Below are 72,089 nucleotides of genomic sequence, written 5' to 3' on the forward strand. Positions count from 1 at the left end.
AGATGCTTATATCCATCTATCTGATGTTCACAAGGCCATTACCATTATGAATGTGTATAAAAAGCTTCTCAGTACTACCAATGGGGGAATACTAGCCTCCATATGAAGGTGACATAGTTTGGCACAACAATGAGATGCGAAGAAAGAAAAAAGGATGGTCAAACAATACACGTATTAGAACAGAAATGGATACGACTGATAAAATGATAAGATTATGTAGTATATGTCATCAACCCGGACACAATAAGAACAAATGTCCCAATCTAGGAGCAACATCTGCATCATAATTAAGTAGCTCCTTTCAATTTCTGTAACCTTGATTTTTTATATATCATTATCTTTTTGTTACAACAAGGTTAATAACTAACATCACTACAACATAAGAAAACTTAAAACAGAACATTTTTAACTGATTACAATAATCAAACTTATGTTATCTTGTCCAAACATCATTTCCCTAGCATCCTTATCAGTTTTTACTCGCATCCAACCAAATATATTATCGAATCTCTCAATACTTCTTATTTTTTCTCCTTCTGATATTTTTCCATCTAACCAATGAACCAACTCCCTCTTCAGTTGATCGAAACTACAAATGTTCCAGAAGAGCATCAACATCGGAGGCTTGTCTCTCAAATAAATCACTTTTCCATAGCGGCGGCGAACACCAAACATGTTTGCAATATGACGAAATGAGATGTGGAAAAATGAATCAGACAACACCTCTATTTATGAAGAAAAAAATTGTACATTACACTGAAGCGCCAAATCAATTGGCGCCTCCTCTCAATTAGTGTACCTGGGCACCAATTGGATTGGCAGCACCATGTGCCGTAGCCAATCCAATTGGCGCCCCCTCTTAAAAATTAAGGATAAACGTCAATTGGTCTGGCGCCCATGCCTTAAGTATTTTTTTTTGAAATTGGGGTAAATTCAGATTTATTTTTTTAAAATTGAATTATTTTAGAATTTTTTTTTAAAATATGGGATATTTTAGTAAAAAATTTACATTTAGGCCCCATTCGAATATTTTTCTACCCTTGTGTGGAAATTTAATTTGTATCCCAATTAATTCAATCACTCAATCAATAAGAAGATGGATGAAGATATACATAGATTTTTCTCCTTGCCTAAAGTGAAATCAAAATCAAAATTAGAAAAACAATTAAGTAACTGATGAAACCCTAAAGCCAACTTCGGGTTGAAATAACTTATAGGCCCCATTCGAATATTTTCCTCCAATTTAGGGTTTGAAACAAATATATTTGACTTAATTTACCAATAATTATTTTTTATATTTTTATTAAAATATGAAGAAAAAAATTTTTATTTATAAAATAATGTACAAAAAATATAAAATTAATTTTTAGTTTTAATCTTATTTCTTAGCTTAGTGGAGGGAAATGAATTTTCTAAGGTTCAAAAGAGATCATTATTTATGTTCAAAGCTTAGTTTAATAAAATTTGAATTTATACACTTTTTATTATTAATAAATAATTAAATTGTTTAACTAATATTTAAGTTCAAATGTAATCGTTATCACCTAAACAATTAATATAATTAATATACATTTTTAAGCATTAGGTTTATTACAATATAATAGTAATAGTCACAATCCTTTTAAAATGAAATCATTCTCCTGATAAGAGGGTGTTGAGATATTTTAGAAAATAAAAATAAAATCAACATTATCTTCATTACTTAAACTAATTGATTTGATTTACACCATGATTTAAGTCGATCTATTATTAATCATTAATTATTTTTATATCAACCAAGATATTATATCTTGTGTTATATCTCTATATAAATCAAGATTCTTTTAGTTTGAAGCTGTAGAATTTTATAAACAAAGAAACTTTCTTCTCTTTTCAAATTCGACTTGCAATGTCTCGAAACAATGTGTTTGAAAATTCACCAGAACTCTTGCCCTCACCTTATGATGAAATTGGTATGTAGTGTTTAGTCACTTTGGTTTTCTATGTTTAATTCATTATTGTGATTTGTTTAATAAAATTATTTATGTTTTCACACAGATCATTATTTATGTACAAAAATAATAAAACAATGAATATTTTTATATTGTTGTAAAAAGATTGAACAATAATTAAAAACTACTTTTCTAAATGATGTTAAGTCTTGTTTGTTATAAAAAAATTAAAAATAAGTTTTTACAAGATTTCAAATTTTTGTTATTTATAATTTTTTTTAAGTATGAAATAGAAAGTTTGTTACAATTAATATCTTTTGAGATAACTTATTAGTTAGATACTAAAATTAAAAACGAGTAAAATAAAACAAAATAAATAAGATTGAATATTTAAAATTGTGTTATTAATGATATATCTCCCTAAAATCAAGACTTCACATTTACAGTATCCAAGACAAACCCTTGTTCTTCCTTAACAACATCCATGTCCGACAACACCAAACCTTCTTCCTCAACAACACCCAACACTAACCCTTCGAACACACAACCTCGTAAAAGACTTATCATCAAGCTCAGTTATCCTCCTGGTTCAAGAAAACGTGATTCAGATTCTTGTGCCACAGATGAAAACAAGAGAAGGAAGATTCAAGATTCTGTAAAACCAACCATATCCTGTTATTGGGTTGATTCAAATTATCAAACCAAATCAACAGCTTTGTCTCAACCAAAAAATAATGGCAATGTTATTGAAAACAAGAAGATCATCAAGAACCAAGTTTCCAACACAATACCTTTGTCTCAACCAAAGGATAATGACAATGTTGTTGAAGACAAGAAGATGATCAAGAACCAACTTTCCAAAACAACACCTTTGTCTCAACCAAAGGATAACATGAAGGATTCTGTGACAAGAGGTGAAGAATGTGGGTTGAAGAAAGCGATGGAGTGTGTTAAGAGGAGGCAATGTTGGTTGATATTGAAGAGGATGTTGGTAGACAGAGATGGTTGGGATTTGAAAGATCCTCCAAAAATAGCAAAGTCTAATAAGTGTAAGATAAAGGCAATAGGTTTGAAGGAAATAGAGAGAAAAATGAGGTTGTATGCAACAGAGGAATCATATTTACCAAATTGCAAAAAAGTTTAGTGACACTTTTGAACACAAATGGAAGTCATTGAAGAATATGTGGGAACTTGAGGATACAAAAAGAAGCAACACTCACAAGAGATACTAAAGAGTGCAACATGATGTATTCTTATAGAAACTGTTCTCAAGTTATAAACTGTTAGCACCAATGTGTTTTCAAATCTATCAAGTTATTGTCAATCAATATGTAGTATATATGGTCAATTAGTCTTTTATGTAAATTCTACATAACCTTACAGTGAAATCAAGATACTTTATTCATTGTTTAGAAACTGTATCATTGATGTAATTGCTAAATGAGGAACATTAATATAACTCAGTCACATTAGTCTTACACAATTTCAATATTGGTTACATATCTTTTTATAATCTCAAACTAGTATTGAAAGCCTTAACATGTTTTATTAAAACAGAAATTTCCTTGCAAGAGAATTATTTTCTTCCTTTTTTTTTTTTTATGATTGTGACAAGTATCAAAGGGATCCTTCTCTTAATAGTTTCCATCAGAATAAAATTTAAATAATTAATGTATTTAAAGCTAATTTTAAAGTAAATACTTCAATTTTAAAAAATATTATTGAAGTAGTTATCAGAGGGAAAGAGCCAAGCTAGTAGCTACTTAAAATAGTCCCTAGTCACATTTCAAAGAATTAGGTTATACCTAAATTTAATTTAAGTTTACTTATAAAATCAAACTAATCACAAATTAATAAATTTAATGAAAATCAAATAATCAACAAAAAAGAAATATTACAAATTGATGTTTGGTTTCCCTAGTCTCAAACTTTTAGATGTTTGTGAAATCAAATAAACAACAACAAAAATTGCATAAAAATGATTAATTATAAGTTTAATGAAACTACAAATTAATAAAAGGATTTGTTTCAATTTATTAACATGTCATATTATATTTATTCACCTTAAAAAAATTGACTCTAAAATGATGTGGAGAACAAAAATTAAATTAAACTTTATTTTGAAAAATTAAATAGAGAAGTTAAAACGTATATATTTTAAATAATAGAAATTGCATTTAAGCTATAATGTAACCGTGTATATAAATATTTTACAAGTCATAATTTAGACAACCACAATATTTCTTGTCCACCTAAAGATATCCTATTCCATTTATATGATTTCCAACATTTTTTACTTTTTTATATACATTTAAAGATTATATAAAAATGGTAAATGTATATAGTAGTAATTTGAAAAGAGATTTACATTTAGAGACAAACTTTTTATCAAATAAGTGCTTATATTTAAAACAGAAAGAAAGAGAAAGAGATATGTTTGGTGTCACAGTTGGTTTTGTCAAAATTATGAGAACACGTGCTAGTTTTATAAAACATACAACTTTTGTAAAATTAACTACTCATCAAAATTAAGTTAAATTTATAGAGAATCCACCGAACTTTTTTATAAGCAACGCTGTATTAAAAGAGAAGCACAAATGGTACTTCAACCTATCATTAATATCAAATATGTAATTCTTTGTATTTGTAAATGCTAGTTTGAATGTAGTCAAATAGAGTTTCTAATAGTTGGATATGATGGATTTGACATTGAGATAAATACACGAACTAGGTGTTATTTGGTTATTTAGAGAAGTAAGCAATCTCAGAGAGGTATCTAATTGTCGTAAGGGTGAAGAAAAGTTGAATAAATTTTTTAGTTGAAAGCAAAGAGAAATTCTGCAAAATTTGATTCATCTTCTTCCCTTTTTTTCTAAAATCCTAATTTCTCTTTTGTTCCTCAATTCACTTTCACATATTTCTTTTCTTCTCAAATCATTGTGCACGTGAATCATCATGCAACCAAGGAGTGGCTGAATCACTCGAGTGAAGAGTGGGGAACAAGAATCGTGAATCAATCAAGGAAAGTGATTAAATCTCATTTTGTAAAGAGGGATTTCCAACATCTTATATCTAGAACACTGATTGCGATTCTTGAGAAGTATATAACAATGACTTCTCATTCGAACGAGCATTTTCTAGCAAATCTTCCAATCTTGAATGGTAAGAATTAATGATAATTGATGCAAGCAGATGAAGGTTGTCTTCTGCTATCAAGACATATGGGATCTTATGAAGAATAAAGTATCACCAATTAGCGAAGAAGAAACAGATGAACAAAAGGTTGCACATAAAGATTTGACGAAGAAAGATTATAAAGTTCTCTTTATAATTTATCAATGCGTTTATCCAGACAACTTTTGAGAAAGTTGGTGATCCATAATCATCGAAGGAAACATGGGATATCGTGGATAAATTGTTTAGAGGTGTTGAGAAGGTTAAAAAGGTGAGGCTACAGACTAACAAAAGAACGTATGAGTTGCTTCATATGGAAGAAACTGAAAGTGTGGCTTATTTTTTCACTAGGGTTACGAAATTGGTGAATCAAATAAAGATGTGTGGAGAAGTGTTGACATCAAGATCAGTTGCTGCAAAGATCTTGAGGTCATTGGCTCCAAAATTCGATCATGTGGTAGTAGCCATAAAAGAGTCGAAACATTTGTTAACCGTGACAAAAGAAAAGCTTCAAAGGACACTTGAGCCTCATGAACGAATAATGGTTGAAAGACCAGCAAGCAAGTCGAAAGGTGATGTTGCTCTACATGCACAATCAATAAAAGATAAGAACGCCAAAGGAAGTTGGAATGGTGACAAAGGTAGAGGTGGTTACAACAACTTAAATGGTAGAAGTCATCAACAAGAACGAAATTCGTCAAACTAGAGAAGACCCTCAAACCAAGGCAACCACATAGGTGGTGTTGCAGGTATAGGAAAAGATGGTGGAAGGAAACCTGACAAGATTCACATTCAGCATTTCAATTTCGAGAAGTATGGTTACTACACTAGTGTTTATCCTGAAAACAAAAGAAATAATCAAGAAAATGATGCAAGGATTATAAGACACGAAGAAGAAGAGATGTTGCTAATGGTCACAATGAAAGAGGATGAAATATGTAAGGACCAATGGTACTTGGATTCAGGTTGCTCATCAAATATGACTGAAAGGAAAGATTGGGTTGTCAATATAAGCCCCTCAATGAAGAACAAGATGAGATTCACAAATGACAATACCCTAGTCGTTGAAGGTGATCAGAAAAATAGCAAGTGTACTATTTTTCCTTTGTAGTAATAATGAGGAAAGTTCCCTGAATGTTGATCTCAAGGATTGTTTGAAAATATTGAGTTCCAATTGTTGTTCAATTAAATAAAAACTAAGGTTGGGTATTTTTGGTGCAAATATATAAAAATAATTGCAATTAAAATAAATAGTGCAGAGAATGGATTTGAAAGATACGAGAGTAATATGTTAGGGAATGTGTGTGATTTTTCCCTGTAACAACTCTGAGTCACTATTTCAATAATAAATATCAATTAATTAATACCAATTCTTAAGGATGTTTTCTCCTAATGCCTTAGTGAGAAAATCTTTAATCATTCATACCTAATCTCTATGTCCATAGAAATTAACCGGTGAAATTAAGTATTATTATTTCAAGAACAATTTGATTTCTACAGGGTATCCCTAGTCCTAGGTAATATCTATTATAGAATAATATCATGAAAGCATTATCAAAGGTGATCCAACCTAATTAATAATCATATAACAATCTCAACTATTCCGAAAGAGAAAGTGTTAATGACATCACGAGAATAAGTTAATTACGAAAAACAATATTGTTATTGCAAATATAAACTCAAAGTCATTACAGATTCAAGTTAGGGACACCCCCTAGTATTGGGGGATTTAGTTACTCATAGTATTCAAGAAAATCAAAATATAAAATGTATACATTACAAGTATTCATATGAAACTTGACCTTCAGTTGCTTCCGCTCATGAAAATCTCGTCTCCCCCAAAACCTTGATTTCGCCAATTATGAATCATGTGATTTTTCCTCTTAAAAAAAGTGTCCTTTCTTGTCTGAAAAACTCCCCTTTAATAGAAAAGTATTCCTCTCTCCTCAAACAGATCCACAAAAGTCAATAACATCAGCTTTCCATTTGACCAAAATGCCCTTCATTTAAGATTGACAAAAGAAAAGACAAAATGGGGTTTTTTGCACGCATGCCTGCTACGGCCCGTAGTCGGTGCTATAGGTGGCCGTAGCAGGCTACTGTCTCTGATGATCATGTCCATGCCTCTCTACTACGGCCCGTAGCAGGTGCTACGGCTAATAGCAAGTGCTACGGGCGGCCGTAACAGGACATTGTTTCTGTAATATCTGGCCTTTGTTCCAAACCTTCCATTACGGTGCGTAGCAGGTGCTACGGGTGGCCTTAGTGGGCCTCTGTTTTGGATGGACTTTTGATCTATTTAGACCTCTCTTCTATGGCCTATAGCAGGTGTTACAGGTGGTCGTAGCAGGCCTACTGAAGCGTGGGAAACTTCTCTAATTCTTTGTGATTCTCCTTAGCTTCTACATCCGATTGTACTTGAATATCTATTTGAACCTGAAAGAAACTAATAACACATAACCCAAGCATAAAATGAGGAAAATGGAAACAAACTTAATAAACACGGTGAAAAGATTAAATGATGCTAATGGTAAAAGAAGGTGTAAAAACCACTTAAACTGTATACAAAATACAACTAACTCGCCTACTTTCCCCTGTTAACATGATTATAATTATAACATAAATGGTGACTGATCACAACCCCAAACTTAGCTTGTCTCTTGTCCTCAAGCAACTTTAAGGACAAAGAACTCATGTCACTCCCAATTTTAAGAACACCTTTCATATGCCACCATACCTCTAAGATCTTTCATGACCCTCATTTGTTGATTCCTTTGGTTTTTGCTAGATTACCGAGGTCAATTAATTGACCACATCTTCACTTGAAAGTACTTCTTCACCTATCAGCTCAATTCACACTCACCAAATATCTTAGGTGTTAATGTGTTCTACACTCAAACTTCATAGTACACAATACCATACCATAGGCTTGAATAAATTCTCTTTTAAATCAAGGTGCACGACACCCACACTATTTCAGGTCTTTATGATTGTAACTGGGCTATGGTTAAAGTGGTATGATTTTGGAAAAGTAGGCTAAGGTTCAGAGTCAATAAAATCGTTATCTTCACTATGTTTATTCTGATGGATTAGTGCTGGAACTATTTCTTGCAATCGTCCTTTAGGATTTGTCTTTATTTCAATATCCGTTGACTTCTCCTTCTTTCAAGTGCCCTGATGATTATTTTTCTATGGTTCTTTGATTTTTCAAATTTTCATCTTTTCTTTTTCTTCTCTTATTTTTTTCAATCATCGGGTGCCTTCATTTGTACTGAAGCTTCACAGCTACCCCAAACTTAAAGGTTGTTATTCCAATAGCAACCTCAAACTTAGAATGAATATGGATATGATAACTCACAAAAATACCATGAACATGGCGGGGGAATGTTTGAGCCATGGGTTAATATTATGTGGATTTTCAAACAAACAAATGGTTAAAGGCTCAAATGGGGTTAACAATGGATAATAATAAAAGGATGGCTAGAAAGGCTCAGGGGTAGAAAAAATGTGCCTTAGTGTATGTAATCATGCACCCGAAATCAGAAAAGAACGTATGCAAGTTCTGAATGATAAAAACATACTTGAGTGCTCTCTTATGATGTACATTGTATTTGGGGTAGAGCTGACAACCTCCACAGTACCTCTTGCTCGATGTGGATTCTCAATGAGTTTTAATAAACATACTCAACTTTTAATGCAACTCAATCAAACCAATCATATCATTTAGAAGTATATAAAAAATATTTTGGCGAGTTAACTTGCATAGAGGACACACATTCCTTCAGTTTGGTTACTTTTCACACAACCACTAAAGCTACAATTACCATATTACTATATGGAAGTAAACAATCATAAAATGAACCACTTAAAGCAAACAAAATAAAAAAATTAATATAAAACTGAAACTAAAACTAAAATTTACGAATACTTTCCTTGGGTTGCCTCCCAAGCAGCGCTCTTTTATTGTCATTAGCTTGATGCCTTATTCCCTCTGTTATGGGGGGTACTTCAGCTTCCACACCTTGTTGCACTTCTTTTCCATAACTAAGAAACCGTCTTTTTCAGAGGTATGGATTCCTTTGTGCCACAAGTCCTTTCCAACTTCCACATCCTTACCTCAATATTACTTTCTCTTCTTTATCATGGCTTTTGGAATGGAAATAGGAGTTTTTTCACTCGGGGTTGCTCATGGAGGTGAAAGCAGTTGAGATGGCCTTCTTGAGTCTTTTTTCTGATGTTGGCATGTCACTTTGGCCTTTCACATCTGTCCTGATCATGCCTACTTCATACTGATTTTGTTTTTCCACCTATAGCTTCCTAATTTCAAGAACATTCAAGGTTATTTCATCATCATAAACTTTTAAAGTTAGTGTATTGTGGTCTATGTCGAAATTGCATCGACTTGTCCGCATGAATGGTCGACCAAGAATGATTGGTGTCACTTCATCCTCAGGTATGTCTATGATCACAAAACCAACGGGAAAACTAAATTTCTCTATTGTCACCAATATGTCTTCCGATATCCCATATGCATTCTTTATGGAGTGATATGCAAACTTCATATTTGTCCTTGTATCACATACATTTCCAAGACCAAGCCTTTGGTAGATTGACAATGGCATTAGACTCACACTGGCTCTAGAATCAATTAGTACCTTCTTGAAAGATATGTCTTTTATAGTGCATGGGATTGTGACCTCTCCAGGGTCCTTCCGCTTGCTTGGGATTCTCCTACCTGGTGATATTTCACTACGCTTTTCATTAAAGGCTACCAACCCATCTTCTATTGGTCTCTTTTCAGTGATTACCTCTTTCATGAATATTTTGTACATGGGCATTTGCTCGAGTGCTTCAGAGAAAGGCATATTGCTATCTATCTTTTTGAACACTATGATGAATTTCTCAAGGTTTGTCTCTTTTGGATCCTTCTTTGTCACTCTCTAAGGGTAGGGTAACTTAATCACAAGTTTAGCCTCTTTTTTATTTTTCTCTTCAATTGGCTTTACTAGTGGTATCACTTCTTCTTTTTCTTTCTTATTTTCCCTCACTTCCATAACTACCTCCATGACATGGTCATCCTTTGTTTCCCTCTCTTCTTCATCTTTAAAACCTTTCTGACTTCTTGTCGTGACAACATTAACATTCTCATGACTTCTAGGATTTTGTACTGTTTCACTTGGGAGGGAACCTTGTGCTCGAGAACCTGTTATTTGTTGTTCTATCTGACCCATCTGAACTTCAATATGTTTGATAGAAGAAACAATGTTCCTCTGATTATTTCTTGTTTCTTCTTGGAATTCATAATTTTAAGCTGACATCTTTTCAAAGGCAAGTTCCCAATTGGCCTTTTTGGGTGCTTGTTGTTGATATTACTGTGGTTGGTTGTGATATTAAATGGGACCCTGCTTTTGAACATTCCCTTGCTGATCTTTCCAGGAAAATTTTGGATCATTCTTCCAGCCTGGATTATAAGTGTTAGAATAAGGGTTGTTCTGCTTTAGAAATTTTATCTCTTCCATTTGTTGCGTGGTTGCAACACATTATATAGTTAAATGAGGCCCGCCACAAATTTCATAACCGACATCTTGGACCGGTTGAATTTGAGCTATCTGTTGCGTACCAACATTCATTTCTTTAAGTTTCTTTTCAACTTTTGCAGCAATTGTGTCCTTTATCCTTATTTTATTGGTTTCAAGATTCAGATCAATAACTCTTTCAGATTTACTTGAACACCTATCATATAACTCTAAATGCTCATTTGTAGCTATTGCCTCAATGATCTTTTTAATACTTGTGTGTCACACCCCAAATTTTACCCCTAGATTTCATAATCATTTTCCCCCTAGACATCATTCATGCATAGCAAACCTCAAGATCAATATATGTCTGGTTTGTTTCATCTATAAATTAGGGTTTTCCTCAAAGAGCTCAAAGGATCGATCAATCAAATATTTGGATTGATCACCAATAAATCAAGTTGATCATTTCCACAGTATTGCAAATCAACAAAAGCAAGGGCGGTTTCGAACACTTTTTTGACAAAAAGGAGTGAAAGATGCCCATATTTGATAGCTCAAATAAGCAAACTTGGGCATCTAACAGGGGTCAAATTTTTTTGGCTTCCCTCCTTTTCTAGAATGGGTATCTATCTCAAGTAGATATGGGGTGGTTCTTTTGTGAATTTGTGGTACCCCTATAAGGCTACTCGATGTTGGATTGGCTCTCGGTGTTAACTATGAACTTACGGTGTCCTTTCGATGTTGACCTTGTAATCACCCTGACACTGGCAGAGAGTAAGGGGGTAGCCAGTGCGCATAGTGAATTACAAGGCTTGGGCCCGTCCTTCATGGAAAGTACCTTCATACCTCAGTGTAACCCTAAATCGGGATTTGTAAATCCTTTCTTTCATTATTCTGTGGATTTCTAAAGAAAATTAAAGACCTTGACAATAAGGAATTGAGGGGGAAATGATGATATAGATCTTCGCGCTTACTTTAAAATTCTCTCAATTTCGAGATCTGAAGGAGCTGTGAGCAATGATATTGGAAAACGAACATGAAGCACGTAAATTATTGAAATCAAAGGCTAAATGTGTTTCTGATTCGGTAGCCTAAGGAGGCTACAATTCGGTAAAACAGAAATTGGATATGAATATGAGGAAATCATAGGAATCAAAAGTTGATTCCCACATACGACACCACTATTCTGTTTCAAATCTAGAAATGAATAATTGATGATCTTGAACGGTGGCTCTGATCTCCGTTACAACGGTGGGAGATGGACCAACATGGTTAACACTCAAATGCCCAAGTGACTTCAAGATTCAAGATGGATATAGTGTGTCGCGATTGGAAAATTTAGAGAGTCACCGTCATCCTTTATTTGTTCATAAGGAACAGGGAAATAATGATAAAACCTAATATTAAGGATGAGACCTAGGGTTCAGAAGTCAGCTAAGCAAGAGGAAGATATTAGGAACCCCTCACTTCCATTGTACCTAATGGGATCCTCCTCTAAATCTAGGGTTAGTGTGCTTGTCTAAGGGAAGTTTGCTTATGCTATTTATTATTGCTTAATTTATTTATTTACACGGGAATATGTTGCTAAGGGAAAAATATTAAAAACGGGACAAAGAAAATGTATTTTTGGTTATTATACTCGCTAGAGCGCTACGACTCTATGCCTACGTACCCTCATGTTTGATAAAGGATCAGAGCACCGTAGCTCTTCTAAAAAATGTTTGTTTGTTTTATTCATTTTAGATCTTAAAAAGTTCTCCACACATCGGGGTGAAGAGATGTTTAATTTGAAAAATGCCTCGATGCACAAGGGCATCAGACTTATAGTTTGAGTGTGTGAAATTGATTTTAAATGACTTGTTAATTGCAAAGAACTTATGGTTAATTTAATTTAAAAATTAGATTAAATGTCATATGTACATAATTATTTTTTAAAATTGAGAAAATATTAAACAGAGCCAATTAGTAAAAGAAAGATTAATTTTTTTTTCCTGAATTACTTGAACCCTAATTCTTAATTATCTTAATTAGGCTATTTGAAATCCTAACCATAACCCTAATATTGGTCATTAATCCTAATATTATCCTAATAAAAACCCTAATTAAATATATTATGTTTTTGTATTTTTTTTCATTTTTTATTGATCATAATAAGATAAAAACTTTAATTAATAATTTTTTAGTTATTTTTAATTAACTTAATTGAAATCAATTACTAATATTAACCCCTAATGATAATTAACCTAATAATAATTTTATTAAGAAAACAAAAATAAAGAAATGAAATAAATAAAACGCAAGGGGTGTAAAATGAACTACACTAGTAATTGGTTGTTCACTGGGGTGTGTGAATAACAAAGGATCTAGGCCCAATAAGTTGTTGGAGCCTAGCTAATAAGAGGGTTCACAGAGGGAGAGAGTCAACAAATGACTCTCTCTAAACCTCTTTATCAAGATCAAATGACCCTTACTACATGAGATCACGACCCTTGATCATGATTAGTGGTCAATGTATGCTAAATGTATAGTTATGATGCCAAGTCAACGAGGGTGTACCATGTGCAAGTGTGTATGTTGATTGCGTTGACTCAACAAGTTGATTAGTTGGAAGGAGGCCGCGCAGGCATGAGGTGGAATGCAACTGAGGAGGCACTTAAGCGAAAGTCCTCATAATTTCTTCATTTTTCATTTCCAACCTCTCTCTTCATCTCTCTCTCTATCTATCTATCTCTCTCTCTTTTCCCTTCTTTCTTTCCCCGACCACCCTTTTCCCCAACAACCACCCTAAAGACCACCGTTATCCCCAGTTTCTGGTTGAAGTTCAACCGTAAACTTCAACCCAAACCCAAAACACGATGAATGTTCTTCATGAACATTCATCCCGAAACCCATATCTTTAACATTCATGAACCATAGTATGTATTCAACATGGACCCTAACCTCCAAATCCAGAAATGATGAACCCTCACATGGGTTCAACATGAACCTTAACCTCCAAAAACAAGAAACAATGAACCTTAACCCTAACCCTAACCTAAACCTAGAAATACCCTAAACCTTCCCAGATCAAAATCAAACTACCTTCGAACCTTAAATCAGAACCTTCTCAATCTTAATTCCACGTCCAAACAAAGAATCAATCATCAAAAATCCTGAAACCATAAACCCCTCTTAATCCCAAACCCTAACCCTAATCATCAAACAAACACAACAACAACAACATTATAAAAGAGGTAACAAACCCAACATTGTCTATGCCTTAATATCTTTTCACCCAAATGAATATAAGAATCCAAACCCAGCATTGTTCAGTAATGCATTTATTTTTCCTCATTGTGCCTGCTAGACCCTTCAAATAGCTAACCACTATATTAACTATATCTGAGTCATCAATGATGTAAAGTAACATATCATTTGCATGCAAGACTAATCTTGGTATGAAAATGGTTAGTTTTTGCGTGCCTAAAGAAAATACTGATTTAGTAGTCTGGTTGCAGGATGATAGCTCAAAAGATTATGTTGACATTCTGAAGGCCTGAAAGCCAACAAAAAAACTGTAATGGGCTATATATATCAGTGGTAATTATTTCGCCTTTTCTGTTTGTGATCCTATTATTACCCTTTATTCCTCAATGTGAAAATTAGATTTTGTTTGGACTATCATTCTTTTCTACTATGTTGGTGAGGAGGAGAAACTTTTCTGAGCTTGAAGATTTTTTTTTACACAAATGTTTTATATTCTTAGTTTAATAATAATTCTTACAGAAAATACCATTTCATTTCACTTTGTACACTGTTTTCAAGACTGAAAGAGAAGGTTTAAAGGGAGGGTTGTAGATGAAAAAATAGATAATTTGTTTCTCAAATTTTGAGAACAATAAAAAATTTGAACTATCTTTTTAATTGATGATACACATGAGATATAGGAAACACATTATAGATATTAGGGGTAGACAAAAAAAAATCCAACCTAAACTGATTTAATCAATGAATAAAAAAAGAAACGGATGATAAAAAACGAATCGATATAACTGTGGTTCACATTTTTTGGTTTTCAGTGTGTTACTACAGAACCTGATTTTGATTATGAATCTAAAACATAACCGAATTCGACTGATTTTTTAGTATGTTTGATAGCTCTTTAGTTTTTATTTACAAATTTAACTTTAATGTAAAAATAAAATGTCTCGATACTCAAAATTTTAATTGTGCCTAGCCTATGCATGATTGACGAAACACATTATTAATTAATACTCTTCCTTTTGACAGAGTAAGTATCATATGCTCGGAAGAAATGAAATGACAATTCATTATTTTATTAAATTAATACTTCGCAAAAAAATACATTTTCTTTTCTCTACGCTTACTACTTCTGCTTTTCCACTTTCTTCACATATCATCAAACAATTTTTGTTTAGACAAAATCAAATTGAACATGAGTTCTCTGAAGCATATTTCATCTTACTAATTTCTGATTAACAATGTTATTGTTATTTTCTTAAAACAAGAGATAAATGAACTTTTCTTTCTCATTTGACTTTACTAGCAATAAGGTATATTGTTCATCATCTCATATCTATATAATATGTATCACATCCTCACTACACCATTATCACTCTTCTAGATCTAATTCACCACCAAGAGAGACACAAGGAAGATGAACGTTAAGTGTGTTTTATGCCAAAGCTCCATGTATTACAATTGATAACAGATAGTAGAAAAGAGCCATTAGGCCTGGAACTGTATTGAGTTATGAATCACGCATTGTTATAAAAAGGAAAGTCCTATACTATATACAAAAAAGGTATTGGGCTAAAAACCACTAAGTCGAATATTAGACCGCAAAACCCAAATAAGAAAAACAAATATTTTATGATATTGAACTTTTGATTGACAAGATGTAAGGATGATTGATTTACACTAAGTTAAATTAAAAAATTTATTGAAATGTCTCGTCACTTAAAATCGGGTCATTTTAAATTTAATTAGCTTTTCTTATTTGGGCTATGTTGTCTAATATCGAGCTTAATGGTTTTTACTTGTTATGGTCCAATATTTTTTTTATATAGTATAGGACTTTCCTTTTTGTAACAATGTGTGATTCATAATTCAATACAGTTCTAGGACAAATGACCATTTTTTTGTTATTAGTTATCAATTATAATAATATGGTATCAGGAGACTACACACTTTCTTTCACCTTTTCCCCTTTTCATCGTCATCTTCTACCCTCGCACAAAACAAAGATTCATCGTCTTCATCCCTACTTTCCATGGCTTTGGACGATGAATCAAACGGAAATTGAGAGTCAGAATTGCACACGAGAAAAATAAAATAAAATAAAAATAAAAAGATCAGACGTATACAGGTTGGCAGATGGGAGAAATTTGAAAATTTTTAAATTTAAGTTATAATGTGAAAATCACTTCGCAATGTTAAATAAAAAAATAAAAAAATGTTTAGGAGAGAAAATTGTGAAGTAAAAATCACGTGGCAAAATTGTGAAGTGAAAATCACGTGACAAAGTTGTGAAGGAAATTTGAGAAAGAAGCTGAATTTGAGCTGCGTGTGATAGAATTTTTTTGGAAATATATAGAGCAATCAGCGACGTGATTTTCATTTCACAACTTTGTCACTTGATTTTCACTTCACAACTTTGTCACGTGATTTTCACTTCACAACTTTGCCACTTGATTTTCATTTCACAACTTTGCCACGTGATTTTCACTTTATAACTTTGTCACGTAAAATAAAAAAGTCAGGGATGCACAGATTGGTAGATGAGGGGAAATTTCAACATTTCAAAATTTTAGTTGTAACGTGATATTCACTTCACAATTTTACCACATGAAAATCACGTCGCAACTCATTGGGCCTCATGAGGAGGCGTCAATGCTAGTGGCGCCTTAGTGTCTTTTGCATGGTGGGTGTATGCGCCAATTCATTTGGCGCATACACCCCCTCCTATTCTTTTTTAATTTTTATTTATATTTTTTTAATTTTTTTAGTTTTTTAATTTTTTTAATTTTTTAATTTTTAATATTTAATATTTATTATTTAATACATAAGAAATAACAATGAAAAAAATAAATTCATTAAATATGTAATAATTGGTTACATTGGACTGACAATAAACTAATGACCTGCCCGATTATAACGTCCACCGGTTCCACATTCCGGTGCGTTAGTTTGTCTCCGAGGTCTCCCACGATTTTCTTGAGGTGTTTGTGGTCTTTGAGTGCTGATCTGATCGAGCGATGACTGGTTGGAAGGTACGGCGGAAGTTCCAGCGGTATAAAGATTAATAAACTTTTCTATTTAATTTGGTTTAATTTTGTTTTTAATTTGACATGTTCTAATTTTTTGAGTGTGAACATTTGAATTTTATTTTAGATTTCCTTTGTTGTTTATATACTTTTGCGGTGTTAAAGAAGTTATGAAGAAATTAAATGATGAACAAAATTTTTATTAGAAGACACCGAAATCAACTACATTTTAAGGTGGAAAATAAAAGAGAGATACAAGAGAAATTATTCAATATTATGTAAGATAAAACCTTTTCATTCCTTTTGCGATAACTTAAAAATAAAAAATAAAAAAAATCAAAAAAGATTGAATATGTGTTATTAATGATATATCTCCCTAAATATTAGAACAGACATAACAACCAAATCTTATATATTTAAACACAAGTGCAGAAGACTTAACATTTACAGCATCCAACACAAACCCTTGTTCTTCCTTAACAACATCCATGTCCGACAACACCAAACCTTCTTCCTTAGAAGCATCGAACACAAACCCTTCTTCTTCCTTAACTGCATCCATGTCACATAACACCAAACCTTCTTCCTCAATGGCGCATCCGCGAAAAACAACCGGCGAGCTGAAACAAAAACAACACAGAGCCGCCACCGTGCGTTATTTATCCCAAAGAGGGAAAGGAAACGCTCAGAGTAAATCTGGAAAAAGCATGGTCTCGCGACCAAAGAGAAAGGGTAAGGGAGTCGGTTACGCAAGGGGAAGGTATTAGCACCCCTCACGTCTGTCGTACTCGACGGGATCCACGCTCTAAAAGAAAGAAAAGGTTGCTAAACCAACACCAAACACACACACTGGAGACAACACAGGTAGGGGGAAGAGGAAGAGGGCTCGCTAGGACATCGCATCCTATGCCTACGTATCTCGTCTGGAACGAGAATCAGAGCTGCCGTAGTTCGGCTCACGCACGCCAAACAAACAAACACAAACACGGGCAAACATGGAACCCGAATGCCAATCGCTGGACTTACATCAGCTTCCGAACCAAACGCACCCACACTGGAACCCGAATGCCAATCACTGGACTTATATCAGCTTCCAAGCACACAACAAGAATAAACAAACAACAAGCTACTAAGGAGTCGGGGACTTGAGCCTAGCAACTGCCAAACAAACGCACACAAAAAGAAAAAAGATTGCCCGAAGAGGTCTCGCACGACCTCCTGCCTACGTACCTCATCTGGTATGAGGATCAGGGCGACGTAGTTCCCCTGAATGGGAAAGAAATTCTAACCAGATACAAAGGGAGACACACTACTAGGGAGCTGTACTCGAGCCTAGATGTTATCATGCATCATTGCCCTATGTTGAGTTTTCTATCTACTTGCACAACAACAAGCTAATCCTATCCTAGGCAAAGCAAGCATACAAGCATAAGCGAAACAAAGCAAACATTTACATGTAGCACACACTATATCCAGTCAAGTGAGGCTCAAACAAAGGGTTAGACTGCCAAAGCAAGTCATCTGTACAAGGTAGTGATTTGCTCTTAACCCTGACATTGAGAGTCAGGGTGAAGCAGATGAAAGGTGAGTGAAGATGAGACTTCACAGCTGTTATCCCTGGCCAGGGAGAGCTTCAGACAAAGGAGCGTGGGTTCAGAATGTGGGAACCCTTCTACGCTCAAGACACTGACTCAACTATACAACAGTACAAGATCTTGGGTTAATGTCCCAATGCATCAACACAGTGGTGTGAGCAGAGGGACGACTCAACAAGAATAGCAGGGGATGGATTGCACATCCCTTGGGTTCTGCCAATTGCCTTAATCAAGGACTTTTCCTGCTTGGGGACAAAAATAAACAAGCACAAACATCGCCTCTTAAAAAGGACTTCAGACAGTAGCCTGACCAAGTAACAGGCCAGGTCTTCCAGACTACATGGAGAAAAGAAATTCTACCTCAATTGGTTTATACAACCAAGCAACAGCAAGCAAGTTCAAAAAGAACTGTTAGCAACTAATGTACCTGAAATCAATCAAATACAATCAGTATACCAATCACAAAGTCAAAACAAACAGCATAAAAGCCAACAGACAACACAATTAATCTCATGTGCAAAGCACAAGTCCAAAGCAAGTGAGCTAGGCACCCTACAAAACAAACAAGTTAGTTCACAACAAGCAACCAAACTCAATCAACTTGCATTAATCTCCTTAAAGCATTTGCTTCTTAACCTGAAAAGCAAACTCAAACATGAGAAACAAGACCACTAGGACAAGCCTAGGGTCAAAGGAGGTGAAAAATTCAAAACAGCAAGTGAAAATTGATCAAAACCAAGATTAGTCAAACAATAATAGAATCCAATTGGTCTCACATCAAAACTATGCACCAAATTCATTTCATGAATAAAACATGTCAAACTAGGCAAGATTGAAACACATTGGTGTAAACAGAATGATTACAATCAAATCAATACCAAAACAGCTCAATAAATTCCACAAAATTCAAGTCTAAATAGAACACATTCAATGAGCATCATATCAAATTTCATGCTATTTGGACTAGAGGAAGTATAGAAATTAAATTCAGAAAGTCCAGACAAGTTCAAGCAAGCCAACATAAAGCATCAAAACAAGCATCAACTTCCATCAATCATAAAACAGTGATAAAACATGATAAATGAATGGGATCAAAGCCAAGATGACCTATAATGTGTCTAGAATGTACATGCCAAATTTCACATCCATCCAATTAATGACCACAATTTCACAAAGCAAATACAAACATGTGTCACAAAAAATCAACAAATGACCAAACAGGGGAGAAAATTCCAATCAAATACGAAATGCCAGCAATGAATCCAGAAACATTCTCATGCATTCTCAACATACATATGCTCAATCATGCAAAAATTCAACTCAATCCAATGTCCCTAAGCATGGCAAATAAAATCAGGAAGATGCACAATGGATGGTGTGACACAAATTGTCACACCTCTAATCAAAAAAATCATATCTCATCAACCAGGGACTCAAATATTGCAAACTATACATCAAAATCACCAAAAAAAGAGTCAAGAGTAGGCATGTAAAATTTCAAGCATTTCTATGGAAGCATCAAGATTTCACAAGCAAAATGGCATGGTATACACAAATTGGACACATTCAATCTAACCCTAGGAAATTTTAAAATTCACACGTGCACAAAAATATTAAAATTCATCATAAAAAACTACACATCACAAGGAGAATTGTGCAAAAAACCTCATCAAATTTGGATAAAAAATGAATGACTTATGAATTTTTGAAGTTGCATGACCAAAATGAAATGAAATGGAAAAAAGAAAAATGAAATAATGTGATTTAATATGAAACAATGGCATATTCGTAATTATCCTACAGCGGGCGTGAAACGCCGCGTTTCACTAAACGCGCTGGCGACATGTTATTGGCTAATGCTAGCGGGAAACAAAATTTCAAAATCCAAACGAAGAAACATGGATCAAACACGTTCCTGGCATTGTTCTTCATCGTTCATCAACATCAGAATTCCAGAAAATTCATCAAGAACACATCTCAACCAAATCCATCGTGCCATATACCAAAATGACCGGTGTTCAACCTAGATCACGAATATGGCAACCATTTGACCTAACTCTAAACATGCTTCACGAATCGAACAAAATTAGGTTTCACATCCAAACTTCAACTTAAGATATCTCACTCGATTCTCAATGATTTTCAATTCTACAAGCTGCATGCTACTCTATGAACTTAGATCTACATAAACCATATCATGATTTTGAGAATTATTGAGATCGAGTTCTAACCTTGTGGTGATGGCAGCTGTTGAAATCGTGAGTTTCCAAGCCTCTAATGCCAAAACAGATGATGATTAATGCTGTGGAAGTTGAATGAAATGAGTAGCTTAGCTCAATTGTGCACCAGTTTGAAGAATCAACAAAATGCCATGGATGATCAAGCTTTCAATAGTCCAATTCCTCAATGTTATGCCACGATTTTGTTGAAACAGATCCTCAATGATACATGTAGATGATGGATCCAACAAGAAATAGCAAAAAGATTGATGAATTTGCAATGAAAAATGATGAAAAAGTGTGAAAAGATTTGGAGAAAATTGAGAGGTTTTTGGAGGGAAAGTTTGTTAGATCTGAAAGAATGATTTGTGATTATGATTTTCTGTTACAATTAGGCCTTTATACCAAACCTTAATCCATTTGCTAATCACAATTAACAAATTGAAAGTGAATTAGTGAAATGTAGTTTTAAGCATAAATGTCCAAAATGGCCTTTTGCAAAATCAGCCAATGCAACAGTAAAAACCAGTTCAAACAAGTCACATTGATCATTTGGAATGTGTTGAAATTGGTTTGGTATGCAAAAGCCATGTATTTCACAAAATCACCTTTTTTCCCACCAATTTTCAAAATGAATCACTTGAAAAATGCCATTTTGCCATGATGATTTTTGATGAAATGTGATGATGCATCATGAAAGTAAACATCAAATGTGGTTTGCTCAAAGAAAGATCACCCAATTTGGCCATTCCATTCAAAAGTTATGCCACTTTGAATTTCAACATTTTCTGAAAATGATTTGATCATAACTTGCCAACCACACATGAGAAATGAGTGTTCTTGGACTTTTTGGAAAGGTGAGAGCAAGATCTACAACTTTCATGTTGTACAAAATTTCATTTGAAGCATTTTTGGACATGTAATTTTGAGGTGAAAAACTTTCCATTTTTGGCAGTTTCCAATTACAGGTCACCTGCTATTTTTGGAAAGTTTCCATCTGACTTTATTTTCTTCATTCTTGATGTTTGAAATATCAAATGAAACTTGTTTAGACATGAATGAAGTGTCTCTTTCCCTCTCCCACCTCCAAATCCATCAATTCAGGCACAGTTGACCACAGTTGACTTTTCTGACCGATAGATGAATTTGGCTATGCACTGATCAGGTTGAGCCTCAAACTCCTGATGAAACGGATCAATGAGGAAACCCTAGCTTCCATAAGCTCAATATAATCATAAAATGATCCCCATATCCATTGAAAACCTCCATCTCCTTGACAAGCCCTGATTGGCCCAATGCAGCTGATTAGGGTTGACTAGAGGTCAAAACCCTAATCTCAAAGTATCTGATCATGAGCAATGAATCCCTTAGTGATGCCAAAACCATGATGATGATGATGTATCATTGCACCCAAGATGAAGATCAATATCCTGGAGAAATCATGAAACCCTAATTTATACCACCACCCTCAGATGGCTAGTGACCAGTCCATAAACCCTCAGGCTTGAACCTCAACCTCTTTATCTTCTGACCAAGACTCATGAGGATGACTTGCACAATGTAACCACATGATATGCAAATATGCAATGCCTAATGACCTAAAAAATGATATGCAATATGCTCAGCTAGTCCCAAGAGAGGAGGGCAAATTTTGAGGTGTTACACTCAATAGCACCCAACACTAACCCTTCGAACACACAACCTCGTAAAAGACTTATCATCAAGCTCAATTATCCTCCTGGTTCAAGAAAATGCGATTCAGATTCTTGTGCCACAGATGAAAACAAGAGAAGGAAGATTCAAGATTCTGTAAAACCAACCATATCCTGTTATTGGGTTGATTCAAATTATCAAACCAAATCAACAGATTTGTCTCAACCAAAGAATAGTGACATTGTTGTTGAAAACAAGAAGATCATCAAGAACCAAGTTTCCAACACAATACCTTTGTCTCAACCAAAGGATAATGACAATGTTGTTGAAGACAAGAAGATGATCAAGAACCAAGTTACCAACACAACACCTTTGTCTCAACCAAAGGATAACATGAAGGATTCAACAACAAGAGGTGAAGAATGTTGGTTGAAGAAAGTGATGGAATGTGTTAAGAGGAGGCAATGTTGGTTGATATTGAAGAGGATGTTGGTAGACAGAGATGGTTGGGATTTGAAAGATCCTCCAAAAATAGCAAAGTCTGATAAGTGTAAGACAAAGGCAATAGGTTTGAAGGAAATAGAGAGAAAAATGAGGTTGTATGCAACAGAGGATGAGTTTGCTAGCGACATGAGGCTTGTGTTCTCTAATGCAATGGTAACGTATCCTCCAAGGAATAATATTTACCAAATTGCAAAAAAGTTCAGTGACACTTTTGAACACAAATGGAAGTCATTGAAGAATATGTGGGAACTTGAGGATACAAAAAGAAGCAACACTTACAATAGTACAAGATACTAAAGAGAGCTTATAATCTGTTTTCAATTGATTTTATTGTATAAAATGTTTTTGAAAGACCAACATGTTTGTCAATTAATGTGTTATTAGTTTTCAATTCTGTCAAGTTATTGTCAAGCATTCTAAGTAATTGCTAACTTAATTAGAAAGGGGGAAAAAGTACAACACTGTCACATCATAGTCTAATACAATTTTTTCACTATTGGTTACAATACATAACTTTTTTGAATGTCAAAGGTACAAATTAGTGTTGAAAGATTTTAACATGTTTTACTAAAACATAATTTTAATATTGTTTGTATAATTAATTTCTTGAGAAAGTTCATAATTGTATCATAATGTAATGATAGCAAAACTTGAGTTATTTTATTAGAAAGTTAATAGCAGTTAGATTACATGTAACTGTGGTTGATTCATATTGCAAGGAGATTTGTTTTTCGTAATTAAAACAAGTAGTAAATGCTTCAAATTACTTCTCGTTGGAAGTATTATTGTAAGTAGTTGCTTCTCTCCATGCACAAGTCAACAATATATTACGTCACTACCATGCACCTGCACATAAAGTTAAGACATAAAAATTAAGTATGCTTAAATTAGGCCATGGTATTAATCCTAACTTATTCTAAAATATTAGATGGACGAGACTTTTGATATAAATCATCACTTACTAAATCCATTTGAAATGCATAAATGGACAAAATATTCTCAGAGAACAAAAATTCAATCTATACTTAAGATTAATTCTTAAAACATATTATCTAAATAAGCTAAGTTTTAAGCCATATTGATGGTAAGATACAAGATCTTGTTATATTGAGGTCGTCTCCCACTCTGATTATTGTTTCCACATCTATCTTACCATTGACCTTGGTTTCTGTTGTTCTGGGAAGCTTGAGCATGTGGAGGCTGATGTTGTGGTTGATACTGAGACGGTTGTTGTTGGTATTGGAGAGCAGCAACATATGGGTAATATGGCATGGGAGGCATAGGAGCTTGCCATTGAGGGTGAACATTTGCCATTACAACATTGATCTCTCCTCCCGTCCTCTTGGCGAAGCTACCTTGAGGTTTCTTGGCTATTGCCTACTGATTAGCAGTGCCAACAATCTTCCCAATTTTCAATACATTCGCTAATTATCACAACGTCAGAGAAATTTAAGGACATACTACCAACCATTTTCTCTAAGTACAAACAATGAAGCGTGCCCATGAAAATATCAACCAATTATTTATCGAACAACATAGGTCTAACGTGAGCAACCATTTCTCGCCATATTTGAGCGTACTCTTTATAGGTTTCGTTCATTCTCTGAATCTGATTTTGCAACTGCAGTCTTGTAGGAGCCATGTCCAAGTTGTATTTATACTGTTTCAAAAAGGCTTCAGACAAGTCTTTTCCAAGATAAGATCTTGTTGCACTCGAGGCCAATATACTAGTCAAGAGATGCCTCATACATGCTATATTGAAAGCAATGAATAAGCAACGCGTCATTATCAATGTAGGAAGTCATCTTCCTGCAGTACATGGTGATGTGGCTTCTCAGACAGCTAAGCCCTTTGTATTTTTGTAGATATGATGCCTTTAACTTTGGAGGTAAGACCATGTTTGGTACAAAACATAATTCTTTCGCGTCCATACCATACGCGGAAAACCCCTAAATAGCCTTGATGCGATCATTTAACAACTGATATTCAGCATGCTTGGTTTCACTTCCACCAGGACCATTCTGATTGATAACCAGACCTTGCAGATAAGCTTGAGAATTAGGAAACTAAGCAGCTTGCGGTGTAGTTTGAGCAGGTTCTTGGGGATAAGCAGGTTAAGGAAACATTTGAGTAGGATACATTGCACCGGAATTAACAGTCTGACCAGGTTGGACCCCATAGGGAGCATAAGATGCCCAGGATAAGCAAACGGAGGTACAACAACAGAAGGAGCCCCAGGATGGGCAATATGCATTCTAGATTGAAGGCCTTGGTACAAATATTGAGCAGTAGGCTGAACAACTTGAGAAGTAGTTTCAATATGAACGTGAGGACCTCTGTATTCAGGCTCATTTTCAGTAGGTGCCTTAGCAGTTACAACCACTCGAGTTTGTTGAGGTTGTTCCTCGTGATTGTCAATGTCCACTACTTAAAGAGATAGATGGGGAGGCATTCTCCATGGATGAACAGTAAAACTTCCATTGACCGGATGCGCATGCATTGGCTGGTTGATTCGAGATACAACAGAATGCACACTAGGCCCTAAAATAGAGCCTAGTTCATTTGAGATAGAGTATATTTTCCCCCAGCTTGTCACACTTTGTCTAAAAAAAATTTTTTGCGAATGTTTGTAGGGTACCAAAATTCTCTAAGGGTTGATTCGAGTTAGAACATATAGAATTTTTTCTCAATGATTCAAGTTCTTCAAAGCAACAGTTCATTTTCTTCTAGTTTATTTTGGAAAATATCAAAGTTGTTGAGAAATTTGTATTCATCGTCATCACTGTCATCATAATCATTTAAGATAATGATGATGATAGTGATGACGATGAATCTGAATTACTCAACAAATTGATGCTTTTCAAAATAAACTAGAAGAGAATGAATTGTTGCTTTGAAGAACCTGAAGCATTGAACTAAATTCTATATGTTAAAGAGCAAGAGATGAATTACAAGATCCATGCAATTCGAAAAATAGTGGATCATCTAAGTGGTTTTTCAAGAATAATATAATTTTTCAGATTATTATCTTTAAATAAAATTTGAATGGTTGTATATGTTTATTGAGGGGTAAGGGAAAAACAGTAATCCACATATTTTATAATAAACTCATATACATGTCATCACGGTTGAAATATATAACTATGGTGAATTGTTAATATTATATGTGCTTTAATTAAATTGATGTTATTAGGTTTCGAATCCATGAACTATATATATCACAACAGTTATTAACTATAACCGTTGTGATAGGTAGCACACTACCTAGTTTATCACTACGGTCAATCACCTATGGTGGAAAGCAACACATTTACAACCACATCCTACCTAACCACGGAGGGTTAACCGTCATGGTATCCCTTTTACAATCATGGTGAAAAGGTCTTTACATAATAGTGGGTGATTCTATCTCCTTCTAGCAGCCAAAAACGTTTTTCTATTTGGATCCACCAAGCCTCCTCACTTTTTAGGATGTCAGTTAGCTCTTTCTCGACTTCAAAGATATCTTTGAAATTATCTTGGATATGTACTTGTCTTCTTAGGCTTCGGGTATAAGGCTGAAAGGTCCATAGCTAGGGGACAACATATGGTTCCTGCTATAATTTTTTTCCGCTTTGTTGATATTTTTTTCCTAAATTCTATAGATCTGATCCAAGGTCCGAAAGATTGTTTAGCATTGGGTTCCAAGGATTTTTTTTATAGCTTGAGTGCATAAATATTTTGAATGTCCAATAATACCACAGTTGAAACAAAATAAATGGATTTTCTCATATTTGAAGTCCACCCATGTAGTACCATCTTTAACACCACCGAGATACATTCCTAACTAAAGGGTCTTTCTAGAGTCAAATAGGATTTTTGTTTTAACAATTGTGGCCTTATTTGGGTAGCTATATAGTTCAGACTCCAAAACCTTTCCAAGCTTTGCTTCGATTTTACACCTCATCTATTTAGATCTGATTTTCAGAGATATTCCCCAAAATTGTGACCAAACTAGAGTCTAAGTCTTTGTAATTGCAGGATTCCATAGTCTTTGTAATTGCAGGTTTGTCCATGGAGATGTGTTTGAGCCCCAATTCTAATTCCACAACTTTTATACCTATTAGGTCACACCATACTCCAGCTAGACCAAACTATAGGGATAGTTTATGAATAAGCTTTTGTGATAGGAACTTTCCAAGAACAATTTTTTTAGTTCTTTATACGCTTCTTGCACATCCTCATCGTCCCAGACGCAAAAACCTTGGTCTTCAGCAGAATCTTGATTAGGAATGTTGGTATCTATGAACTGATGAGCACTTTTTTGTTGATAGTCTTGCTTGTTGATTTTTTCTCCTGTTGATATATTTTATGTAACATGCAGAACCGAAGAAGACAAATCAATGACTAGATCCCTGTAGGAGGTAAACCTTTTACCGTTGTCCAACAGTCTTTTGTCGTCCATGGAGTCTGAATGCAGCACACCAAAAAAATAAGCAAAATCGAAAAGGAACCGAGTAAAACACCTGATAACGATCTAAAAACACACACTTTGCAAAACTGGATGCTCATAAGGGAATGATCAACCACTAGAGATAGATATAGGAACCAGGAACACCAAGTTGACAGAGAAAGAAAAGATGGCGGAATTCTTGCAAATCGCAAAAAAAATCAAGAAAAAACTCAGGAGTAACCTGAAACAAAAAGAACACTCACTCTAAATTACAGAAATATAGAGGAGGAAATGAGAAATCAGCTTAAGAGAGATAACAGAAGTCGAGGACACGGAAGTACAGAACAAGAAAAAGAGATTCCACGATAGAAAATCAAATAAACTTTTCATAGTCAAAATTATTGACTTTATTCTTGATTTGCATATTTCTTGTATCCCATTGAAATTGCTCTATTCTAAGTTTTGTGTATGAGAGTTTGACACTAGTCACTTTTTTTACAAATAACAATAGAAAAAACTAAAATTAAATTTAGTGTTCTATAGATATATTGAAATACATAATTAACTTTATTATGATGAATTTTTATTATATAAATCTTAAATTTATATAATTCTGAATTAAAAACTAACTTTTTAAATTTTGTGAAATTTAATCGATAAGAGATAGACTTTTTTATGGATTTTCCAAAATGAACAAAATTATTTAAATTTAAAATAAAAATTAATTTTATAAATAAGATAAAATAAGGAGATCAAAATAATATTTTAAAAAATTAAAATATAAATAGACATTAATTGTCATGTATTGGCGAGTAAGTTTATCGATGTTTGTTAAAGGAAAAGTAGAGCTAGTGTCACAATTTATTGATAAATAGTGTAAAATATCTTGTATCAATTAAACTTATTTAAATATATTTATTAAATATTTTAATTTTAAATAAATAATTTTAAAACAAAAACAAAAGGATCAATTTAAATTATTCCGTTGTAAAGATATTTATTAATATTCAAAGACTTATTTTTTAAATGACCGTGCGCTTGTTTGTTACAATTTTTAAAACAAAATAAAAAATAAAAAATTCATTTTTTGTTTGTTATAAAATTTTAAGAGGTTTAAAAAAAAACAAATGAGAAGTTAGTTAGAACAACTTCTCATCAGAAATTAAAGTTGCGATGACTCATTCATAATAAAATTTTAAATAATAATTAAAAAAAACAGATTGAATTTTTAAAGTTGTTTTAAGTATTAATGGTGTATCTCTAAATATCGGTACGATCAAATAAAATCTAATTATCGAATAAGATTTTATATTTAAAGTTGTGTTATATATTAGACATCTATCCATGAAACAATAAGTCTTATCCTTATTCCTCATTTACCTAGACATCTATCCTTGTGTCTTTGGGAACTTGAAATTCAAGTTAGTGAAGGTTACTTGATAAGTGCATTAAATGTGGAAAAAAAAAGAACAAAGTGCATAAAATGAAATTTTAAGGAAAATTTATTAGTGAAGACATTTTGGGATTTTTTTTATCTAAATAACTCTAATTTTAAAAAAATAATCCAAAATAACCTATTTTTTAGATTAATTATCAAATTACTCCACTTTTAATAGGAGACGTCAGATGAATTGGCGTCTGCTCTTAAATTTAGAGAGGAGACGTCAATTGGATTTGTTAGTGCATCTAGTGTTGTCAATCCAATTGGCGCCTATGTGTTAATTTTTAAAGGAGACGTCAATTGGTCTGACACCTGTGTGTTTCGTAATTTTTTTTGAAAAACATTGTACATTTTAAATAAAGTTGAAATCAGAACAATTCATATTAATATTAATACGTGTTTACACAAAAAGACTAATGTCGATGACCGAGATCACCTAACCGATCTCCGGTCCCACATCCCCTAGCTACCATAACTCGTGGCCCTAACCCACATTGATGATTCATCCCAGGTGTTTGAGTATCTGAGGGCCCAGGAACATCACCACCAACTGCAGGAGATTGCTTGAGATATTTAGACAAATCAGCGTAGTCTTGTGTATGCATTGAAGGGCTACCGCCATAGCTGAGTTCATGACCCATGCCAAAGTAGTTGGGTTGTGTATGAGTTGTTGGAGGACGACTAAGATGATTGAAGGGAGACATTGGTGTGAATGAAACATCGAGGAAAGGTTGAAATGGTTGTTGTGGTGTTTGGTAGCCATATGATTGTTGAAGGTTTTGGTTTTGTGATGTTTGGGCTTCTTGGTTATGGTAGGAGGAGGGACGGTTGGTGTTAAATGATCGTTGAGTGTTTTGGCTAAGGCGGCTATGATAGGGTGATGTGTTGGGTGCATAACGATGTTGGGTGTCTTGATGATGATCTACTTGTTGGTGGTGGTACGAGATATGCTCTTAGTATTGTGGTTGGGTGTTTGGCATGTTACGGTTGTAGGTTTGTGTGTTTGTGGATCGGAAATTTTGATGGATAGGGGGTTGTGAGTAACCGGTCTGACAATGTTGTCGGGGGTTAGATGTTGAACCTTCTGGTGTGTAAGTTTCCTAGTGTGGGTCGTATAGGTATATATCCTCGGCGATGAACTCAAATCCAACCGATCTGTACCAAACCATATAATTACGAATTGGTTTTTCTTCGGTTGGAATCACAACGTTAGTTAAGACATGGTCTTGTCGGTGCTTCCATTTTCGACACACAGACCTGGCGAAGCTTAACCATGGGTTAAAGTTCCATTGGTCGTTAACTTTGCGTAAATGCCATTCTCCGAGGTTTGTCGGGGGATCTGGGATGTGTTGAAGCATATCGAACTGCAATTTAACACGACCACTATTGTGCATATCCACAATGGTGAATCTTATGATCGGTGTACATGCAGTCCAAACGGTTGCGTCTTGTTCATTGATTTCATGGTCATGATTCAAATTTAGATATGGACGCCAAATGAATTGAAATGTGAACATATATTAGATTATAAATTTGTTAGAAGAAATTAACAAATTATTACGAAATAATTAGGTTAAAGGAAATACATCTGTTGGTCGAAGGTGATCCAAGAGATTGCGATATTGGGTAATACAATGTCTAGGACATCTGTTATAACTCATACCACGTGCCGACCATCTGCACCATAAAAGTAAAAATATTATTTAGAGATAATAATCGCTAAAGTAAGTAAATATAGTCCATTTTTAAGAACTTACTTTTGTGCGTACGGGAATGTGAATTGTTGTTGTTGACGGGCACTAGGGATGGTAGTCTGGACCAACCCCATGCTATGAGCAAAACGGCACATCCAGAAAATGTAGATGTGTCTTTATGTGCATTTTTACACAAAGAGCTATAAAGATAAGCCAAACAAGCAGACCCTCAACTGTAACTTCTTATTCTATCTACATGTCTTAGTAAAGGTAAATACATAACATGCATACTAGAACCACTACCTTCGAGAAATAAAAATAAACCAATTAAAAGCATAATATAACACCTAGCTTTTATTATTCGAGCCTCTTCGGTAGAATTCTCATCTAACTATAGGCTGTTATGATATGCCTTAAGGCGTGAAAGGAGTATACCTTGATCTCTCGAGTTATCATCTAACAAGTTAGCATTCAAGAGGTCCATGCAAATTGAATTTGCATAGTTGGTTTTACTATTTACCGCCTTACCTTCGATAGGCAATCCCAATAATATGTAGACATCTTCTAACGTCACAGTACATTCACCGGTTCGAAACCAGAATGTGTGTGTCTCGGGACGCCATCTTTCACATAATGCAAGAATAAATTTAGTATCAACTGACCAAGACATTATTTTGCTTACATGTCCAAAATCAGCGAGTTCGACATAAGGTTGAATAATCACGTCCATGTGAACAAATTCGTGGACACGAGTTCGAAACTTAGAAACATCCTAAAAAATAAAAAATAAAATAAGTTACTTTATAAAAAATAAACAACAAAATAAGTTACTTTAAAAAAAAACAAATTAAGTTACTTTAGAAAAATAATACAAGAATTAAATGCTTACATAAGTTATTATGTTTTCAATTGTGCCTCTATGCGATTCACCCATAGTGAGCAGAGACATCTTGTCGTAGTAAATATATGAAAGAATGGTTGTTGCAGTTGAAAGAGTGGTTGTTGCAGAGGAAGAAGTCATTATTGGTGATGAATAAGTGAAACTTGTATGACTATTTATAATGAGAGACATGCAAAGACATGCAAAAGTTTGGATGCATGGATAATTGGGCTTGCATGTAGGCGCCAATTGGTTTGGCTTACACATGCAATCTTACAACGCAAGCGCCATATGGATTGTCGCCTCCTAAGCTTGCATGCATGCATGGTCTTCACATAGGCTGCAGGTTGCATGGCTATCTACATGCAGAATTTCAAGGTCTGTAAGGTGCCACATGGACTGGCGCCCATGTACTAATATTACATGCAGACGCCAATAGGATTGACGCTAGGGTTTGCATGCATGCCATGTCACATGGATATTTAAGTGTCTTACCATTTCATCCTACAATCAACATAAACTCATCTGCACCAAAAATTTACTTTCCATCTGCACCCAAATATTACAATGTCATCTGCATCCAAATATATTATCAATGCTCACTACAACAGTGAGACATATGAGTCTGATGTATACGGGTTTTCTTTTCGAAACACCTATACTATCCGACTTACGATCAAGAGAAATTCAAATTTCTTGCATTTGACAAAACGAATTGAATCCTGCATAGGATCTGGTCTTGTGTCACAAATCACGTATCAAAATCCAATTTATTTCGAGAATAGTCAATGTAAATTTGACCAACTAAAGGTACGGGACGACGAAGATGTTGAATATATGTTTGTTAGTCACGAAAATTCTGGTTGCAACTCTATTGAGTTATATATTACTCTTCAACCAAGTATACCGTCTCAGCAATCTCAGATAACTAATAAAGTTGAATCTGATGAATTTGATTCAGAAAACTCAGATGGAGCCGACCTAGAAGTAGAAGCAGAAGTCAACGTCATTGATGAAGAAGAAGAGAGACTGAGACACAGGTCGATCATATGTTGAATAACAACATTGAAGATGACGATCATCCAATGCCATTACCTCAAAGTCATGTATATAATCCTCCTCAACATATAACAAACATGGATTTGCATGACGATGAAATATCCAACAGTGCTTTTATAACCCGTATCCACGATCAGAGGGTGAGTTAAAAGTGGGAGACATGTTCCGCACTAAAGAGGAATGTGTGCGAGCTATCAAAAAATTTCACATGAATAACTCTGCTAATTTCACCGTGAAACGCACTGATTCGAGAAGGTATGTCATCGAATGTCGTAACATCGTTTGCAAGTTTCGGTTGGCTGCGTCTCACAAGAAGAGAAGCGACGATTGGTTGATAGCTTCTATAGACCCACCTCACAGTTGCATTGCAACTAATGTTGTACAAGATCACCGTAAATTAAGTGCTGCATTGATATGTCAAAACATTTTGCCGCTTGTTAACAAAGACCCATCAGTGAAGGTGAGTATAATAATATCTAATAATAGAACAAGATATAATTATACTCCATCTTACAAGAAAGCGTGGATTGCAAGGACAAAGGTTGTTGAACATGTATTCGGCAACTGGGAGGATTCATACAAAGAATTGTCATGGTTTTTATGGGCACTTAAAACATACGCACAAGGAACTATTGCAATTATGGAGACACTGCCAGCATTTACGCCAAACAGAACTTGTGTTGCTGGAAATAGAATCTTTCACCGCCTCTTTTGGGCATTTGAACCGTGCATCAAAGGTTTTGCATTCTGCAAACCTATTATTCAAATTGATGGAACATGGTTATACGACAAATGGAAGGGTACTTTGCTTATGGTTGTTGCACAAGACGACAACAATAATGTCTTTCCCATTGCCTTTGCTCTGGTTGAAGGTGAAACCGTTGGTGGTTGAGATTTCTTCCTTCGACATCTCAGAACACACGTCGCTCCATAAGCCAATCTTTGTTTGGTTTCAGATAGACATGCTGCCATTGAGAGTGCTTACAATAACCATGATAACGGATGGCATGATCCTCCTTCTACCCATGTCTATTGCATTAGACATATCGCACAAAACTTCATGCGTGCAATCAAAGACAAAAACCTTCGCAAAAAAGTGGTGAATGCAGGGTATGCTTTAACTTAACCGTCATTTCAACATTACCGTGATGAAATTAGATTGTCTAATGCAGATGCGGGAAGATGGGTGGATAACATATCAGTAGAGTAGTGGACAATGGCATTTGATAGAGGTTGTCGATTGGGCCACATGACAACAAACCTCGTGGAATGCATGAACGGCATATTCAAAGGCATTGGAAATCTACCAATAACCGCTTTGGTCAGAACAACCTATATTAGGTTGGCATCTAGATTCACAACCAGAGGTGAAAGATGGCGTGCAGTGTTAATGTCGGATCAAATATTCAGTGAATGTTGTATGAAAGTGATGAAAGAGGAAAGTATCAAAGCTAGCACACACGCAGTTACAGTCTTTGACCGTCATAGGCAAAATTTCAGTGTACAGGAAACAATGGATCACAATAAGGGGATGCCAAATTTATCCTATGCTGTCAAACTAAACAGAAGTTGGTATGATTGTGGAAAGTTCCAGACCTTCCGTATTCCTTGCTCCCATGTCATTGCGGCATGCGCGCATACTCACCAGGATGCTTATAGCCATCTATCTGATGTTCACAAGGCCATTACCGTTATGAATGTGTATAACAAAAGCTTCTCAGTACTACCAATGGGGGAATACTAGCCTCCATATGAAGGTGACATAGTTTGGCACAACGATGAGATGCGAAGAAAGAAAAAAGGACGGCCAAACAATATGCGTATTAGAACAGAAATGGATACGACTGATAAAATGATAAGATTATGTAGTATATGTCATCAACCCGGACACAATAAGAACAAATGTCCCAATCTAGGAGCAACATCTGCATCATAATTTAGAAGCTCCTTTCAATTTTTGTAACCTTGAATTTTTATATATCATTATCTTTTTGTTACAACAAGGTTAATAACTAACATCACTACAACATAAGAAAACTTAAAACAGGACATTTCTAACTGATTACAATAATCAAACTTATGTCATCTCGTCCAAACATCATTTCCCTAGCATCCTTATCAGTGTTTACTCGCATCCAACCAAATATATTATCGAGTCTCTCAATACTTCTTATTTTTTCTCCTTCTAATATTTTTCCATCTAACCAACGAACCAACTCCCTCTTCAGTTGATCGAAACTACAAATATTCCAGAAGAGCATCAACATCGGAGCTTGTCTCTCAAATAAATCACTTTTCCATAGCGGCGACGAACACCAAACATGTTTGCAATATGACGAAATGAGACGTGGAAAAATGAATCAGACAACACCTCTATTTATGAAAAAAAAATTGTATATTACACTGAGGCGCCAGACCAATTAGCGCCTCCTCTCAATTAGTGTACCTGGGCACCAATTGGATTGGAAGCACCATGTGCTGTAGCCAATCCAATTGGCGCCCCCTCTTAAAAATTAAGGATAAGCGTCAATTGGTCTGGCGCCCATGCCTGAAGTATTTTTTTTGAAATTGGGGTAGATTGAGAAATTTTTTTAAAACTGAATTATTTTAGATTTTTTTAAAAAAATATGGGATATTTGAGTAAAAAAAATTACATTTAGACCCCATTCGAATATTTTTCTACCCTTGTGTGAAAATTTCATTTGTATCCCAATTAATTCAATCACTCAATCAATAAGAAGATGGATGAAGATATACCATAGATTTTTCTACTTGCCTAAAGTGAAATCAAAACCAAAATTAGAAAAACAATTAAGAAACTGATGAAACCCTAAAGCCAACTTCGGGTTGAAATAACTTATAGGCCCCATTCGAATATTTTCCTCCAATTTAGGGTTTGAAACAAATATATTTGACTTAATTTACCAACAATTATTTTTTATATTTTTATCAAAATATGAAGAAAAAAATTTATTTATAAAATAATGTACAAAAATATAAAATTAATTTTTAGTTTTAATCTTATTTCTTAGCTTAATGGAGGGAAATGAATTTTCTAGGGTTCAAAAGAGAAAATAAGAGAAAAACATAGAGGTAAAATTAAAATACTAGAAACACTAAAACAATAAAAATGAATTAGAGATGAATTTTCCTATAAAAAAGAAAAATAAAATAAAATAGAAGATAAGGCTACACCCATGAAATTCTATATGCATGAAATTTGTATGGTTATTAAATATTTGATTATTAAATATTTTAAGAGGTTATTAAATATTACTTATAACATGGTTATTAAATATTTGAAATTTTAATAAATAATTTAAAACAAAAAGATAAATTAAAATTAATATCCTTTGTTGTAAAAAGATTGAACAGTAATTAAAAATTATTTTTCTAAATGATGTTAAGTCTTGTTTGTTATAAAAAAATTAAAAATAAATTTTTAAAAGATTTCAAATTTTTGTTATTTATATTTTTTTTTTAAAGTATGAAATAGAAAGTTTGTTACAATTAATATCTTTTGAGATAACTTATTAGTTAGATACTAAAATTAAAACAAAATAAAACAAGATTAAATATCAATGCATATATCCCTAAATATTAGAACAATGATATCTACTCCTCTCCGATTAGTTAGTATTAATTATTGAAACACCATAATAAATATTAATTTTATGATAATATTCCTAAATATTAGAACAATCATTAAATATCGTAACAACCAAATCTTATATATAGACACACACAAGTGCAGAAGACTTAACCTTTACAACATCCAACACAAACCCTTCTTCTTCCTTAACAACATCCATGTCTGACAACACCAAACCTTCTTCCTTAAAAGCATCGAACACAAACTCTTCTTCCTTAACTGCATTCATGTCACATAACACCAAACCTTCTTCCTCAACAGCACCCAACACTAACCCTTCGAACACACAACCTCGTAAAAGACTTATCATCAAGCTCAGTTATCCTCATGGTTCAAGAAAACGCGATTCAGATTCTTGTGCCACAGATGAAAACAAGAGAAGGAAGATTCAAGATTCTATAAAACCAACCATATTCTGTTATTGGGTTGATTCAAATTATCAAACCAAATCAACAGCTTTGTCTCAACCAAAGAATAATGGCAATGTTGTTGAAAACAAGAATATGATCAAGAACCAAGTTTCCAAAACAACACCTTTGTCTCAACCAAAGGATAACATGAAGGATTCTGTGACAAGAGGTGGAGAATGTGGGTTGAAGAAAGCGATGGAGTGTGTTAAGAGAAGGCACTGTTGGTTGATATTGAAGAGGATGTTGGTAGATAGAGATGGTTGGGATTTGAAAGATCCTCCAAAAAAAGCAAAGTTTGATAAGTGTAAGATAAAGGCAATAGGTTTGAAGGAAATAGAGAGAAAAATGAGGTTGTATGCAACAACGGATGAGTTTGCTAGCGACATGAGGCTTGTGTTATCTAATGCAATGGTAACGTATCCTCCAAGGAATCATATTTACCAAATTGCAAAAAAGTTTAGTGAAACTTTTGAACACAAATGGAAGTCATTGAAGGATACGTGGGAAATTGAGGATACAAAAAGAAGCAAAGCGGTCGGAAGCTCAAAATTCTCAAAATGGATGGTGGAGGTGAGTATACCTCTAGTGAGTTTGGGAAGTTTTGTGATCTTGAGGGAATTGTACGTGAGGTGGTGCCTCCGTATACGCCTCAACAAAACGGGGTTGTCGAGAGGAAAAATCGTACAATAATGAACATCGTACAATAATGTACTTGGGAGTTGGTCGATTTACAACTTGGAAAGAAACCGATAGGTGTGCGATGGGTCTATAAGGTTAAAGCAAATCCCAAAGGTGAAGTAATCAAGCACAAAGCTCGATTAGTGGCGAAGGGGTTCTTGCAACGAGAAGGTATAGACTATGAGGAGGTATTCGCACCGGTGTCTAGATTAGAGACTATTTGTTTGGTTGTTGGTATTGCGCATAGCAACAATATGATGGTTTACCAAATGGATGTCAAATCTCCGTTTTTGAATGGTCCTCTTGTTGAGGAAGTCTATGTGGGGAAGCCACCCGGTTTTGTGATAAAAAAAATCAAGAGATAAAGTATTACAAGCTACACAAGGCGTTGTATGGTTTGAAACAAGCTCCAAGAGCTTGGAGCAAACGTATTGACGGCTTTCTTATTGACATTGGTTTCAAACGATGTGTATCCAAATATGGAGTTTATGTGAGATCGGATACAAATGATGGTGTTATTATACTTTGCTTGTATGTTGATGATCTCTTGATTACGGGCAGCCATGACAAGAGTATTTCAAGGTTCAAAAGTGAGCTCATGGGAGAGTTTGAGATGACGAACCTTGGTGTCATGAATTACTTCCTTGGCGTAGAGTTTCACAAGTCAAAAGTGGGGCTGCTTATGCACTAAAGGAGGTATGCTCTAGATATTTTGAAAAAGTGTGATATGGAGCATTTTAATGCTTATATTACACCTTGTGAGGCTAGAATGCAGCTGTCCAAAAGTGATGAGGAGGATGATGCCAATCCAACGCTTTACCGGAGCTTGATTGGATCGTTACGGTATTTGTGCAATACGCGACAAAATTTGGCTTTTAGTGTCGGTATTGCGAGTAGATTCATGGAGAGACCTAAGGTGTCTCACTTGGCGGCGGTCAAGAGGATCCTTAGATATGTGAAAGGTACTCTTGGCTGCGGAATTCTCTTTCTCGCATCGGACACGGGGCGTAAGTGCAATTTACTTGGCTACACCGATTCTAGTTGGTGCAGAGATAAAGATGACTGAAAATCGACGACGGGGTACATTTTTATGTTTGGTAGTACACCAATCTCTTGGTGTTCGAAAAAGGAACCGGTTGTAGCACTCTCTTCTTGTGAGGCCGAGTACATTGCGACGTCGTTAGGTGCGTGCCAAGCTATGTGGCTTATGAATCTATTGAAGGAATTGGGATGTGGTGATGATGTTGCCACCACACTGTTTGCAGGCAATGTTTCCGCAATAAATCTTGCGAAGAATCCGATTGTACACGGAATGAGCAAGCATATTGAGATGCGGTTTCATTATTTGAGAGAATTGGTCGGTGAGGGAAAGCTTAGATTGAGCTATTGCAGAAACGAAGATCAAGTCGCGGATTTGTTGACAAAGGGTGTGACAAATGATGTGTTCAAGAGGCTGAAGAAGTGCTTGAGCATGGAGGACTTGGAGCAACTAAAGTAAGGTGGTGTGTTAAATGCAATTAAATTTCTGTTATTACCTGCTAGTTTTCCAAAAATAACAGAACTTAATTGTTGGGTCACTTTAGTTGTATTTTGAGTTGTATTTTTTGTTATTCTCTCAATGTATAAATAGTCTTGTAATATTCCCAATTCCAATTAATGTCAAATTTACTATTCATCCAATATCATTTCGTTCTCTCTAATTCTCTCTCAACTTCATCTTCCCCAATTTCTTATCTTCCACCATTGTCAAACGTTCAATTTGAGTCTTTATGTTCTAACAGTAAATACATGGTTCATGTTTTGACCCCTCTTGAAACCATTTTTGAAATTTTTGACTTTTATCATTTAACACCAAAAAAATTAAATAATAAATAATTAATAATATGGAATTTTGACTTTTATCATTTAACACTAAAAAAATTAAATAATAAATAATTAGTAATATGGAATTAAAAAATTAAAAAAATAAAGGAAAAAAATATGTCACATCTTAAACGTTATATATTTGTATGCATATATCATATTAAATACATATAACTTTTATGCATATGTTATATAACAGAATAAAAAATAATTATATTATTATAAATTTGTTATAATTAAATTTGTATAATATAAATATATAAAAATATATTTTTATTAAATACGTTTAAATGTTGCACACCTGCTATGCACACCGATGTTGTCTACTTGTAAAAGTGAGTTGCAAAGTGATTTTCAACTAATGTTGCACACCTGCTATGCACATTGGTGTTCTACTTTAATGAATTGTAGCCTCCTTAGGCTACCGAATCAGAAACACATTTAGCCTTTGATTTCAATAGTTTACGTGATTCACGTTCGTTTTCCAATATCATCGCTCATAGATCCTCCAGATCTTGAAATTGAGAGCATTTTAAAGCAAGCGCGGAGATCTATCATAGTCGACTCGTTCAATCATCATTTTCCCCTCAATTCCTTATTGTCAAGGTCTTTAATTTTCTTTAGAAATCCACAGAATAACGAAAGAAAGGATTTACAAATCCTGATTTTAGGGTTACACTGAGGTATGAAGGTAAGTTCCATGAAGGACGGGCCTAAGCCTTGTAATTCACCGTGCGGCATGGCTACCCCCGTACTCTTTGCCAGTGTCAGGATAATTACAGGGTCAACATTGGAAGGATACCACAAATTCATAGTTAACGTCGGGAGCCAATCCAACATCGAGTAGCATTATAGGGGTACCACAAATTCACAAAAGAACCACCCCAGATCTACTTGAGATAGATACCCGCTCTAGAGAAGGAGGGAAGCCAAAAAGTTTTGACCCCAATGATCGGAAAGCATCCCATCGTAGAAATGTATAAAGCAATTCGACAAGCCTTAAGCTACTCCTTAGAGAAATCGATCCTCTAACATGCATAAACAGGAAAATGTGAGGCATACTTCCCCGGGCACCGTCCAACCCAAAGAAAAGACTTTGGAGTGAGAAGTGCATCTAGCCCGGAGCCTCGATAAAAGGAAAACTTCAAAAGACCCCGGACCCCATTCGACCATTCTGAGGTCATCATTTTTTGAACCAAAAGATTTTTTTTAAAACTTATGATGAGTAGTTCACTAAGGAAAAACTCAACATCCTTACGAACTAGAGCATCAAGTGTCATAAAGAATTGATTGAAGAGAGAAATCATATTCGATATGATTGAAACACTCTATTATGATAGTTCTGACACTTCTTACTTGTTATAATTTTGGAGCTTCATAAGATGGACATCAAGTTAATGTTTCTTAATGGCGACTTTAAGAAATACAATATGGTACAATAGGAGAAAATTTTGTGTAAATAAAGTTTATGGTTTGCGAACAGATAAAATTCATTTATTAGTTAATGAAATTGTCTCATTAGTGATACCACAATATTTCATAAGACAATTGTCTCGTTTGGTTTTGAGATGTCTATTATGAAAAATGGTTGGGTTTTACAAGTTTAATAGGAGTAAGTTTATATTCCTAGTTTAATGTATCGATTTTATTTTATTTAGTCAACAATGATATATGATTGTTGTGTGAAACTAAGAAATCTCTAACAAAAGTTTAGCGATGAAAGATCTTGGGCACATCTCTTTTGTATTAGGTATTTAGATACTTCGAGATTATTCTCAAGGTATCATCCAGTTATCACAATATATATATTTAAAGTGATCAAAATTCAATTCAAAATTTAAAAACATGACCAAAATCACGATTTTTAAAATGGGGGGATCAAAACTCAAAAAAAAAAATAGAAGAATTAAAATTTCTATTTAAAGTTTAAAACAAAAAAATAAATTAAAATTATTCAGTTGTAGAAAGATTTATTAATATTTAAAGACTTACTTTTTAATTGAACTTTGCGTTTGTTTGTTACAATTTTTATAACAAAAAAGATAATTTTTTTTGTTATAAATTTTTTTAAGAGGTTTTAAAGAAAATCAAATGAGAAGTTAGATAAAACAACTTCTCAAAAATTAAAGGCTCTTTCCTTTTGCGAAATAATTAAGAAACAGATTGAATTTTTAAAGTTGTTTTTAGATATTAAGGATGTATCCCTAGATATCGGTAGAATCAAATAAAATCTAATTATTCAATAAGATTGAATATTTAAAGTTGTATTAAATATCATAACAAACAAATCTTAATATATATAGAGAGAAGTGCTGAAGACTTAACCTTTACAAACAAACATCATTACCTTTACAACATCCATGTCACAAAACGCAAACCCTTCTTCCTTAAAAGCATCCATGTCACATAACACCAAACCTTCTTCCTTAGAAGCATCGAACACAAACCCTTCTTCTGCATCCATGTCCGACAACACCAAACCTTCTTCCTTAGAAGCATCGAACACAAACCCTTCTTCTGCATCCATGTCCGACAACACCAAACCTTCTTCCTTAGAAGCATCAAACACAAACCCTTCTTCTGCATCCATGTCCAAGAAAACACAACTTCGTAAAAGACTTATCGTCAAGCTCAGTTATCCTCCTAGTTCAAGAAAACGTGATTCAGATTCTTGCGGCACAGATGAAAACAAGAGAAGAAAGATTCAAGATTCTGTGAAACCAGTCGTAACCTGTTATTGGGTTGATTCAAATTATCAAACCAAATCAACAGCTTTGTCTCAAACAAAGGATAGTAACATTGTTGTTGAAAACAAGAAGATCATCAAGAACCAAGTTTCCAACACAATTACGTCTCAAACAAAGGATAGTAACATTGTTATTGAAAACAAGAAGATAATCAAGAACAAAGTTTCCAACACAGTTACGTCTCAAACAAAGGATAGTAACATTGTTGTTGAAAACAAGAAGATAATCAAGAACAAAGTTTCAAAAACAGAAATAGGTTTTAATGGTCCGAAAGAAAGTTCAAAACTTTGTTCCAAAACAGCGTCTGTGACAAGAGGTGAAGAATGTGGGTTGAAGGAACCGATGGATGGTGTTAAGAGGAGGCAATGTTGGTTGATATTAAAGAGGATGTTGGTAGATAGAGATGGTTGGGATTTGAAAGATCCTCCAAAAATAGCAAAGTCTGATAAGTGTAAGACAAAGGCAATAGGTTTGAAGGAAATAGAGAGAAAAATGAGGTTGTATGCAACATTGGATGAGTTTGCTAGCGACATGAGTTTGCTAGTTTACATAAACTCACACATTAAATAGTTTAGATAGACTCGAGTTAATTATTATCGAGTTGTGAGACGCTTATCTAATTTTAATTTGTGTTTATATATAGATAAACAGAGTTTATCGTAGTCCTTACTAACAAATAATTACATATTTGTTTAAAAATAAAAAAAATTGCAATATCAAAATTCAATTTTTTTTTTTTAATTTTAAAAAATAATTATCAATTGATAATTTTTTCCCTTTGTGGAACAAGAATGAGAGAGGTAGGTCTTGGTGTTGACAATGCTTTTAACTTTGGTACCAAGTCCAAGACCGGACTAGATCAAACCAGATTGACCCAAGCCGGTCGGACAAACAATGACAACGGACGCGCGTGTGTAATATTTCATGAGTGTGTGTTCTCATCCAATCACAAAATTGGATACCCAATTGGTTAATTTGGAATATATAAACACTACTAAAGTGTGTTCTACCTCCTATGTGGGACTTTATTGAACATTTTCAAATTCACTTTCATACACACTAACTCATACTTGTGCTCATTTATTTCCAACGTAGTGTCACTAAATCCTTCCAATTCCTTATTAACCCTTTGATTTCCAACAATCCCCTAATTGAATTTAAAATAGCGATTTCAGAATGAACGTCAAATGTCTCTAAGATTGCGCATAAGCATAATTGTCTACAACTTGAACCTTTGTGTAGCAAGTAAGATTCTAATTCAATAAGAGTGACACAATTCTATTAAACTCTATCTCGGACATCAAACTTGCACACAACCTTTTATTAAGGTGTATTCTAATAGTATGTGCTTTAATGACTCTACACGTGTATCTTGATTTAGTGAAGACTCTAGGAATTCTGCCTCAAAATTACATAGGAATCAGCCTAAGTTCCACAATCACATATGTGAGTATATCAAGAGTACTCTTGTAGCTAGTTACTTCCTTGCATAGACTATAGATCTCATTAAGAGTTTCTATTATAGCATTCTCTTATCGCTTAAGGATTCATGCTTCTCTTATTCACACTAGCATGATCGTCTCATATTACTCACAACTTTTTATTACCCATTGAACCTATTTCTTGGCATCTCCAGTCTATTAGGTAAGATTTCCATCATGAGAAACTCATTTCTCCATAGGCATTAGTCTCATCATCTTGGGTGTTTTATGGTATTTCTCTATAGCTAACCCTTTTGTCAAAGGAACTGCTAAATTTTCATCAGTGCGTACATGATCCAGTCTTACAACTCCTTTAGAGATACAATCTCTAATTATGGTGTGATTTCTTCTAATTTGACGTCTTTTACCATTATAATAACGGTTCTCAATTTTTGCAATGGTCGCAGTACTATCGCAGTGAGTCAAAACAATTGGCATTGGTTTTTTCTATAAAGGGATCCCAACTAGCAAGCATCTTGATTCCAACTATCACACTCGCTTCTCTGAGGTCTTTCATATCAATGTGGTTGCTCAACAACTATTTCACATCATTAATGACCCAAATGTTTAATCCAAATATGAGCAGGTCGTCTACATAGTGACATATGATAGTGCAAATGTGATTCACAGATTTATAATAAACGCATTTGTCATTTTCATTCACTTTGTACACATTCAATACCATTAAGTTATTAAAATTTTCATGTCATTACTAAGGAGCTTGTCTTACACCATATAGAGAGTTATCTAACTTACATATCTTGTTTTGTTACTCATAAATTACAAACCTCTCTGGTTGTTCCATATAGATTTCTTCTTCTAAGTCAGCATTTAAAAAAGTTATTTTAACATTTATTTGGTGTACTATTAAGTTATAAATAGCAACAATTGAAATCAATACCCCAATGGATGTAGTTCTAGTGACTAGAGAAAAAGTATCAAAGAAATCAATACTTTCTCTTTGCCTACAACCTTTGACTTCAAGGAGAGCCTGGAATTGATCAAATGTTCCATTAGATTTTAGTTTATTTTTCAAAACCAATTTACAACAAATTGGTTTGCAACCAAGAGACAAGTCTACTAAGTGTCAGGTCCTACTAGATTATAGAGAATCTATCTCGCCGTTAATAGCTTCTTGCCATAAATTTGCATCCAAAGATGACAAAGCTTCTTGGAGATTTGTTGGATCTTCTATTACTTTATAGGACGCATAATTATGCCCATAGTATTTAATAACTCTTATTTGTTTACTTCATTGAAGTTCTGTTTCTACTTCGTCGATGCTTTTGGTACTTCTTATCACAGGAATGTGATTCGATTCAGTGCCCCCACTATTTCTCGATTTGAAAGGAAATTTGTCTTCATAGAATTCAATATCATTTGATTATATGATCACTTTAGCATTTTGGTCATAACACCTATAGGCCTTATTATTTGTTGCATACCCAATGAGTACACATTCACATGCTCTACTAGTGAGTTTAACTCGCTTCAGATCCAAAAATCTGAAATAAGCCAGATAGTCTCAAGTTCTAAAGTAAGACAAGTTTTGTTGTCTTTTCTTCAAGATCTCATAAGGAGAGATCTTATTTATATACTTGGAAACTCTATTTAGAACATAGAAAACAATTTTAGTAAGAGTTATATTCTTTCTTTATGTTTTACCATTTATTTCAGGAGAGTATGGTGAAACCGTTTCATGTATAATTCCATATTGTTTATAAAATTTATTGAATAAACTAGAATCATACTCAATTCACATATCACTACGGAGTCTCTTAATCTTCTTACTAAATTGGTTTTCAATTTTGTTCACATAAATTTTAAACATGACGAGTGCTTCACTTTTATTCTTCATTAGGTATAAATAAGTGCTTCATTTTTATTCTTCATTAGGTATAAATAAGTATAATCAGAACAGTCATCGATAAAAGTGATGAAATAAAGGTTATTATTTCTAGTTAAAGTTCCATCTAATTCACATATATCATAGTGTATAAGATTAGGGTATTAGATTATTTAATTTTTGATTTATGTGAAATCTTAGTTATTTTAGCTTGACTATAATATTCACATTTTTCTAAATCATTGACATTCAATTTTGGGATTAAGCCTAAGTTGATTAAATAAGAAATAATATGCTTATTAACATGACAAAGTCTAGCATGCAAAACATTAAAATCACACAAAGAATAAACAAAATGAGACATTTTATTCAAATCAACATTCAACAAAAACATGTCATCAGTGGCGTACCATTTCCCAACAAAAACACCATTATTAGTGATGGTGTACAATCTGCCCCAATATATTGACTAAACCCTGCCTTATTTAAAAGAAAAACATAAACACGATTCTTCCTAATTTCAGGAACATGCATGATTTCGTTCAAGATTAAAGTCTTTCTGGAGGTGAAATTATGTCTCTAGTTCCAGCTACATTAGTGGTGTGAGCATCTTCCAACAACACTTTCTTATCTACAACATTCATGTATGTTTTGAACATAACACAGTCATAATAGACACGAAGAGAGGTGTCATTGTCTATCCACCAACCATCACATCCACCAACCATGTTGATTTCAGTTATCGTAGCAATAAATTTCTCATTAGTCAAGTTAACCGGTGCATTAGAGCCAACAACATGTTTAAGCCTACTCTTACTTCTCTTAGCCATATGAACCAGTTTTCCAAAATTAAAGCATGTGAAAACATGATGGTCATTTCTTTCAGGTGATGGATCTTGCCTAGCAATTGACGCAATTAAGGTCGTAAAAGGGTTCTTGATTTGACTCACAACATTATGGTTCATATTCTTAAGTGGTTTGTCGTTTAGCGTCAGAACTGCACCAAATTTCATTTTGTTGTTAGAAACAACCAAGACTTCATCTTTCTGATTTTGTCTCTGATATTTTTCTTCAATTCATAGGTGAGTAATCACACTCTCAATTGAAAATTCTTTTGTTTTAGGGCGAAACAAGTTTTTAAAATCTTTCCAACCATGGGGAAGTTTGTCAATGATAACAACAATATGAAATTATTCATATATGGGCATAACTTCAGTAGCGATTTTATGAGCAATCTTATGAAGTTCTTGGCATTGAGCTTCCACGGATCTTTTATCTACCATATGATACTTCATATAGCAGCTAACAATATACTTCTTTGTTCCAGCTTCTTTAGTATCTTATTTGAAAATTGTGGCGCCTAAAACCGACATAATAGCCCTTTTGTAGCCGCCATATTTTTCCATTTTTTTGTAGTGATGTTGTAGGTGTGGTTCATAAATTGTTTGTGTTGCTATGAATAAAAAATACAAAGAGGATGAAGCGAAAGTGAAAGCTGTAAACCTATATGAAAAACCCAGAATGACATCCATTAAAATTTAACACAAATTTGCAGCTCTCACTTCAGCTTCATCCACCTTTCATTGTGGATGCCATTCTGAGTCAAGTATATCATTTCTTCGTCTTCATTCGAAACGAAACTTTTCAATAAAAGGTATATTTGTGAAACATTATATATCGTCATATTTTTGTATGTCCTAGAACAAACTTATTTTGTGCAGCTAGATATGATTTAGTTCGACTCTAATTCCAGTTGAGTTTCTTATATAGTATGCCGATTGATTTAGTTCGACTCTCACTAATCATATGCATTCGATTAAATTTATTTAGAAAATGATAATCTGAAAATGAAGATATATTTGAAAACCAACTTAGATCAATCAATATTTTTCGAATTGAATGCATCATGTAATTAATTCATCTCTCGCTCTATAAAATATATAATATTATTCAATGCTCAAAGTTCTTCAAAGCAACAGTTCATTTTCTTCTAGTTTATTTTGAAAAATATCAAATTTGTTGAGAAATTCTGATTCATCATCATCACAGGCATCATCATCATCATCATCATCATCATCATCATCATCATAATAATAATAATAATAATAATAGTAATAATAATAATAATCATTTAAGATAATGATGATGATAGTGATGATGATGAATCTGAATTAGTCAACAAATTGATGCTTTTCAAAATAAACTAGATGAGAATGAACTATTTCTTTGAAAAACCTAGAGGATTGAACCAAATTCTATATGTTAAAGAGCGAGAGATGAATTACAAGATGCATGCAATTCGAAAAATAGTGGACCGTCTAAGTTGTTTTTCAAGAATCATTTAATTTTGTATATGTTTATTGAGGGGTAAGGGAAACAAATATTCCACATATTTTATAATAAAATCGTATACATACCACCATAGATGAAATATATAATTGTGGTGAAATGTTCATATTATGTGTGCTTTAATTAAAATAATGATGTTGGTTTTGAACACATGAACTATATATATATATCACAACAGTTATTTACTATAACCGTTGTGATAGGTAGTCCGCTACATACTTTATCACTACAGTCAATCACATGTGGTGGAAAGGAGAATATTTACAACTACATCCTACCTACCCACGACTGGTTAACCGTCATGGTATCCCTTTCCCAACCCTGGTGAAAAGGTCTTTACATAGTACTGTGTGTTTCTATCTCATTCTAACAGCCAGACATATTTTTCTATTTGGCTCTACCAAGCCTCCTCACTTTTTAGGATGTCATCTAGCTCTTTCTCAACTTCAAAGATATCTTTGAAATTGTCTGGGTATGAATCTATCTTCTCAGAGCTTCAAGGTATTTTTGGGCTAAAATTATTTTTCTTTGAGTATCACCAAATTTATCCTTTCCCCAATTAGAGATACCTAGAGTATCACCAAATTTTTCTTTGGGCTAAAATCTAGCTCTTTCTGCATAATTTTGTTGTTGTCCTGATCCTTTGCCTGAGATTTTTCAAATTTGAGATTTGGACGATTGTTGCTGTGACCTTTTCTGAAAAGATTGTTAGTGCTAAGATAAAACAGAATTGAGTTATGGTCATACGAAAATCTTTGGTGGTGCTCATTCTTGAAATTTAGGTAATTTTCCAACCATTTATCCTAAACCAGTAACTTATCTAATCTAGCTTCAATAAAATTATCTCGAATTGATTGTTATTCCAAGTAAATCTATTTTTAGAAAAACTAATATCATTAAGTTTACAAGAAAGAAGTGTATCATTAAAATGTTAATAATGTAATTATCTCTTGGATTCCCTCTTTTAGTACAAATACTTAGATGATGACAAAAAGTTTATGTGAGTTGGGTTTCAGGAACTAACCAGAGTCACGACATGTCTCGGAATTCAAATAACATTTATAGAGGTATTTACAATTTTTTTAGATATATTCTCACATCAAGCCAACTCTCACCAAATTTAAATTTTGACAAAAGTAAATAATGAAAAAAAGTTTAGGGTAAAAATTTTGCACACAAGTTTTGAAAAAAGTAAATAATAGGAAAGGTATTTTTGACATATTTCATATGTGGAGGCGCCAGTAGATATGTGTGTGGAGCAAGGTAGATTTCTCCGTTTTAAATTATATATATATATATATATATATATATATATATATATATATATATATATATATATATATATATATATATATATATATATATATATATATATATATATATATTGAGAGAGAGAGAGAGAGTTTAATTGATATACACCGATAGTCCAAAGATTTTTTACATTGTCAGTTAATCACAACCATTAATTTATTTAAAAAGTTTAACTTTTATTTTAAACATTTAAAAAGTAATACAGACGGATGATTGTGATGCATTGACGATGTAAAACTTTCTACACTGACAGTGCATAACAATTAATCTTTTATATATATATATATATATATATATATATATATATATATATATATATATATATATATATATATATATATATATATATATATATATATATAAGTTTGCCCTGATATTATATGGATCATTCTGATTTTTTGTATAGGCAATTTTGTTTTTCACTCTTATGGTGTGCCTCACACCTTTGAATACTCAAAAATATCCTCATAAATTTTTCAAAATACATCTCTGTAACACTTTAAATCACCTCATCCTTCGTAAATCAAACAATCAATCCATTTTTACTAAAAAATTGTTCAGAGATTTATGACCAAAATTTTCTTGGGTGAATTTGAAGACGGATCTCCGAAAAACCCGTATCTCATTTGCTTCATATTTTTCATTGACTTATTTTATTTGATTCCTTATTTTTCTACTTTATTTGATTTATTTTCTATTTTCATATTTTCGAAAAAAATCTGAAAAAATTTGTAGACTCGTGATTTTATTTTATTTGAGTTTTAGTTGTATTTTCATTTTTTTAATAACTTTTTAATTGTTTTTCCATTTTCCTATTTTTCTCAATAGGGACATTGCTCGTATGTATATATTTGTTGCATTGTTGATGCATGACTACTAAATATGTCTATCTGGATACATTCCATATTAAATTAAAAGGAAAAAATACAACATGATACTTTACGGACATGCATATCTGAAAACATCATTTTTCATACAAAAATATGATGTATTTGAAGTTACATCTCCAAAATTAAATATAACTAGATTAAAGCCGCATGTTGCGCGGCGAGTAACATAGTATATATAATTTTAAGTAATGTTGTTAACAAAAGTTATAATGTCATGTATATAGTAAAAAAAATTTATAAGAGAGTTTAGGTATAAAATACATTATATACTTTTTATGATCGTTTTTAACAAAAGTTATAATATCATTTTTATAGTAAACTTTTTTTATTAGTGTGTCAAGTATATAATACATTTTTTAAAGAAATTAATATAAAATATTTAACATCAAAATTATAGAAATAGTTTAAGAGTTTGTTAAAAACTAATTTGTCAATATAAACATTTGTTTCAACTTTACCTTTGCTATGATTTCAACTTTAATTAAGCAAATATACTATTTTGGTGTAATTATTGAGTTGTTAGATTATTTTATTCAAAATTAGTATTAAATTTATCTGCTCCAAAATATTTCTTAAAATAAGAATAAACTATTGTAATTAGTTGAATTACCGACATGTCAAATACGCGCACACAAAAAAATATAAATGTATCATATAATAATAAAAAAATTGCATTGTGAATTCAAAATCAAACGATAAAATCAACAAATTGTTTGTCATGGTAGTATTATTTGTTGTGATTAGTATGATAATAAATACTATATCATTTAAGGTTTTAAAATAAAAATTAATTAAATTATTTTAGACACATAATATTGAAAATATATAGCAAAATTTATTTTCTCTCTTTTTATAATTCTAAAACTTATTTCAAAATAAATAAATAATGTGATAATTGTTATGTTAGTATATTTTTGTTTTTATCAAGGTTCGAATTCATAACTTCAACAAAAGAATAGTATTAGTTTTGACCTTTTAAAAAATAAAGATGAGTTTTAGGAGATACCACATAAGATCAATTGTGATGTGGAAAATACAGATAATATGGCATATGATATGTCATGATATAATCCGCTGTTTCAAATTTAATATATTATATAAATATAAATACGGGTGATTCATTTATTTGTATTTAATTTTGTGGGAAATGAATATGTATGGAGATTTCCGAAAATTAAAGATACTTTTTAGTTTTTACCAAGAATTTATGACAAAGTATAAATATGAGAAATGAAATTACCTTTTGTATAAAGGATATTTCTTTAGTAAAATTCTCAGGCATGACGATATTTTAGTGCATGGTTGGTATTTTATGACCATCATGACATGATGGACTTATGAAACATTAAATTAACTCTTAAAATATATCTCTTTATTAGTTATGGGAGTAACACTACTCGACCTCAATGAGGTCAAACATAAATTTTTGCTAAAGTTTTTAAAGTACATTAATTTTTATCTAGCTTTTTAAAAATTGTATGCAATTGTGATATAAGACGGAACATCACAATAAATTTTTTTATTATGTCTTTGAGATCATAACTAAGAGCAGAGCATGTTTGGATTCGTGGTACGAGATAAAATGGAATGAAATAGAGTGGTAATCAATGCAATTCTATTGTTTAGATTTGTAAATAATGGATGTAATGGAACATGATAGAATCTATCCCATCTAATTCCTCATTTTTTGTTTCATCCAAAAATTGTTGGAAATCCAACAAAATATATGGAGAATTTCAATCAATCTTGATGAATAAGTGATAGACCAGAATATTTGTTAGAATATTCTTGTAATAACATCTGTATCTTTTCCATTCATAGAATAGGCAGTACCTTCCTAATCTATTTTAAGCAAATAATTGATGTATAGTTAAGAGGCTTCTATATTGGTCATACATGATTATTGTACATATATGGATACAGATTAATGAAAACAGCAGGAAAACAATTCCTTTCATGGTATCAAGAGACCTAGGTTGCCCCACTTAGCCTCTCAACCTTCTGTTACACGATATTTTTTTTCTTCTTTCTTTCTCTACTCACTAATCATGTCAATCCCAACCGATGTGGTAACTCCTCCACCACAATCGTCTTCACCACCAAAGAACCCTTTCCATCCGGCTCTCGCCGTAACCAACATCAAGAACCACATCCCTATTGTTCTTGCGATGGAAAACATTCAATTTGGTATGTGGGTTGAACTTTTCAAAATCCATGCTCGATCTCATAAGGTTCTTCATCACATCATTCCTCCAACACCAGGCAAGGAAAAGAAGACACCTGAAACCGATGATGAGCAGGAGTTGTGGGCGACTCTTGATGCAACAGTTCTACAGTGGATTTATTCCACTATCTCCGGCGATCTTTTGGCTACCATTATTGAACTAGACTCCACTGCCATGGAGGCTTGGAATCGATTGACCAACATCTTCCAGGACAATCAAAACGCTCGTGCAGTCACTCTCGAGCAGGAGTTTTCATCCGTTCGCCTGGAAGATTTTTCCCACCGCTTCCGCTTATTGTCAACGACTCAAAACACTTTTTGACCAATTGAAGAACGTTGGAGCCCCTGTCTCTAATCAGCGACTCGTTCTCCAACTTGTTTCCGGTCTCACTGATGCATACAAAGGGGTCGATACACTAATTCGGCAAAGCAACCCTCTTCCACAATTTTATCAGGCCCGCTCTATGCTTACTCTTGAAGAAGCCGGTCTAATTAAGATGGCGGCTACCGGTGCACAGGCTGGCATGGTTGCGACACAACCAAAGGATGTTACTGAACCCTCCTCCTATAATGATAACCGCGACGACAAGAAGAATAACAGCCGAAATTCTGCTCATAAAAACCGAAACAGTTACGGTAGAAACAACGAACGTGGTCAACGTGGCGGTGGACGTGGTGGTGGTCAACCGTCCCTACAAGCCAACACCTCACAGTGGCAGTCTCCTCCCCCTCCCTGGCAGCAGTATCAATGGGGTTGGATGTCACCACCATGGGGACTCCCTCCTTGCCCATATCCGTCTTCTCAATGGACTCGCCCAAGTGGTCCTCCAAAGCAACCAGGACTATTGGGTCCACGTCCGCAAGCCTATGCGGCCAGCACTCCTTCTCTAGCACCCACGGATATTGAAGCCGCAATGCACACCATGTCCCTCAATCCTCCCGATGGCCAGTGGTATATGGATATTGGAGCAACCTCTCATATGACGACATCACAAGGTAATATCTCGTCTTATTCTAATATGAGTAATTCAAATCAAAATATTATTGTTGGTAGTGGACAACAAATTCCAATCCGTGGTTATGGACAATCAACCCTTCCCACATCTACAAAACCATTAAAACTACAAAATATCCTACATGCTCCACAAATTATTAAAAATTTAATTTCTGTGCGACGTCTCACTATTGACAATAATGTTTCTATTACTTTTGACCCTTTTGGATTCTCTGTGAATGATTTTCAGACGGGGATGCCACTAATGAGATGTGATAGTATTGGGGATCTTTATCCCATCACGAATTTTATTCAGTCTCCTATCCATCCACTTTTGCAGCTCTTACTTCCAGTTTATGGCACAACCGCTTAGGACACCTGGGTTCATCTGTTTTGCGATCTCTTAGCAAAAATAAGTTCATTGGTTGTAACAATTTAATTTCAAAATATTTTTGTGACTCTTGTGTCTTTGGGAAGCATATTAAATTGCCATTTTATGCTTCTCAATCTCATACTTTAATGCCTTTCGATATTATGCACAAGATTTATGGACTTCTCCTATTTTAAGCACAGTTGGGCATAAATATTATGTTTTATTCTTGGATGATTACTCTAATTTCTTGTGGACTTTTCCTATTAGCAAAAAATCTGAAGTCTACTCTATGTTTTCATCCTTGACTTCTCTCATTAAAACTCAATTTGATAAACCCATCAAATGTTTTTAATGTGACAATGGACGTGAATTTGACAATGAGTCTTTCAGAAAATATTGCGATGCTAATGGTCTTATTTTTCGTTTCTCTTGCCTGCATACTTCTTCTCAAAATGGTAAAGCGGAACGAAAAATACGCACCATAAATAACATGATTCACCCTCTCCTTGTCCATTCTTCCATGCCCACTTCTTTTTGGCATCATGCTCTTCAAATGGCAACTTACTTGTTAAATATTCTCCCACATAAATCTCTTAATCACAAGTCACCTACTCAGATTTTATATCACCGGGATCCCACTTATACACACCTCCAGGTTTTTGGTTGTTTATGCTATCCACTATTTCCTTATACCAATATCCATAAATTACAACCTCGCTCTACCCCGTGTGTTTTCTTGGGCTACCCGTCCAATCACAGAGGATATAAATGTTATGATTTGTCAAACAGAAAAATAATTATTTCACGGCATGTAGTTTTTGATGAAACTCAATTTCCCTTTTCTAAGCTACATTTACCCTTTAATAATGCATATGGTCTCTTTGATGATACTTTACATCCTTTCCGCATACATCACTGGAAAAATCAAACTTTGCAACAAATTGCAGCCAAGCCTCCAGCCACAAGTCAAACTACTTCCCCAAACAATAACCATGTTCCGCACACCATCATCCCAACCGACCCACCTCCAACAAATGACCAGCCAACTCACCAAATCGAAAGGACCATAACAACATGAAGCATGCGTGGCATTTCAAAACCCAAACGCATGTTCAACCTATCTGCCTCGGCCCATGACCTCTTACCCTCTCCCGTTCTAAAAAATCCACATTTAGCCTTGTCCGACCCACATTGGAAATCTGCCATGCAGGAAGAATTTGATGCTCTTATTAAAAATAATACGTGGGATTTGGTCCCACGACCTTGTGATGTTAATATTATTCGCTCTATGTGGATTTTTCGTCATAAAAAGAAATCTAACGGTTCTTTTGAGCGTTATAAGGCTCGTCTTGTTGGTGATGGCAGGTCTCAACAAGCTGAAGTAGATTGTGATGAAACATTCAGCCCTATGGTTAAACCAGCATTGCCTTATCAAACTCATGTCCCATTCATCCGTTAGATGTCCAGAATGCCTTTTTACACGGCAATCTTCATGAGACAGTTTATATGCATCAGCCCATGGGTTTCCGTGATCATGTTCACCCGGACTACATCTGTCTTCTAAAAAAATCATTATACGGCCTCAAACAGGCTCCTCGAGCGTGGTACCAACGATTTGCTGACTATGTCTCCACCATAGGCTTTCATCACAGCAAAATCGACCATTCCTTATTCATCTACCGCAAAGGCACGGACATGGCATACATTCTTCTATATGTCGATGACATCATTCTCACCACATCCACTGATGATCTTCGGAAATCCATCATGATGCTCCTTGCTTCAGAATTTTCCATGAAGGATTTGGGCCCTCTTAGCTATTTTCTAGGCATTGTAGTAACCAGACATATAGGTGGTATCTTTCTTTGTCAGAAAAATTATGCAGCAGAGATCATTGATCAGGCCGACATGTCAGCTTGCAAATCGTCTTCCACACCTGTTGACACCAAACAAAAACTCAGTGTCTCATCAGGTGTTCCGCTTGAGGACCCCACTCATTATCGGAGCCTTGCAGGTGCTTTGCAGTATCTCACATTCACTCGACCAGATATTTCATATGTTGTCCAGCAGATATGCCTCCACATGCATGCTTCGAAAATAGAACATATGAATGCTCTAAAACGCATTCTGCGTTACCTACAAGGCACTCTGCATTTCGGCTTACATTTGTACCCTTCATCCATCTCTAGTCTTACTTCCTACACTGATGCGGATTGGGGTGGTTGTCCTGACACAAGGCGCTCAACATCTGGTTATCGTGTCTTTCTTGGTGATAATCTTATCTCGTGGTCATCTAAACGACAACCTACTCTCTCCCGTTCTAGTGCTGAAGCTGAATATAGAGGGGTACATGTTAGATTCGAAATCTTCTCCTGGAACTACATTTTCTGATCCCAAAAGCCACGTTGATGTATTGTGACAATGTCAGTTCCATATACCTCTCCGGCAACCCCGTTCAACACCAACAGACGAAGCACATCGAGATGAATATTCACTTTGTTCACGAGAAGGTGGCTCGCGGTCAAGCTCGAGTTCTTCATATCCCATCACGTTATCAGATTGCTGACATATTTACTAAAGGGCTCCCGCGCATACTTTTTGATGATTTTCGGACCAGTCTCAGCGTACGGGAACCTCCCGCTTCCACTGCAGGGGTGTGATAGACCAGAATATTTGTTAGAATATTCTTGTAATAACATCTGTATCTTTTCCATTCATAGAATAGGCAGTACCCTCCTAATCTATTTTAAGCAAATAATTGATGTATAGTTAAGAGGCTTCTATATTGGTCACACATGATCATTGTACATATATGGATACAGATTAATGAAAACAGCAGGAAAACAATTCCTTTCAATAAGATTTTTATCACCCACGCAATATCCATGAAAAGAGAAGAACAATGGAGAAAGAAATAAAGTAAAGAACGATGAAGGAGAAAAGTAATAGAATTCTGTAGAGTTTCTCTCTGCACACAAACTGTGGAAAACTTATTCACTTTGCAACTGCAAAAATACTGTGAATACAATGTTATGAATACTCTATTTACTTCATTACAAAAATAAGGGTTACTCCCTCTATTTATAGATTTAGGTTAACTTGGACCCCAAACCAAATCCCAAAACTATAAAATCCCAAAATAGCTAACACTACTAAAATAGGCCTAAGTCGAAATCCTGTGTGAAGCAACATGATTCGACACTTCGACACACTAACACAACTTAAGACACTGGGTGGTTCGACACTTCTTTATTCCTGTCGAGTAACATGCTTCGACACAAGTAATTACAATCCAACATACCACTTAATTCATTGTGTCTAAGCTATCTACATTTATCATAACTCTTAGTCTTCTGAACACTTCGACCTGCGCTCCATTCGTCATGATGTTTGCAATCTTATTCTCAGTTCTGCAGTGTTCCACATTCATCCCTAGATTGATAATTGCTCTCGAAGATAATGGAATCTTATTTCAGTGTGCTTGCTTCAACCATGTGCTATCAGATTCTTCCCCAGATTAATAACTGACATGTTGTTAATCTTCATGGTAATTGCTCCATGATTCTTCGTTGTTATATCTTCGACCAGATTCACCATCCACGTTGCTTGAAATGCACAAAGAGAAGCAACTATGTATTCTTCTTCGCACGACGATAATGCCACTACTGGCTCCTTTCTCGAACTCCAAGCAACTGGCTCACCACCTAGCATAAACACATAGCCAGCTATAGATTTTCGATCCTCAGCATCACTACACCAACTTGAGTCGGTGTATCCCACCAATTTGTATTCGTTTCCTTCATCAGCTGTAGGAAAGAAAATTCCATAGTCGAGAGTTCCTTTCATATCCCTTAGTATCCTTTTCGCCGATGCTAGATGTGATACATTTGACTTATGCATGAACTTACTCACCATACCTACATTGTATGCTAAGTCAGACCTTGTATGACAAAGGTATCAAAGTGACCCAATAAGTCTTCTATATTGGGTTGGGTCGACATCACCTTCATCTGAATCTTTCGGCAGTTGTAATCTAGGCTCAGTTGGAGTCGAAGTTGGGTTGCAATCTTGCATCTCATATCTCTTGAGTGTTTCACCTGCATACCTTCTTTGATGCATCATTAAACCTCTACCATTCTTGTAGAATTCGATACCAAGGAAATATGAAATGTCACCCAGATTTGATATTTCGAATTCCTTGTTGAGATCACCTTTGAAGTCTTTGATCTCATTCTTGCAGCTACCTGTTATCAACAGGTCATCGACATAGAGGCATAATATAAGTAATTCACTCTTACTTCTTCTTACATATACTCCATGTTCAGATTTGCACTTTAATAATTCCTTCTCCCTTAGAAAGCCATCTTTCTTCTTGTTCCAAGCTCTTGGAGCTTGTTTAAGTCCGTACAGGGCTTTATGCAACATGTACACCTTTCTTGTTTCGCCTTGTTTCACAAACCCAACTGGTTGTGCAACATAAACTTATTCTTCTAAGGGGATATCTAGGAATGCACATTTCACATCCATCTGAGACATCTGCCAGTTGCTCATGTTTGCTAAACCAATAACTAACCTGATTGTTTCAATCCTAGCAATAGGTGCAAAAAATTCATCGAAGTCGATTCCTTCTTTCTGAAGAAATACTTTCGCCACAAGTCTCGCCTTGTGTCGAGTCACTTCTCCTCTGGGATTCAACTTCACCTTGTATACCCACTTAACATCGATTTCCTTCTTATCTTGGGGCAATTCGACAAGTGATAAAGTGTTGTTGACTTCGATTGACTTCGGCTCTTTGTTCATTGCTTTCATCCACTTCGAATCTTTCAATGCCTCAACTGCATTGATGGGTTCGACATTTGTGTAGAAAGCATATTGTACCAAATCACCTTCTTCATCGACCACATCATCTGATGTAATTACACATTCTTGCAACCTTGCAGGCATGTCTCTTGTTCTTTGAGGTCTGGTTGGGCCTGCTTCACCTCTAACTTCTTCCAGTTGAACTTCTCTTTCGACTTCACTAGCTGGTTCATCACCAAAGATTCTCACTGAATCCTTCTTAACATTCTCAGTCCAATCCCACTCTTTAAGCTCATCTATGATCACATCCCTGCTGATCACCACTTGCTTATTCACTGGGACGAATAACTTGTATCCTTCAGTCGAATGATATCTTATCAGGATCATCTGATTCTACTTGTCATCAAGTTTTCTTCTCAACTGATATGGCACATGTCTATGTGTTATAGATCCAAACACCTTCAGATGACTTAAGCTAGGCTTGACACCAGACCCACATTCTTCTGGCGTGATTCCTTCTAGCTTCTTCGCCAGACATCTGTTTAGAATATATGTCGAAGTCGACACAATTTCTCCCCATAATTCTTTGGGTAGGTGCTTTCCTTTCAACATACTTATAACCATATTCATGATGGTTCTATTCTTCCTTTATGCGACTCCATTTTGTTGTGGAGTATAGGGTGGCACCACCTCATGCACAATCCCTTCTTTCACATATAATGTGTCGAAGTCTTTCGACACATATTGTTGTTAGATACCCAAAAGTGCTAATTTGAGCTATCAAATATGGGTATCTTTCACTCCATTTCCTTGCTAAAGTGTTCGAAACCACCTTTGTTTTAGATGAAATGCAATTCAATGATAAACGATCTTGGTACCTTTGATTTGTGTGTTATTGTGCAGGAAGTAGGCACGAAATAATAGAAAGTGAAGACACAAGAAAATTGGCAAAGGGATCAAATAAAACAAGCATTCATCAGCTTGCTCGCTAGGCGAGGGTTGTGGCGAAGGACTCGCTAGTCGAGCGTCCAGCGAGAGCCCAGCGAAAAGCTCCAGTATTTTACAGTGGCAAACATGACCACACTCGCTAGGCGAGCTTCCAGCGAGGTGTGTGGCGAACACGTCCAGACTTGGTGAAAAGCGCAGCCAGCACTCACTCGCTAGGCGAGCCTTTAGCGAGCTCCCAACAAGCATTCCAGTAGAAAAACCTCTCAACCTCGCTGGAGCGAAGGTTGAAGCGTGGCCTTCGCTAGGCGAAGGTTTTGTTCGCTCAGCGAATATGACAGTCTGGCAATGGTTGTTTCTCTGGGCGCAGGTGCCTCAGGTGCTTCATTTAGGGGCTCGCTAGGCGAGCCATTCTGCTCGCCTAGCGAGCATGACAGCTCAGTAGCAGCTCTATAAGTAGCAAGGGCTGCTTTTTGAAGCCATACCTTACTTTCCATACTTTTGTACTTTTTTTAGATATTTTCCAGCATTGCTCTAAGGATCTTTTGTGACCTAGAAACCATTTCTCTTCATCTCTTAACAATATTTCACAAAAAGGAGGTGGATTCCCATCCAATCTCGATTATTCGACTCGGATGTTGATCAACCTTCTTCCGAAACTTGTTGAACAAGCTACCATGAAAATGTGTAGCTAAGTCCTTCATTTTGTCATGGTTAGATGTAGATAATCATTAGCTTTGTGTGTAAATGTAAGGATCTTCATTTGTAAACTCTTTAATGGTGAATATATGGTGAAAACTTTGTTCTTATTGAAAACTCTTTGTGTTGGTTTATGATCGAGAGATGTTTACCAACTCTTAACCTAGGTTTTCATCCAATCTTGTTTGTTAGCTAGATATAGTAATAAATGATTTTGTTCACCATAAGGTTGAACCAAAAAGTTATCATTTTGATAAATTGTGTTAGAGATAAACAATGGATCAAAATGGGAAAACTCACAATGTGTGTTAGAGATAAACACATTGGGAGGACTTTGTGAAATAGTTTATCATCTAAAGGAGTTTATAAGTTTTGTTGATCAAACATATACATGCAAAGTGATCGTCGAACCCTAACTTTGGCAATATTTCTCAAATATTCAAACCAAAACCCCATTGTTACCTTAAGCTAAGAATTGAAACAACTGTCGAAAGGCGGTGATATCTCACAATCCCTGTGGAGACGATAACAAAAACCCGACACTTAAAAATACACTCAACAAAATGGCGCCGTTGCCGGGGATTGTGAATTGATATTGCGAGCATCGCAATAGTTGTTTAAGTTCTAGCTTTTGAATTTTTGACTTGTTCTTGTAATTTGTTTGGTTTAGTGTGCAGCTTACGTTTTATGCGAGGGCAAATCCCTGTGGACGAACTTCTTTTTGATCCCGAGATCGAGAGAACCGCAAGGAGGCTTAATAGCAAAACGAGACGAAGGAGGCAACAGGCTAGACAACGTCAAAAACAAGGAGAAAGTTCTTCTACCACACATCCGCCACCGTTCATACCTACCATGGAACCACCACCACCGCCCATTTCCACTCCATGCATAAACAGTCCAAGAAACACTGCTCAGTTTGCCAACCACACGGGAAGGCAAGCTGAGATGAAAACGGGAACTCTCAATTTATTATATGGAAGTCCATTCACGGGAATGGACCATGAAGATCCTTTTGCTTTCCTCACAAAATTCTATGAGATAGCATTGGCGGCTGGAGTGGATCAGGCTCAGGAGCTACCGTTATTCAGAAGATTATTTCCCCACGCTTTGCTCGGCAAAGTAAAAGATTGGTACTTAGATCAAACACTGGCCGTTATGACTGACTGGAACGTGTTAGAAGAGAAGTTCATCGAAAGATTCTTCTCCCATAACCGGTTCATGGAATCCAAGACGGCCATCTCAGTGTTTGCACAAGGAATCAATGAATCCTTAAATGAAGCGTGGGAAAGATTTAAATCCATGCTTCGAAAATGTAAAGGGCATGGATTTGATGAATTGACTCAAATCCATATTTTCAAAAATGGACTTCAACCAAATTGCAAGACGTTGTTGGATGCTACCTCGGGTGGCTCTTTATTGTCTAAAAGTGCCGAAGAAGCTACAAATATCATAAATCGAATGGCTCTAAATGATCTTCAGAGTCAAAGTAGAGGCAACTCTTTGAAGAAGCCGGGAGTGCTTGAACTTGGGACGAACGATGCCATCCTTGCCCAAAACAAGCTCATCTCACAACAAGTGGAACTCTTAACGCAGCAAATAAAAGAGTTGAGAGAACCTTCTAAAGCTAAACAAATAGCTTGTTGTGAGCTTTGCAAAGGTGAGCATGACACCGGATTCTGTCCACCTCCGGGGTTCGAAGACGTAAACTACATGGCAAACCAAAAGGACTACCAACCGAGACAACAACAACAACAACCTTATCAACCACACCCTCAAAATCAACAACAACATTTCCAAGGGAACCAAGGGTTCCAACCTAGGAGTAACTATTACCATAACCAAGGTTATGGAGGTGGTTCTTCTAGCCGTCAAAATCCTCCCAAAAATCCTTATCAACCTCAACAACCGCCGGTCGTAACTTCTAAGTTGGAAGAGACATTGACACAATTCATGCAAATGTCAATGGCTAACCAAAAGAGCAATGACGCGGCCATAAAAAATCTCGAGACTCAAGTTGGGCAACTTGCTAAGCAACTCGCGGAACAACAACCCGGTCCTTCCTTTTCGGCAAACACGCAAATAAATCCTAAGGAACATTGTAAAGCGATCATGACGAGAAGTGGGAGGGAGTTGATCAGTGAGAATAAAAAAAGAGATGAGAAAGAAAATGAGGAGGAAATATTAGAGGAAAATGTTGATGGTGAAGTGGGGGAGTGGAGTGAGGAGGAAGAAGTTGAAAAGAACGAAAAGAATGGTGAAGTTGAAAAGAAAAAAAGTGTGGAAATTGAGAAAAATAAAAGTGATGAAATAAAGGGGGGGGGGGGGGGGAAGTTAAAAAGCCTAGATGGATGAGTTCTAGAGTTGCAAAGGGAAAGGAGCTAGTGAACACTACTCCAATCCAAAACCTTCCTTATCCTCATGCCCCGTCCAAAAGGGAGAATGAACGGCATTACACCCGGTTCATGGATATTTTTAAACAACTACAAATCAACATTCCGTTTGCCGAAGCCTTGGAGCAAATGCCCAAGTATGCCAAATTCATGAAGGACATACTTACAAAAAAGCGGAGGTATACGGAACCGGAGACCATCGTCCTAGATGCGAGCTGTAGTTCCATTATTCAAAGGACGCTTCCAAAAAAAGAGGTTGATCCGGGAAGAGTTACTTTGCCAGTTAAAATTGGTGATATCTATGTCGGGAAAGGACTAATTGACTTGGGGTCAAGCATTAATCTTATACCTTTGTCTATTATAAAGAGGCTTGGCAACATTGAAATTAAGTCCATCCAAATGACGTTGCAATTGGCAGATAAGTCAACTACCCATCCTCATGGCGTAGCCCAAGATGTTTTGGTTAAAGTCGACAAATTCTTTTTCCCGGTCGATTTTATTGTTATTGATATGGAAGAAGATGATGATGCTCCGCTCATCTTGGGCCGACCGTTCATGAAAACCGCGCGAATGATGATAGACGTTGATGACGGTTTGATGAAGGTGAGAGTCTAAAATGAGGAAGTTACATTCGATCTATTCGAAGCAATGAAGCATTCAAAAGATAGAAATGATAGCTTTCGCATCGATGTGATTGAAGAGGCAATTTTGGAGGTTTCTAAGCATATTCATGAGATATCTCCTATGGAGTTAGCTCTTGACGACTCATTGGAAGTTTTCACAGCTGAAGAAAAGCAAGCTCTGGAGGAATGCTTAAGGGAACTTGATGGTTTAGACGAACTACAACCGTGGGAAGTTGAGGAGGAAGACTTGAAGAAGGAGGTTAATGACGAAAAAGCGCCTATTGAATTGAAAATATTACCTTCTACTTTGAAGTATGTATTCCTAGATGAGACCGAAGCAAAGCCGGTCATCATAAGCAACCTTTTGTCAAATGATGAAGAAGCCCGCTTGATCAATGTGCTAAAAAAATCAAGAAGCCATGGGTTGGACTCTTTCCGATCTAAAAGGAATTAGCCCTTCCTATTGCATGCACAAGATCTTGATGGAAGAGGATTTTAAGCCGGTAGCTCAACCATAACACCGCTTAAATCCTACCATGAAGGAGGTTGTAAGAAAAGAAGTTGTAAAGTTGTTGGATGCGGGAATGATTTACCCGATTTCGGATAGTCCATGGGTTAGTCCCGTGCATGTTGTTCCGAAGAAAGGTGGAATTACCGTGATCCGAAATGACAAGGATGAATTGATCCCTACTAAAGTTGCAACGGGGTGGCGAATGTGTATTGATTATCGGCGGTTGAATACCGCAACTCGAAAGGATCATTTTCCACTCCCGTTCATGGATCAAATGCTCGAAAGACTCTCGGGGCAAAAATACTATTGTTTCTTGGATGGCTATTCCGGGTATAACCAAATTGCAGTTGACCCGGCCGATCATGAAAAGACGGCTTTCACATGTCCGTTTGGAGTTTTCGCATACCGAAAAATGCCCTTTGGGTTGTGCAATGCACCAGCGACTTTCCAAAGATGTGTGCAAGCCATTTTTGCCGACCTTATTGAGAAAACAATGGAAGTCTTCATGGATAACTTCTCGGTATTTGGTGGGTCCTTTAGTCTATGCTTGGCAAACTTGAAAACGGTGCTTGAAAGATGTGTGAAGACCAATCTTGTGCTTAATTGGGAGAAGTGTCACTTCATGGTGACCGAGGGGATAGTGCTTGGCCATAAAGTCTCTTCAAGTGGACTTGAAGTTGATCGTGCTAAGGTTGAAGTGATTGAAAAGTTACCTCCTCCGGTGAATGTGAAGGGAATCCGAAGCTTTTTGGGGCACGCCGGGTTCTATCGGCGCTTTATCAAAGAATTCTCAAAGGTGGCTAAGCCTTTGAGTAATTTTCTAGCTAAGGACCATGTATTTCTCTTAACCGATGAATGTTTGCAAGCTTTTGAAAATTTGAAAGAAAAATTGGTTACCGCTCCAATTATAGTCGCTCCAAATTGGAATTTAAATTTTGAGCTAATGTGTGATGCAAGCGACTATGCAATCGGAGCGGTACTTGGCCAAAGAAAAGAGAAAAATTTTCATGCGATACATTACGCAAGTAAAGTTCTTAATGAGGCTCAAATTAACTATGCCACAACTGAAAAAGAATTACTTGCGATAGTGTATGCGCTTGAAAAGTTTAGATCTTATCTTATAGGGTCTAAAGTCGTAGTGTATACCGACCACGCGGCGATTAAATATTTGCTCACCAAATCGGATTCGAAGCAAAGGCTCATCCGTTGGATCCTCTTGTTGCAAGAATTTGATGTCGAAATCAAAGACAAGAAAGGATCGGAAAATTTGGTGGCGGATCATTTATCCCGCTTAGTGAATGTGGAGGTTATCGCGTCAGAGACGGAAATCCGGGAAGAATTTCCTGATGAAAAACTGTTCAAAGTTCAAGTTAGGTCGTGGTTTGCAGACTTTGCGAACCACAAGGCTAGTGGTTTTGTGCCTCCCGACCTAACTTCGAACCAAAAAAGGAAGTTTCTTTCGGATGACAAGTATTACGTATGGGATGACCCGTACTTGTTTAAGTTGGATAGTGATAACCTTTTAAGGAGATGCGTTATTGGCGATGAAGCGCAGAGCATCCTTTGGCATTGTCACAACTCGCCTTACGGCGGACACTATAATGGGGTGAGAACGGCCACTAAAATCCTTCAGTCAGGATTTTATTGGCCCACTATTTTCAAAGACGCACATACCCATGCGCAAAGTTGTGATAGTTGCCAGAGAAGCGGTGGGATTGGTAAGAGAGACGAGATGCCTCTCCAAAACATCCAAGAGGTCGAAGTATTTGATTGTTGGGGCATTGAATTTTTTAGGACCATTCCCACCCTCTTATGGTAACGAGTATATGCTTGTCGCAGTTGATTACGTTTCTAAGTAGGTTGAGGCGATTGCCTCACCTCGGGCGGATGCGAAAACGGTGATAAATTTTTTGAAGAAAAACATATTTTCCCGTTTCGGAACCCCCCGAGTGTTGATAAGTGACGGAGGGTCACACTTTTGTAATGCACCGTTGGAAAGCATTTTAAAACATTACGGTGTATCACACAGAGTGGCAACTCCATATCACCCACAGGCTAATGGGCAAGCTGAGGTCTCTAATCGTGAGATTAAGAGAATCCTCGAAAAAACTGTGTCAAATTCGAAAAAAGAGTGGTCACAAAAATTGGATGAAGCGTTATGGGCATACCGTACCGCCTTTAAAGCTCCATGGCCTAATTCCTTTTCAATTGGTGTTTGGTAAAACTTGCCATTTGCCGGTTGAATTGGAGCACAAAGCCTTGTGGGCTCTGAAATTTTTAAATTTTGAAAATAATTTGGCCGGTGAGAAAAGGAAGGTGCAACTGCTTTAGTTGGAAGAGATGCGCAATGCCGCATACCACTCAAGCTGGTTGTACAAAGAGAAGGTAAAAAAATACCATGACAAAAAGCTCCGAAAGAAAGAATTTATGCCGGGACAGTTGGTCCTATTGTTCTATTCCAGGTTGAAGTTATTCCTCGGAAAGTTGAAATCAAAATGGTGCGGGCCATTTCGGGTCAAAGAAGTTAAGGAGTACGGAGCTATTGTCATTGAGGACCTGGAAAAGAAGGACAATTGGACCGTTAATGGCCAACGTTTGAAGGTTTATCTTGGAGGTCATGTGGATCGCGAGAGCTGTGCTATCCCTTTGGATGCTCCTCTGTGAGCATCACACCGTCGAGCTTAGCCGACGTTAAACAAGCGCTTGTTGGGAGGCACCCCAACATTGTAAGTATTTACAGTTTTTCTGTTTTGTTGTAGTGGGATTCCAATTGTTAAAACCTTGCTGAAATGTACCTGGAATGCTGTCTTTGAAAAGGCAAATGCTGTCATGCTCGCTTGATGCTCGCTAGGCGAAGCAGTAGCGAGCAGATTCGCTAGCTGCTCGCTAGGCGAAGCAGCAGCGAGCGCTGCGTGACAGCACTAATTAAATCTCAGCAGGCCATGTATTTTGGGTCCAAACAAAATTTCTTTTTAACAACTCTGCTCTCACGAACACTCAAGCACTCTATCACTTTTTCATCTCACTCAAACTTTAAACCCTAACATTGCATCTGTAACCTCTTGTGAATTTCAAATTCAACCTTCTCAAATCAGGTTTGACCCTTCTTCATTACTTTCTGTTTTTTTCTGTTTCAAAAATTGCTTGAAATTTCTGAACATGAGACATTTAGGATGAAGTTGTGGTGTGGGAAACTTTAGGTTTTGCATGTGGGAATTTTAGGTTTTGCATGTGGATTTGTAATTACATATAGCGTAGAACGATTCTTTTCTTGGTAGATCCTTTTGTTCTGAAATTGACACCATGAGAACTTGGGTTTTGGGAAAATTTCACTGAAAATACTGCAGAACCCAAAAACCCGTAAGGTTCGCTAGCAACTCGCTAGGCGAACCAGTAGCGAGCTTTCGCTGCCACTTCACTAGGCGAAGCAGCAACGAGCATGGCAGTAGTTTGAATTATGTGTTGCTTTCTAATCTGTTTTTGTGTTGTGTTGCTTCCTCTTTATGTTTTGCAGATGGAATCCAGATCCGGAGCTTCGAAGAAGGGAAAGGGAGGGAACACTTCCCGTCCCGTAACAATACAATTTGACACCGACAAATTTGTCGGGCCGAAGCAAGCCGCTAGATACGTTGCTTTGGAGAAACGAAAAATTCTACCGGAAAAGAGATTCATCATCAACCCTGAAGGCACGAACCGAACATTCGCCGGGTTGATTGACACCAAAAAGTGGGATCGGTTAATTTCCCCCTGGAGCATTACGATATCGCAACGGTGCGTGAGTTCTATGCGAACGCACTTCCGGATGATGACGAGCCATTTACATGGACATCTAGAGTGTTCGGTCGTCCTGTTGCTTTTGATCGGGATGCTATTAACCGCGTCCTTGGTAAACCGCTCCAACTGGGAGCCGAGGAGAGAGACACCTACCACACAGAATTAAGGCTTCATCGGGATACGGATGTAATTTTTGCTGCCCTGCTTTTGAGAGGGAAGTCAGTTGAGCTGAACCCATTTGGGGTTCCCATGAGATACCATAGGGAGGACATGACTCCCTTGGCTCAACTGATCATGTTGTTGGTTCTTACAAACATCAAACCTAAGTCCCACACTTCTACCGTGCCGATCCCAGTGGCACACTTGGTACACTGTATCCTCACTAACGTCCAGATCGACGTGGCGAGGATTATTGCTTTGGAATTAAAGTCCGTGATTGAAAGCGGGCTGAAGGCGGGGGCAAGAGTGAATTGTCCTCTGGCTTTCCCTTGCCTAATCATGAGTTTGTGCATGCAAGCGAGGGTGAGACTACCCTCTAGGGGTCAAGTAAGGATCCCGCCACCCATTGATGTCCGTTACGTTGCCAAGTATTGCAGGGCGAAGAATGTTAGAGGTAGTTCAGCTGCTGAGGGTACCCGGGCTTCTGATGGTCCTGGTACTTCTACTCTCGGACCCGATCCTTACCAGCAGGCTGTCTGCAATTACAACTGGGACTGGATGGCGGCAACTCAGCGTGCCATGCTCGATATGCACGATTCAACAGCTGTTACAGCTGCAGGGACGTGACCCCACCTGTGATCACTCATTGATGACGCGTGAGCAGTTTCTGCTTAAGGCTAACTGGCCTGTGGACAGGCCTGTGTTTGGAGAGGGGGCGGGTGCTGGTACGTCTTCTGGTGCTGCTGTTGGAGATGATGATGATGATGAGGCTACCGGTTCTGAGGCCGGTACTGATGAGGGTTATGAGTCCGTGGAGGGCTAAGTTATTTTATTTTTCATGTTATGTTTTATTTCTATTGTATTTTCAGAATTATGTATTTTGATTTTGGCTATGTACTTTTGGGGTGTTTTGTCCCCCATGAACAATTTTAAATTTTGAAGTTAATAGTATTATTTACGTTTTAAATTTTGTTTGTTTTAATAAAATTTTGGTTAGTTGAGTGGCAAACCTTCTAGATTGGTTGCTCCTCAAAGAAGTATCCAATGAAGGTGCATCCGAGCTTGGATGGCAATGATAAAAATAAACAAGTGAACAAGGCTAAGGTACATGGTTACCTCCGGCTAGAATTTTAGAATGCACTAAGAACTTTACTCTTTTTTGTAATTGAGTATTGTCTTTTTGCAACATAATTGAATGAATGTTTCATCTAGGACTTAAAACCACAAATTGTGAGGAAACCTCCATTTTACACTTAAATGCTGGATTCTAATAAGCTTTGTTGATTCATTTGATTCATGCTTTGTATTTTATTATTGTGAATATGTGGAAGCAATTAGAAATGATCAAGGCACTTGTTTTCTATCGAGCACAACCAGTTCCAAATACAACTTACCTGTGAGCAGAGAGAGTATTCGTTAACCCCTTTGAGCTTAAACACTTGAATCTTTGCTTGAAATAAAGCGAGATTTCAAAAATCTTTTTCTTGAAACCCGGAAAATTTTGATAATTGTTCTTTTGCCGTAAAAAGTCAAGAGCATTCACTTAGGGTGAGTAAGAAATAAGTTGGGGAGAACGAAAATGAGAATCGGTAAGTGCCACAACTCTTGAAAAACCGAGCAAGCATAAAAAATTAGATATATATTAAATATAAAAAAGAGAAACATCTGTTTTGTAAATATGATGTGAAAGAAAAAAAAATATAAAGAAAATAAAAATGAATGCTTGCTTGGAAGAAAAATAGTGAAAAACAAAAATTGAGTTGTGAAATAAGAGTTGTGAAGGTTTCAAATGAGAAATAAATGGAACGAAGTTGAGATGTGTGAATAATCTACAGTGAATGTCTCTTTTGCATCAGCAATCTCGTTTTCAATGGCCTTAGAAATGACCCTTGTTTGTTAACCTAACCAAGCTTCAACCGGAAAGCCCTTAGTGATCTTCGTGCTTCCACATTACCATTTATAATTGTTAGACATTGTATGAATTGAATTGATTTCTTCATTGTTTGTTAGAGAGTGAGATTATTCCCGCGGTTGCAAACGCGTAATTTCTTCAATCCTTATTCGAAGAGGAGAGATAGGGTGATTCATTCAAGATAATATTGTTGTAGATAGATACATATTTCGCATTGCTACTAAGTCTTAGTTCTTGTGTATTATTTTATTCGAACCATTGGAAATTTGTATCTGCTGATTCGCTTGTGTTTGAGCCGTTTTATCCAACTTCGGAGAAACCTTTTTCTTAAAGCAAATCCTCTTGTCCTTCAAGAGGCATACTTTGCTTGAGGACAAGCAAGAATCTAGTTGGGGAGAGTTGTTAGATACCCAAAAGTGCTAATTTGAGCTATCAAATATGGGTATCTTTCACTCCATTTCCTTGCTAAAGTGTTCGAAACCACCTTTATTTTAGATGAAATGCAGTTCAATGATAAACGATATTGGTACCTTTGATTTGTGTGTTATTGTGCAAGAAGTAGGCATGAAACAATAGAAAGTGAAGACACAAGAAATTTGGCAAAGGGATCAAATAAAACAAGCATTCATCAGCTTGCTCGCTAGGCGAGGGCTGTGGCGAAGGACTCGCTAGGCGAGCGTCCAGCGAGAGCCCAGCGAAAAGCTCCAGTATTTTACAGTGGCAAACATGACCACACTCGCTAGGCGAGCTTCCAGCGAGGTGTGTGGCGAACACGTCCAGACTTGGTGAAAAGCGCAGCCAACACTCACTCGCTAGGCGAGCCTTTAGCGAGCTCCCAGCGAGCATTCCAGTAGCAAAACCTCTCAACCTCGCTGGAGCGAAGGTTGAAGCGTGGCCTTCGCTAGGCGAAGGTTTTGTTCGCTCAGCGAACATGACAGTCTGGCAATGGTTGTTTCTCTGGGCGCAGGTGCCTCAGGTGCTTCATTTAGGGGCTCGCTAGGCGAGCCATTCTGCTCGCCTAGCGAGCATGACAACTCAGTAGCAGCTCTATAAGTAGCAAGGGCTACTTTTTGAAGCCATACCTTACTTTCCATACTTTTGTACTTTTTTTAGATATTTTCCAGCATTGCTCTAAGGATCTTTTGTGACCTAGAAACCATTTCTCTTCATCTCTTAACAATCTTTCACAAAAAGAAGGTGGATTCCCATCCAATCTCGATTATTCGACTCGGATGTTGATCAACCTTCTTCCGAAACTTGTTAAACAAGCTACCATGAAAATGAGTAGCTAAGTCCTTCATTTTATCAAGGTTAGATGTAGATAATCATTAGCTTTGTGTGTAAATGTAAGGATCTTCATTTGTAAACTCTTTAATGGTGAATATATGGTGAAAACTTTGTTCTTATTGAAAACTCTTTGTGTTGGTTTATGATCGAGAGATGTTTACCAACTCTTAACCTAGGTTTTCCTCCAATCTTGTTTGTTAGCTAGAGATAGTAATAAATGATTTTGTTCACCATAAGGTTGAACCAAAAAGTTGTCATTTTGATAAATTGTGTTAGAGATAAACAATGGATCAAAATGGGAAAACTCACAATGTGTGTTAGAGATAAACACATTGGGAGGACTTTGTGAAATAGTTTATCATCTAAAGGAGTTTATAAGTTTTGTTGATCGAACATATACATGCAAAGTGATCGTCGAACCCTAACTTTGGCAATATTTCTCAAATATTCAAACCAAAACCCCATTGTTACCTTAAGCTAAGAATTGAAACAACTGTCGAAAGGCGGTGATATCTCACAATCCCTGTGGAGATGATAACAAAAACCTGACACTTAAAAATACACTCAACAATTGTCCATCACCATCAGTCCTTAAAATCTTGATCTTTCGACCACTCTGTCTTTCGACCATAGATTTAAACTTGACAAATACCTCAATCACTTCACTTTTCTTCTTGATTAGGTAAGACCACGATTTTCGACTGAAATCATCTATGAATGTAACAAAGTATTTGTTACCTCCAATCGAATCCACCTGGAGAGGGCCACATACATCAGAGTATATGACTTCAAGAATTGCCTTTGACCTACTTCCTGAATCCTTACTAAAGATGTTCTTATCCTGTTTTTCCTGCACACATTCTTCACACACTTCGTTTGGAATGTCGATTTCTGGTAATCCTGAAACCATATTTTTTTCCCTTCAAATCTATGATGTCTTTGAAATTGAGATGGCCAAGTCTATAATGTCATATCCATTCATCTTTACTGGTTGCTGTTGCAAGGCACTTATGCTCCATCACATTAAGCTCAATCGTGAAGGTTCTATTATGACACATTTGAGCCTTCAAGATCAACCTTCCGTTTGAGTCGAGAACTCTCATCATCTTGTCTTTGATCGACACCTTGTAGTTCTTTTCGACTAACAACCCTATGCTAAGCAAATTGCTCTTCATGCCTCGTATGTACAAAACATTTAAAATTACCAACCTCTTGCCATCTCTCCTCATAATCAGAACACCACCAACACCTTCAGCTGCTAGAGTGTTGTCATTTGCAAATTTCACCATGTTATTCATTGAGGGCTTTATGTTGACAAACCAATCTTTCCTTCCAGACATGTGTGACGAGCATCCTGAGTCCAAGTACCACTGGCCCTTGAATCTCTCTTCATCTTTTGTTGTAACCATCAGCAAGGTCTCTTCTTCTTCATGTTTCTCCAGCTTTGCATAAGTTTCTTGATTCTTCTTCTTTTCTGGAAAATCACTAGAATAGTGACCATACCTTTGACAATTGTAACACTGAATGTGACTCTTGTCTATCTTTTGACCACTACCTCTTCCTCTACCTGTAACACCACCTCTTTAGTTGCCTTGGTTCTAGGGTTTTCTTTGATTCGACCAGTTCCCTTCTTGCTGATTTCGACCAGTCGAATTGTTGTAACCTCCTCTGCCTTTGTTGCCATTCCAACTTCCTTTACCTTTTCTTGCTTTTGTTGATTGAGCCTTTAAAGACATATTATTCTTCGACTTTCCTGTAGCTCTTTCAGCCATTCTTTGTTCATGAGATTCAAGTGTCCCCTGAA

General features: G+C 35.6%; 5 protein-coding genes across 5 annotated transcripts; 4 read left to right on the plus strand and 1 right to left on the minus strand.

The window, feature by feature from the left end:
- Nucleotides 1-2,415: 2,415 nt before the first annotated feature.
- On the plus strand, nucleotides 2,416-3,075 carry LOC127123175 (uncharacterized). Its single transcript, XM_051053422.1, has one exon. It carries the CDS (start codon nucleotides 2,416-2,418, stop codon nucleotides 3,073-3,075), a length of 660 nt encoding a protein of 219 aa, XP_050909379.1.
- Nucleotides 3,076-9,412: 6,337 nt separating this feature from the next.
- LOC127123176 (uncharacterized) lies at nucleotides 9,413-17,452 on the minus strand. Its single transcript, XM_051053423.1, has 3 exons — nucleotides 17,339-17,452; nucleotides 10,166-10,336; nucleotides 9,413-10,045 (listed from the first exon to the last, which is right to left on the minus strand). Exons 1-3 carry the CDS (start codon nucleotides 17,450-17,452, stop codon nucleotides 9,413-9,415), a joined length of 918 nt encoding a protein of 305 aa, XP_050909380.1.
- A 3,353-nt stretch (nucleotides 17,453-20,805) lies between these two features.
- On the plus strand, nucleotides 20,806-23,158 carry LOC127123177 (transcription factor GTE12-like). Its single transcript, XM_051053424.1, has 2 exons — nucleotides 20,806-20,935; nucleotides 22,572-23,158. The coding sequence occupies exons 1-2, from the start codon at nucleotides 20,806-20,808 to the stop codon at nucleotides 23,156-23,158; spliced, it is 717 nt and encodes a 238-aa protein (XP_050909381.1).
- An 18,400-nt stretch (nucleotides 23,159-41,558) lies between these two features.
- Nucleotides 41,559-42,287, plus strand: LOC127123178 (uncharacterized). Its single transcript, XM_051053425.1, has one exon. It carries the CDS (start codon nucleotides 41,559-41,561, stop codon nucleotides 42,285-42,287), a length of 729 nt encoding a protein of 242 aa, XP_050909382.1.
- A 12,416-nt stretch (nucleotides 42,288-54,703) lies between these two features.
- On the plus strand, nucleotides 54,704-55,576 carry LOC127123179 (uncharacterized mitochondrial protein AtMg00810-like). The gene has a single exon (XM_051053426.1). It carries the CDS (start codon nucleotides 54,704-54,706, stop codon nucleotides 55,574-55,576), a length of 873 nt encoding a protein of 290 aa, XP_050909383.1.
- The last annotated feature ends 16,513 nt before the right edge of the window (nucleotides 55,577-72,089 follow it).

The sequence above is a fragment of the Lathyrus oleraceus genome, chromosome 2, assembly GCF_024323335.1.
Source record: "Lathyrus oleraceus cultivar Zhongwan6 chromosome 2, CAAS_Psat_ZW6_1.0, whole genome shotgun sequence".
Taxonomy (NCBI): Eukaryota; Viridiplantae; Streptophyta; class Magnoliopsida; order Fabales; family Fabaceae; genus Lathyrus; species Lathyrus oleraceus.

What these genes read in the sequence shown, in the direction of transcription:
- LOC127123175 (XM_051053422.1), top strand. Translation starts at nt 2,416, where the DNA reads ATGTCCGACAACACCAAACCTTCTTCCTCAACAACACCCAACACTAAC.
- LOC127123176 (XM_051053423.1), bottom strand. Translation starts at nt 17,452, where the DNA reads ATGGATGCAGTTAAGGAAGAAGAAGGGTTTGTGTTCGATGCTTCTAAG. An exon ending in AAGGGTTTGTGTTGGATGCT is followed by an intron (nt 10,337 to 17,338) that starts GTAAATGTTAAG and finishes ATTGAAGTTCAG; the next exon opens with ATGGGTCAGATAGAACAACA. An exon ending in AGGATGACCATGTCATGGAG is followed by an intron (nt 10,046 to 10,165) that starts GTAGTTATGGAA and finishes CCCTACCCTTAG; the next exon opens with AGAGTGACAAAGAAGGATCC.
- LOC127123177 (XM_051053424.1), top strand. Translation starts at nt 20,806, where the DNA reads ATGAGTAGCTTAGCTCAATTGTGCACCAGTTTGAAGAATCAACAAAAT. An exon ending in ACAGATCCTCAATGATACAT is followed by an intron (nt 20,936 to 22,571) that starts GTAGATGATGGA and finishes CCAAATCAACAG; the next exon opens with ATTTGTCTCAACCAAAGAAT.
- LOC127123178 (XM_051053425.1), top strand. Translation starts at nt 41,559, where the DNA reads ATGTCCAAGAAAACACAACTTCGTAAAAGACTTATCGTCAAGCTCAGT.
- LOC127123179 (XM_051053426.1), top strand. Translation starts at nt 54,704, where the DNA reads ATGGGTTTCCGTGATCATGTTCACCCGGACTACATCTGTCTTCTAAAA.